The 72,089-nt window shown below is 40.9% G+C and overlaps 1 protein-coding gene and 1 long non-coding RNA gene across 2 annotated transcripts; both read right to left on the bottom strand.

The window, feature by feature from the left end:
• Positions 1–21,833: 21,833 nt before the first annotated feature.
• On the bottom strand, positions 21,834–49,480 carry vps35 (VPS35 retromer complex component). Its single transcript, XM_036133062.1, has 17 exons — positions 49,349–49,480; positions 44,546–44,644; positions 42,529–42,625; positions 36,791–36,914; positions 34,223–34,405; positions 31,884–32,103; positions 30,708–30,791; positions 29,939–30,048; positions 29,035–29,131; positions 28,791–28,939; positions 28,476–28,683; positions 26,668–26,823; positions 26,357–26,479; positions 26,097–26,276; positions 25,531–25,770; positions 24,992–25,135; positions 21,834–22,620 (listed from the first exon to the last, which is right to left on the bottom strand). The coding sequence occupies exons 1-17, from the start codon at positions 49,349–49,351 to the stop codon at positions 22,441–22,443; spliced, it is 2,397 nt and encodes a 798-aa protein (XP_035988955.1). The 5' UTR covers positions 49,352–49,480; the 3' UTR covers positions 21,834–22,440.
• A 10,303-nt stretch (positions 49,481–59,783) lies between these two features.
• LOC118561162 lies at positions 59,784–60,546 on the bottom strand. Its single transcript, XR_004929819.1, has 3 exons — positions 60,447–60,546; positions 60,313–60,376; positions 59,784–60,054 (listed from the first exon to the last, which is right to left on the bottom strand). It is a non-coding gene; the product is annotated as an uncharacterized LOC118561162 (long non-coding RNA).
• Between the last annotated feature and the right edge of the window lie 11,543 nt (positions 60,547–72,089).

Genomic DNA, 72,089 nt, shown 5'->3' with positions numbered 1-72,089 from the left:
GTATCAAGAGCCACGGTGTCCAGGGTAATGTCAGCATATCACCAAGAAGGATGAACCACATCCAACAGGATTAACTGTGGACGCACGAGGAAGCTGTCTGAAAGGGATGTTCGGGTGCTAACCCGGATTGTATCCAAAAAACATAAAACCACATAACTCTACTTATAACTAACTTTCTGAAATATAAACAAATTGTCACCAATCAGTTCTAAAACATCTTTAGATGAACTCTTGTTGAGCCCTGGAGTATGGAGGACCAAGTCTTCCATATTTAAAAATAAATACAGAAATAAATAAATAATTTAATGTTTTCTTAAAACTTCTGAATACAAAATAAATTAAATAAATTAAACAAATTAATTTATCATCATTCATTTATATCAATTGTTCAAGTTATTTAATTGTTACTTGTAAAAAAAAAATAAAAAATAAAAAATAAAAAAAATTGAGGGCCCCCCCCCCATTACACCAGAGGGCCCAAGCGGCCCCTTAGTACGCCTATGGCTTTGACCGGCCCTGGCTGGCTCTCTGCTGCATGGAAAAATCCCAACAACTACAGCTCAATTTGGGGAGGGTTTGTTGCCGGTCTGAGGTGATTTGCAAAAAATCTATAAACCGTACACCAATGAGGGCTACATTTCCTGAATCCAGACAAAAAGACCTATATTTTGATGTATAATTTGTCTACGTAGAGTGAAAATTGAGCGAGTAGGCTGAAGTTGTTTGGTCTTTTTTACATAACTTTGACTTTGGGGTTGTTGCCGGTCTGAGGTGATTTGCGCAAAAATCTATAAATCGTACACCAATGAGGGTTACATTTCCTGAATCCAGACAGAAATACCTACGTTTTGATGTATAATTTGTGCACGTAGATCGAAAATTGAGCGAGTATGCTAAAGTTGTTTGTTGTTTTTTAGACAATTTTGTCACCACGGTAGGTGAAAATGGCGTGATGAAAAAAATCTATAAGTCCTACACCAATGAGGTTTATATTTTCTGAATCCAGACAAAAAGACCTACGTTTTGATGTATAATTTGTCTACGTAGAGTGAAAATTGAGCGAGTAGGCTGAAGTTGTTCGGTCTTTTTCGCATAAGTTTCACTTTGGGGTTGTTGCCGGTCTGAGGTGATTTGCAAGAAATCTAAAAGACCTACACCAATGAGGGTTACATTTCCTGAATCCAGACAGAAATACCTACGTGTTGATGTATAATTTATGCACGTAGAGTGAAAATTGAGCGAGTAGTTTGGTGTTTTTTGGAGAATTTTGTCACCATGGTAACTGAAAATGGCGTGATGAGAAAACGATAAAAGATATGCACATTCCGTTTTCACTTCTGAATAGATCAAAGATATATCTACAAACTGGAAGCTAAACGATGTTCGTAGGTGAAAGCATGACGACACAGTAGAGGGTTGAAAATGACAATTTTTCGGTGTTTTTTTGCGAATTTTGTTCCAACCGTAAGTCGAAATGGCGTCAAGTAAAAAAAGCCCTGATCGCGGCGTCGAGATGAACGTTTCGATATATAGTATGTGGGGGTAGACCCTACGGTTCGGGCTGTATTAACGGTGACGGAATATTAATAAACAATAATAATAAAGAAATCCTTATTAGGTGCATAACATAAGGCCTCCGCCATGCATTTTCAATGCATAGGCAGGCGCCTAATAATAATTTTAAAGAAACCCTTATTAGGTGCATAACATAAGGCCTCCGCCATGCATTTTCAATGCATAGGCGGGCGCCTAATAATCAGTCTGTTTTTCCTATCATTGCACAGCAATTAATTATCACAAATCATGAGTTTATAAAAAAGGCATTATTTATTTTGAAGTCTAATAAATTGGTTATATTTTAGCCCTGTGACTGGCGACCTTTCCAGGATGTAATCTGTGTCCCTGACTAGGAAGAGCCACCTGCCATCCCTCCCCACCCCCATACCCTGTTTCCCCATCAGATAGGGTTGAGGTCACACCTGTACCGAAAACCGGGTATAGAAAATCCATGGATGGATGGGATGTTAAATTTTTGAAGTTCAATAAAATTGATAAAAGTTTATCAGAAAAAAAACATTACTTGCTTTTTAAGATGAACACTTTAATTAGAAAAATGTTATTAAACTTTGCATAAAGTTAAATATTGCTGTAGGTAATTTTGGCTGCTGTAGCTTGTCTCTCTGGCAGGTGATTTTGGGTTGAATAAAATTAGTCCATAGAACCACAGGAGGCTTTCTCAGCTGGTTCTAGTGCAAATTGGTTCTACAGTGTCATTTCACTTCACCCTCTACACTGTTAAAAAAAAAAAGAACTTCATAAAAGCTTTCTGACAATCGCCTATCTCTGGCCTCACCCAGTTAGAACCCGTTCTCCAGTCCATATTGTAGCTGCAGTTTATTTTTTTTATTTGACGTAGTTTTCTTAATAATTTGCATGCATCAAAATCCTTGTGATTTTATTTAACGGTGGTCCTGGTGAGCAGCTGCTCCTGAGGTGGAGCTTCTGCTTATTGACTGACAGCCGATGCAGCTCTGCCTTCTTTGTTACAGAAAAGCTCAGGTGGAATTTTTTCACATTTTCTGAATCAGACCCTTTAAAATGCGGGACACTGTTTCACATTCCGACCATTGTTAAAAAAAAAAAAGAAAAAAAAGTGCATCATGCTAAATTAGCCTAAGCTAATAGCAAATCATGAGGATATCCCTGTTTGGTTTATCAGCTAAGTTACTGGCAGTGAGGGAATACACGCTGACAGGTGACGTGGCCACAGGTGGAAATAATTCATTAATTAACTGCAGGAGCAGCGACAAATACACTTACCGATTAAGCTGTTGTCAGTTGTTCATTACTTACAATTGAGAATAATAAAGGACTGATAATACTTTCCTGTGGAGTTCCATTATCAATTTTATATTTATCAGATTTTGTTACTCCCATCTGTACCTGTATAACTCTATTAAACAAAAAATCTTCAATCCAATTATAAGCCCTTCCTGTTATGCCCATTTTATATAATTTTATAAGCAACCCATCCTTCCATACCATGTCATATGCTTTCTCATTATCAAAAAATATTGCTACTGCTGCTTCCCTATTAATCTGAGCTTTTCTAATATCTGATTCCAAACACACAACTGGATCCATTGTACTTCCTTTTCTGAATCCACTTTGACATGAAGACAACAGTCTTTTACTTTCTACATAATATGTAATCCTTTCTGTTATCATTCTTTCCATAATCTTTCCTAAACATGAAGTAAGTGCAATTGGTCTATAACTTAAAGGGTTTGTTGGATCCTTTCCTGGTTTAATAATTGGCACAATCATTGCTTCCTTCTAATTAGAAGGTAATCTTCCTTCTTTCCAAATCTTATTATATAAACCTAGAAGTTTTTCTTCAGCTTGTTTCCCTAAGTTTTTTTAACATAATATAGCATATCTGATCTTTTCCTGGTGCTGTTAATCCTGATCTAAATATCGCTCTCTTCATTTCTTGCATAGAAAAATAAACATCCATGACATTTCCTGGAGTTGTTTCACCTTCTAAAATAAAATCATTTATCCTTCTTGTCTGCTCCCTCCTAAATTTTCCCGTTTCTGTTAAATTATCTGAACTATGGATCTTTGCAAATGTTCTTGCCATTACTTCTACTTTTTCTTCATTTGTTACTGTTCCTTCTTCATGTTTTAGAACTGGATATGTTCTCTCTGGTCTTTTTCTCTTTATTTTCTTAATCATTCCCCTAAGCTAAGGGGTTGTTCTGCCTATTGAATCACAAAAATCTCTCCATTTTGTCTTCTTTGCCTTCTAAATAACTTTCCTTGCTTCTGGTTGATCTTTTTTATATTCAATTAAATTTTTTTTAAATTATGTGTTCTTTAGAAAACCCTGAAAGCTATCCTCCCTCTTTAAGTCTCTGCTCCGCTTAGAAAAAACATGGGATGTGACGTCACTTCCGGTGATGTGCCCAAATATGTGCATGACGGCCGCCCTGTTCACAGTTCTGGATGGCAGAGCTCTGGATGATGAGAGCTGTGAACTGATCATAAACGTCATAAATTTGTAAAAAAAAAAAAAAATTTCAAAAGAGAAAAAAAAAATTAACCTTTATAGTCTTGCACATGTGAATTTCAAAGTCTTTTAAATAGTTCAAAATCGCCTGGATTTTTACCAAACTGAAGTACACATTTAGTCTGAATGTGCTTTACAAATAGTGGCCATTTTTATTGGGATTGAACAATATTTGTGGAAAATACATTGATTTCTCCATTCTACAAACTTTAAAAAAAAATCAGAGTGTGCAACTTTGAAAAACCTCAATACATGCAGTGAGAGAATTGTTACACCTTATTCAAGGAATACATCCTGAAAATCTGAGATCGTTACACCACAAAATAGATTTTTAGTAATTTTTTAAAATTTTAAAAGTTTTTTTCACACTTTTGGAAATAGGCCCCGCCCACTTGTTTCAATCATTACCATATTTAAGACTTTAGTTAAGGGCTATTACTGGAAGGGGATGAAAAAGGTTTTGTAAAAATCCGATCAGCCATTCTTGCGTAGTAGATTTCTTGACATCACAGCGCCCCCTAGTGATGGACGATCTTCAAACGCGGGTCACATGTGCAAAATCTTATTTGTAGTTGGGGTTATAAAGGACATGTCAAAATCTGTTATGGTTTTAGAATAATCAGCAATTACATTTAGAGCTAGCTAGCTAACAATCATTGTAGCGTTACTTTTCGAAAAAGTCAAAATTCAAAAATCTGCCGCGTTAACTTTTTTTATTTGTCCATGACACGCTTATATATAAAGTTTTGCGCGGATTGCACAAAAAATGTAGGAGGAGATTAACAAGAAAGGTCCAACCTTTGTAGCCATGTAGTGCAAAAAGTAGCTGGGAAACGAAAGGTGTGCCAATTCCCTTTTTGATGCAGAAACATCCAATAAACAAAGTGCTATCAAGTTTTTGAGTGTGGGACCAGTAGTTTGGTGGTTACAGGCCGAAACGCATTGTCCTTTGTTATAGCGCCCCCTAGTTGTTGAGGGGTCTGAATTTCTGGGTTTGAGTAGAGGCGCACATTCTGTACGCTGCACAACGCGTTTTAATTCCGTAATAATAATGAATAAATAATGGAAAAACGTACGAAAAACAATAGTGTTCTCTGCTCACAGAGCAGACGAACGGCATAGCCGTTCGCCTGCACTGCGGGCTTGGAACCCTAATAATGGAAAAACCAAGAAAAACAATAGTGTTATCTGCTCACAGAGCAGACGAACGGCATAGCCGTTCGCCTGCGCTGCGGGCTTGGAACCCTAACTAGAACTGCAAGCAGTTATTAACGGGTTCCAAGCCCACCTACGCCCCGCCCCCTTTGAGCATGTTCCTGGACCTTAGCGTCCAACTCCCTCATCCCACAGCATCTGGTGGAAAAACTGGAACATCTGGGCTTCAGCACACCCCTCATCACTTCCTCACCTCCTGACCACTGTCGGTCCGGGTCTGACAGACCACCTCTGATGTCATCACCCTCAGCACAGGCTCCCCTCAGGGCTGCGTCCGCAGCCCCCTGCTGTTTACTCTGATGACACACGACTGCACCCCCAGGTTCACCCCCAATCACATCATGAAGTTCGCAGATGACACAAACTCATCAACAGCTCAGCTGTGGAGGTGGTTAGCTGCACCAAATTCCTCGGGGTGCACATCACGGACAACCTCACCTGGCCTGTGAACACCACATCTGGTGAGGAGGGCACAGAAGCGCTTGTGATTCCTGCGGAGGATGAGGAGAGCCCAATTGCCCCCGCCCATCCTCACAACCCTGTTGTTGTGAGGATGGGCACAACAACAGGGTTGTTGTATATATATATATATATATATATATATATGTGTATATATATATATATATATATATATATATATATATATATATATATATATATATATATATATATATATATATATATATATATATAATGAATGTTCTTCATTTACAGTGACCTTTAAACCATTAATACTATTACTCCTTTCATGACAACTCATAATATATGAATTACATATTTCCTGTAACTTATTCCTTTTTATTCTAAGTTCAACCAAGATATTCTCTTCTCTTCTCTTCTATCCTTGTAGCTTGTAGTGTTAAATAAGACTAAAATCATTTCATTTGAATCAAGGTATGCAGATGTTGATAGATATATCCAGTGTGCAATTTGCAAAAAAAAAACAGAGGGGGGGATCATTTCCTCGATTAATCACATAATGTCGATAGGTAACTCGAGATTAATTGCAAAATAATTGTATGTTTTATCCTTTTATTTCTGAAAGTGTAATAGCCTGTTTGGGCATTTAAATCTGCAATTTTGCAATAAATGACACTAATAAAATACATGCTTGTACAAAAAATATTTTTATTTTGTTATTTTTCAAGCACTTTTGAGAATTGGAATGAAAACATCCTAGTGCCAAATGTTAAACTCTGGACTATGATGGCTAAATGACTAATCATGACGCCCTGATGTTTACACAATGTGTAAATAAATTGGTAAATAAATACCATGCCGATATATATTTTTTTGCTTCTTAAACAAAGATAGACATGGTATTAGGCATTAATAAAAATTTTACATTTCAATAAAGTCATAAGTTTTATTGTTCGTTTTTTCACTCTCCCTCACACACACATCTAATTCTGAGCTTTCATACCAACAATAACTTCTTTGAATATTTTTGCTTGCTATTTATATCCATATTCATACAGTTTAAGCCTGGAAAAAGGTTTTAAATCTCCAGGTCATTCCAGTCTTACACTTTGCTTGCAACTGGGCAGGAGCTTAATACCCTAAATGAGACTGTTTAGCAGCTGTTTAGTAACTCCAGGTCCTTCGTTTGGCAACGTGATTCAGCCTTAGTTTGTCAAATACAGAGAAAACAAATTAATAAGCATTGAAGTACGGTTTATGGGTTGGGTTTCTGCAATGTTCTCAGCATGTTAAAAACTCATCTTCAGAACCAATGTCTGCTCAAAATGGTGATCTGCACCATGTAATCTACTTTCAGCAGTTATCACCGGTTATTGCAGCGTAAACTGCAGAAAATACGTGCAGAGTTGCTCTGTCCGCCTTTACTACCGTCGGCTCCTATGGCGGAGGGATATTTCAGCTGGATACAAAGTGTCTAGTGAAGGCAGGTCTCCTAATAACCGCTGTTTCGTCACTTATTTTAGAGCCCAAATAAGCAATTTAACTTTCAAAAACGTGCCCAAAAAAACGCAACCCGTGACTTATGAAATTTACAAGCGCCTTTAGAATAAAAGAAGCCCAAAGTCTCATGAAATAAACAGTCTGTGCAACAGTGAGCGGGGGTCTTCTTTGCTACAGTCTCTAGCTCTCTTGAAACTACGGAAAGCGCCGAGGGTAAAAGAAACCTCAGTCCGGAGAGCGCGGTGGGGAAAAACATTAGGGAACGGTGTGTGTGTTTTGACGCGCGATTAACGGCGACAAAAAAAATGTCGGCGTTGTGGTCTTACGCGTTTAAACTGACAGCCCTAATTTATATACATTTTTAAATTCAGACCAGAGGGGCGGAGGAATGTATCCCCCCCCAGGGATAAAACATCAATGACCAGAGGGGGGGGGGGGGTGGGGGGGGGGGGGGGGGCGTCACAACCAGAGGGGGGGTAAATCCCCCCCCATCCCCCCCGGCAAATCGCACCCAGGATATATCTATCCATCAGTGACGTGCGGTAGGGTTCATAGCTGGTGAAGCACTGACGTCATCAGTCACATTTACAAAAATATACACTCTACAGAGTAGACTCATTGCAAAGTGTTGAAGGAGACTGGTTGAGCCAAATCAATTAACCAAGAGACATGTAAAAAATATTGATTCTTTGTTAAAAACAATAAATAAAACTAAATTTTTTTGTCATTTGATTGGTAACAGTTTATGAGTTATTATGGATTTCTACATTTGTAACACATTGAAAAACTATAACCTACATTACGCATATTTCATTACAAAAAGAAAACATGAATAATTATCGCTGTCTTACCTCTACTTAGAAATGAAGTCCAGCAGCTCTTTCTGAACAAAAATATCGGTCACTTTCCGGTAAAAGTTCTTTTTATCCTTTTCAGTTTTAAAAGTCTCTCAGTCTCAATGGAGCTCACTGCCAGGGAGGAAAGCCTTCCTTGACCAGTCCTGTTCCGGCTGCATGTTTAGAGTCTATTTAGTGCCTTACTTGTTTAGCAAAACTCGCTAATAATACATCCATAACTTGCTTTGACTCTACTATTTGGGGATCAGGAGCGGTGCCCCTTGAGCGTCCCCTGCCTAGAGGCCAAGGAACTGCCGGCCTCACCTACAACCAGCTCTTTGGCTTTTATGATTGCCCAGCAGCACACGAAAACTATGGGGCCAAAATAGTAGTTTTAACATTTGCAAATGTGTGTGGAGAGTTGTGTGTCTGTATCTCGATTTGTGCGTGTGCAGTGGGATTTGCAAATGTGTAAATAAATATGTAAATGTGTGAGGAGATTTGTGTGTCTGTACAACAATCTGCAAATGTCTAAAACTACTTGTGTGTAATCCATTTGCAAATGTGTAAAAAATCCACAAATCTGTATTCAGATCTGCAAATGTGTATAGAGATTTGCAAATGTGTAAAAAAAAATCCACAAATCTGTATTCAGATCTGCTAATGTGTACAGAGATTTGCAAATGTGTAAAAAATCCACAAATCTGTATTCAGTTCTGTAAATGTGTACTGAGATTCGCAAATGTGTAGATCAATCTGTAAGCACACACAGAGACACTTGTGTCTGAAGTATTTTCGCTTCAAGACCCAGAAATACAGACAAATCATTGGTTACAAGTCAAGCGGTTTTTCGGTTGGCTCTCTTTACACATGTGATTTTTGCTACTCTTCTGCCGCGTGAGATGCACAAATGCGTGGAAGGATTTGTATGCGTATCTTTTCGATTTGTGTCCCCTTGCGCAGACTCACAGAATTCAACATGAAGTGGATATGGAGAATTGTAAGGTAAAAAAAGGTAAAAATGGATAAAGCTTATCGGTGGCAAAAATCTGATTGTGTTTTTCGTCTGATACTATTACTTACTGGTAGAGCCAGAGGTGCCTACGTACATATGGACATTGATGATGCACTGGATTATGATAAAGTCAAATCTGCCATCCTTTTGAAGTATGACGTTAACCCTGAATCGTATAGACAAAACTTCAGGTCCCTGGAAGTCAGACCAGATGAAAGCCCTCGTGAGTTATATGCAAGGCTGAAAGAACTTTATGGCAAATGGATGCATCCAAGGGGTAAAAGTGTTCACGAAATTGGTGAAACTATAATCTTGGAACAGTTTTTAAGAATGTTGTCACCTGAGCTGCAGGTTTGGATCCAGGAGCACGATCCTGGTTCAGCAATGAAAGCGGCTGAGCTTGCGGATGTCTTTGTTGCGGCCAGAAAGAAAGGACAAGCATGGAGTCATAATGCATGGAGGACATCACGGGACATCCGGAGGATTCCTCAGCAGCACCATCTGGAGTCAGCAAATACAAATGCCAGTAAGGCTCAGCAGCTGCAAGGTCAGTCTACAACAAGACCTACAAGGGTGACCAGTAAAAGGATTGTCTGCTATCTTTGTGGATTAGAAGGCCATACAAAACCTATGTGCCCTAGAAATTCAGCTAAATTGGTGCAGATGTGCTTTGCCCCTCGTTCTAAGATTGACCCGGAGTTGCAGGAAGACAAGACTATCAAGATGAGTCAAATTGAAGTGAATGGGGTTTTACTTAATGCTCTTCTTGATTCTGGGAGTTCTCGATCTCTTATTCATTCGGATTTTGCCCCACCTAGTAGTATTTGAAAAAATGACACAATGTCAATCTGCTGTGTCCATGGAGACGAGAAAGGATATCCAACTGCTGATATTTACATTAAAGTTGGGGACCAGATATATCTCCTACAAATGGGTGTTGTCAGCAGTTTGCCCTATGCTGCTGTGCTCGGGCGCGACCTTCCTGTGCTTTTTGATTTGTTGAAATCTGATCATGTTCAGGAGAGTCAATTGGCTGTTACCCGGGCCCAGGCCAAGCGAACTGACCCCGCTCCGAGATTCTGAGTGCTCTGCCCTTTTTCAACGAGGAGCTGGAAACAACTGAAGGGAAACCACGAAAGACCTGCCGGCAAAAGCGGCGGGAGAAGTTCCAGTTTGCACCAGTGGATACTGAGTTAGCAACGCCACCATGTGGGTTTGAACTCCCAAATGATATTGCTGAACTCCAACAATCTGATCAGTCTTTGGCGCCGTTTTTAAAGAAGGCAAGGTTGAAGGAGCCTGGTGTCAAGCCAGCTCTGGATGGTGAGGAGTACATTTTGCAAAATAACATTCTTTATCGTCAGCAGGGATCTGAGTTGCAGCTAGTGGTTCCCCTACCAGTGAGAAATGCTATTCTCACCTTGGGGAATTCAATCCCCTGGGCTGGCCACCTAGGTAAGCACAAAACTATAGCTAGCATTCAGCGCCAATTTTACTGGCCAGGTCTGAGCAAAGATGTGGCTCAGTTTTGCAAAAGTTGCCCAGAGTGTCAGATAACCTATGCTAACAAGCCCTCCAGAGCTCCACTCCAACCTCTCCCTGTCATTGATATCCCTTTTGAGCGTCTTGGGATGGACATTGTGGGACCTGTGGAGAGGAGTAAAACAGGGAATCGCTACATGCTTGTGGTAACAGATTATGCTACAAAATATCCAGAGGTGTTCCCTTTAAAATCTATAAAGGCTAAACCTATTGCATCTTGCTTGGTGCAGTTATTTGCAAGAGTTGGGTTTCCACGAGAAATACTAACCGATCAAGGAACAAATGTTATGTCTACCTTACTGAAGCAAGTCTATCAGTTGCTGGGCACCCGGAGTCTGAGAACGTCCCCTTACCACCCACAAACCAATGGGCTAACAGAACGTTTTAACCAAACCCTGAAACAGATGCTCAGGAAATTTGTCAATGACAGTGGCACGGATTGGGATCAGTGGCTACCGTATCTCCGATTTGCCTATAGGGAGGTACCCCAAGCATCCACTGGTTTCTCTCCCTTTGAGCTGTTGTATGGTTATGATGTTCGGGGTCCTCTCTCTCTGCTAAGAGAAATCTGGGATGGACAGAAGGTGGGGGCAGGGCCCAGTAACATTGTGAGTTATGTTATTCAGATGAGAGAGCGGCTGGAGAGAATGAGTGAGCTGGCTATAGGATCCCAGAACGGCTGCTGTCTTCCGTAAAGGCTGAAGTGGATCTGATGCTGTCCCTAAAGATCATTGAGAAATCTAAAAGTGAATGGTGTAATCCTGTGGTCTTGGTGCCCAAGAAGGATGGAAGCATTAGGTTTTGCATTGATTTCAGATATCCAAATTCTGTATTTGTGTTTGACTCCTACCCAACACCCAGGATTGATGACATGCTTGAAGGTCTTGGGAAAGCAAAGTATCTGACTACATTGGATTTGTGTAAAGGTTCCTGGCAGGTCCCACTCACCGAACGATCCAGAGAGTTCACTGCATTCAGGACGCCATGGGGGCTGTTCCATTTCACAGTCTTGCCATTTGGATTACATGGAGCTCCAGCCACCTTCCAACGACTTTTGGATCAGGTATTGCACAACTGCTCTGAGTTTGCTGCTGCTTACCTGGATGATATTATCATTCATAGTACCACCTGGGAGGCACACATGGAACATCTGCACATTGTACTGGATTGCCTTCAATCAGCTGGGCTGACAGTAAATTCATCAAAGTGCATCTTTGCTGTGGCTGAGACCAAATACCTGGGGCATGTCATTGGCAAAGGGGTCATCAGACCGCAGATTGATAAAATCAAGGCAATGGAATCATGCCCTCTTCCTCAAACAAGGAGGCAACTTAGATCCTTTTTGGGCATGGCTGGGTTCTATCGCCGTTTTATTCCACAGTTCTCCCACAGGGCAGCTCTGCTCACTGACCTGACAGGATCCTGCTCTCCAAATGGCATACAATGGACAGAAGAGGCGGTGGCAGCATTTTATGACATCCAACAGTCACTAAGTAAGCACCCTGTATTGTACAGTCCCAACTTTGGTGAACAGTTCATTGTGCAGACTTATGCTTCAGATCGGGGGCTGGGAGCTGTTCTCCTTCAGGAAACCGCAGGAGACCGTCATCCAGTGGCATACATAAGCCGTAAGCTGTTTCCACGAGAGGTTCGCTATTCTACGGTGGAAAAGGAGACCTTGGCAATCAAGTGGGCTATAGACTCTTTCTGTTATTACCTGCTAGGAAGAGACTTCATCTTGGAGACTGATCATCAAGCGCTCCAGTGGCTTAAGAAGATGAAGGACACAAATGGACAAATTACTCGCTGGTACTTGGCCTTGCAACCGTTTCAGTTTACGGTGCGCCATATACCAGGCAACGTGAACCTCGTTGCTGACTATCTCTCTCGCTGTATCAGCGAGAGTCCTGAAGAGGGGGGGTGTGTGATGGCAAGCCACACAGGGTAAGAACACACCCTACAACAGTTTGCTTTCTCTTTAATTCACTTTAGTTATTACTTTAAATATTCCTTAATTATATTTCTTAGTTTGCCCTGCGACAGACTGGCGACCTGTCCAGGGTGTACCCTGCCTCTCGCCCAGTGAACGCTGGAGATAGGCACCAGCAACCCCCGCAACCCCATGAGGGATTAAGCGGTTTGGAAAATGGATGGATGGATATATTTCTTAGTTTATTCCTTTTTTACCTTACAATGTTTATATGGAGTGCACACATATTAACACTGCAAGGTCAATTCAGTTTATGTTGTATTAACACTCTTTTCTTTGTTTGAGTTCTTTGGTGTTTAGCTTCCCCTTCTGGAGGGGAAAAGGTGTGGCCAAGGGTCTAATCATTGAAGTGCAGCTGATGGCCTCATTGGACTGAACCAAGTGCCTCTTGCCAAGTGGAGGAGTCTTAGGGGGTGTTTTAGGTTTATTTCATTGTTTGAGTTGGTAGTTATGTGGCAGTCATTTTGTTTTCCCCTATTGTATGTGTCTATGGTTTAGCTAAACTATTATTTAAGGGCCCTTGTTTGTCATTTCATTAGGTCAGTTTGGTTTGTGTCTGTCTGTGTTCAGTATTTTTCTGTTGGCCTCTTTTAATGGCATGCCAGTTTAATTACTGACTTTGTTAAATATGTTTGTGCTTTGGGTAAATAAAACCCACTTTTTGAATCCAACACCTGTGTCCTCCACTATGTACTGCTTGGTCCCTCGACAGTCCCTATCGTGCTTAATCCATCTCAATAACCTAGTTTTCCTTTCTAGAAGTGGGTCTCGAACCTCCCTAAACCAGATGTTGAGAGAGACTTTTGTGGAAACACACAACTAATCAGCATCTTGAGGTGTTTGTGCCCCAGCAGAGCCTGCAGAGGGATTTAAATTTGACTTAGTTCTAGATCTTTTCATTTTGCCTCATATCCCTCTTCACACCAATAAACCGCAAATTGCAGTTGAGCTGCTTTGTAATAACTTTCCAAAGATGGGAGTGACATTCCCCCTTTATCTCTGGCATTCCCTCCAGGCATTCCCTCCAGACATCGAATAACCCGATCTTTTTGGTTAGTTTGTTTATATACAGGAATTCAGAGTTGATTTTTTTAAAGGATTTGAGGAGTGAAGGATGCAGGATGCATTCCAGTCCCCCTCCCCCCCCAAATCAAAACACCAGATGTTTCAGTCAAGATAAGATCAAATATAAGTGATTTGTAATGCCCTGGGGGTCTATATACATTAAATAAAGTTACTTCATTTGAGTCTAATATTCCCTTCACCAAAACAAAACGGCCTTCTTTATCTGTAATTTGTTTAGATACCTGAAAGTCCACATTATTTGCAATTAATATTGCCACGCCCCTAGAGTTTCCATTTGAGTGGGAGGAATAAAATGTCCTTTTAAACCCCTTTTTTTCATGGTTCTCTTTTGCTAAATGGGTTTCTTGCCAGAAGATAATTTGTTGCTGTTCTCTCTTCATCTTAGCTATGAGCTTTCCTCTTTTAATCGGATTCTGTAGCCCGTGAACATTAATAGTTATACAATTGTATAACGTCGAGGGGGAACGACGACATGTTTTGCGCCGAGCGGGTGGAGACGACAAGTTTTGCGCGGAAGCGGCCTCTAATTTTAATGATATTAATAGGTTGTAGAGGTCATCAAAGGTCAGTAAACATCTGTTCATGCTGAAAATGTGAATTTCATACAAATTATAAGTTGCTAACCTATGAATAACAATAATTTAATTTTAACCTGGAAAAAAATGATAGCGGCACAAACAAAATTTTTTGCTGCACAAACCAGCACAAACATTTGACACCAATTTCGTCTGATTTGAAGAAGGTGGGGGGGGGGGGGGGGCTGGTTGACCTTTGATGACCTCTAGAAACATTTATTTATATCTTTAAAATGATAGCAGCACAAACGAAAATTTTTGCTGCACAAACGTAGCACAAACGTTTGACACCAATTTTGTCTAATTTGAAGAAGGTGGGAGGGCTGGTTGACCTTTTGACCTTTACCTTTTCATTAATATCTTCAAAACCAAAGCGGCACAAACAAAAGTTTTTGCTGCACAAACCAGCACAAACGGAGTCGAGTTGATTGACATCAATTTCATCTGATTTGAAGAAGGTGGGGGGGGCTGGTTGACCTTTGATGACCTCTAAAAACATTTGTTTATATCTTTAAAATGATATCGGCACTAACAAAAATTTTTGCTGCACAAACCAGCACAAACGTAGCACAAACGTTTGGCACCAATTTCGTCTGATTTGAAGAGGGTGGGGGGGCCAACTTCACTCAGGTCTCACTTCCCACTCAGATGACCTGACGACTCTGCAGCACGAAGTGGCCGCGCTGAAGTCCAAGGTGGAGATCACCACTCAGACGAATGAAAAGCTGCAGCAGGTTGTCGAAGACCTGGTTTCACGATCCAAACGGCAGAATCTCCGTGTGATCGGCATCCCTGAGGGAGCGGAGGGGACCGATGCTTGTCTGTTCATGACTACACTGTTTAAGGACGTGACCGAAGATGCTTTACAAGATACGACATTTGAACTGGACCGAGCTCACCGCAGCCTGGGGCCGAAACCGCCGCAGGGTTCCCGGCCCATTATTGTGCGCTTTCATAGCTACATCCAGAAAGAGAAAGTGCTGCTGTGGGCGAAGAAAACACGGAGCATCTCATAACAGGGGTATCCCATAAGGATCTTTGAGGACTTCAGCGCTTCGCTCGCCAAGAAACGAGCATCGTTCAACAAAGTGAAGTCTCTCCTCTACAAGGATGGGGTATGCTTTGGGCTCCTCTATCCGGCGCGGCTTCGGACTGTTGACGGTCAGTCTCGCTCGTTTGACTCCGCGGAGGAGGCGGAGCGTTTCTACCGTGATTTCAGCAGTAAGTGAAGACCTGACTTCCCATTACACACATCTAACTTTTACGGAGCTCCACTAAAACTGAACTGTGGGCATTATAGATGTATGGCTGGAGCTGGAAGATTCAGTCTAGAGCTGAACTTAGTTACAGACTCATAAATAGGATCCTAATATCTAAGTTCCAGTTATGATTATTACAGACGTTTGTGCGGTTAAATATTTGTTCAAGATTTCTTATGAGAAGCACAAGTCCGTTTGGGTTCTGTTAAGTATTTGTTTTTTTGACGCTGTCAAATATTATATGTCAGAGGTGTACACATTTCCACTATTGAGAAGGAAGCTAACTCCTATCAATCGGTTGTGTAAAGTGGTAATTCCTCCATGCTCATCTGTGTTTCAGATGAGGTTAGGACACATATGTAAGAATGTTTTGAAACTGAAGGTGTCACTAAGGACATCTTCTGCTGTTGTGTTTGGGACTTTTTTGTTTTTTCGATTTATTTTTAATAGGAGTATTTTCTTTTTCCATTGACCTGCACGATAACTTTGTATATGTTGTTGCTGCCTTGCTTCCCATTACTAAACTGACCTTGCTAGGCCACCATTTAATCAGCATTTACAGGACTGACAGTTTAGCACTGATTTCATGATTGACATAAGGCAGAAAGACACAGGGCGAATCATCAGGTTCACGAGCTGGAACGTAAGGGGACTCGGTGGACCTATTAAAAGGACAAAAGTACTCACACATCTTAAGTATATGAAGACAGACATCGCGTTCCTCCAAGAAACCCATCTTCGTCTTTGCGACCACATCAGACTGCGAAAACCCTGGGTGGGACAGGTGTTCCACTCAAACTTTAACAGCCGCTCGAGAGGTACAGCTATTTTACTGCACAAACGAGTTCAGTTCTCAGCAGAACAGGTCATATCTGATCCCAATGGCCGTTATATTATTGTTGTTGGTGTGCTGTTTCAAACCCCTGTTATTATGGTTTGTGTTTACGCCCCTAACTGGGACTGCCCTAACTTTATGTCTTCCCTTTTTTCGTCCATTCCATGCCTAGACACACATCATCTTATCTTTGGAGGGGATTTTAACTTATCTATCAATCCCATGCTTGACAGATCTTGTTTCAGAAAAATAACTGAATCCAAAGCAGCTAAATGTTTATCTGTGTTTACAGATCAAATTGGCAGTGTGGATGTGTGGCATTTTTACCATCCGACAGCAAAAGAGTTTTCATTTTACTCCCAGGTTCATCAGACATACTCTAGGATAGATTACTTTTTTCTTGATAAGCTCTTACTACCATCAGTGAAACAATGTGAATACTTATCGATAGTCATTTCAGACCATGCTCTCCTTTTGTTAGACCTGGAATTAACCCCTAAAACCAAAGGCAGCTCAAACTGGAGATTAAACATTGGGCTCTTCAGATCCTACTCCAATAAACCAATTCCTAGATAATTTAATTCTCCCCTCTGTGGACACTAATTCCAAAAACATTCTAGATGCCCCTCTCAATCTGGAAGAGGTGAAAGCCAGCCTTAAATTTATGTAGAGTAACAAGGCACCAGGCCCGGATGGCTTTCCCTCCGACTTTTACAAGAAATTTTCTGACCAGCTCGCCCCCTTATTATTGGACATGTTTAATGACTCCCTTGAGCGTGGCACCCTTCCTTTGACCTTAACTCAAGCATCGATATCGCTCATCCCAAAGAAAAATAAAGACCTTGAGAACTGCAGCAGCTGGCGACCTGTCAGTTTGCTCAATAGTGATGTTAAGATATTGGCTAAGACCCTCGCCCGCCGCCTCGACTCCTGCCTACCAAAAATAATCTCAAAGGACCAAACTGGGTTTATAAAAGGCAGACAATTATCCTTAAATGTACGCCGTCTGCTCAACATAATACTGTCCAAGCCTAAATCACAAGACCCCGAGATGGTAATCTCTATGGATGCGGAAAAAGCTTTTGATGTGGAATGGAATTATTTATTCTCAGTCTTAAATAGGTTTGGCCTTGGCCAGGGCTTTGTTTAATGGATTAAATTATTATACAATGCCCCAGTTGCCAGTGTAAAAACAAACTCGACACAGTCCAACTTCTTTCCTTTAACACACGGCTGCCGCCAAGGATGCCCACTATCACCATTGCTGTTCGCCGTCGCAATAGAACCGCTTTCCATTGCCTTTAATAGCTCACCGCTTTTTACTGGTGTATATAGGAACGGTAACGAGCACAGAGTATCACTTTATGCTGATGACCTTTTACTCTATGTCTCAAATCCCACTGTCTGCTTGGACAAAATTCTGGACATTTTACACACTTTTGGTTCCTTTTCTGGGTATAAATTGAACTTTCAAAAAAGCGAATGCTTCCCTCTTAATGATCTAGCAAAACAGATCCCGGCTCAATCACTACCATTCTGCTTAGCCTCTTCTAGATTTCAATATTTAGGAATTCATATTTTGAATAGTCTCCCTTTACTACATAAACATAACACTGTAGAGCTGGTCAGAAGGGTGAAGTCAGACCTATTATGCTGGAATAATCTCCCACTGTCACTTCTAGGTAGGATAAACTCTATCAAAATGAATGTTCTACCAAAAATGTTATTCCTTTTTCAGTGTTTACCTATATACCTACCCAAAAAATTTTTCATCAAATTGGATAAGATTGTTTCACATTTGATTTGGGCAGGAAAGACTCCAAGGGCAAAATACTCAGTATTGCAAAGACCCAAGGACAAGGGAGGCCTCGGATTTCAGGGCATATTATTGGGCAGCCAATATTCAAAAAGTCTATACCTGGTATAACTCCCCCAACACAGACTGGTTATCAGCTTTAGTATGTTCCCCTCTAAATGCTCATCCCACTAAAGTCACCTCCAGCCCGATTGTATTATCTACTATAAAAATCCTGAGACAGTTTAAACGGCACTTTAAAATCACCTGTCTTTCCCCACTAATGCCCCTTTCTGAAAATTACTTATTTCCACCCACGTCACTTGCTCCAACTTTTTCTCTATGGAAAGAGAAGGGGCTGGTAAACTTTGATCAACTTTATGACAAGAACATTTTCATTTCCTTCAATAACCTCCAAACTAAATTTTACCTCCCACAATCTCATTTATTTAGGTATTTTCAAGCTAGAGACTTTGTTCGTTGTAACTTTCCCAATTTTCCCCATAAACCTCCTCGTACTCTTATTGATGTCATTCTATCTCTCCCAGCCGCTCGCAGATTCATTTCAGTCGTGACAAAATTAATCTTGTCATCAACACCACCCTCGCTGGTGACTAGAAACTAATGGGAAAAGGAGTTGGGCTGCACCATGTCAGACGAGGGGTGGGAGAGGGCCCTTGACAGGGTCAACTCCACCTCGTCTTGTGCCAGTCTGACTTTAATTCAGTTTAGGGTCCTACACAGGATACATTACTCCAAAGCTAAACTTAAAAAACTCTTTAATACAAGTGATACATGTGACAGGTGTTCTCTGTCACCAGCCAGTCATACACACATGTTTTTTTCCTGTCCCAGATTAAGCTCATTCTGGTCCTCTTTCTATAATACGTTCACAAAAGCTTTAAACAAGCCAGTGCTTCAGAGTCCTTTGACCTCTATCTTTGGTGTGCTTCAGGAATCCACACACTTCACGAACAGGGAAAGTAACGCTATTGCTTTTGCATCTCTGGTAGCCCGGAGACACATATTACTTCAGTGGAAGGATAAGAATCCTCCGTCCCCTGACTCTTGGCTGAAGGATCTAATGTCACTCCTACACTTAGAAAAAATCAAGTACAGCATTAGGGGATGTGTCGACAAATTTAAAAAAATTTGAAATCCCATTCTTTCCTTAGTTGATTCAACTCGCTCCTTAGATGATTAAAAAGTATGGCTTTAATTAAGATACTCTGACATACCCCCTCTCTAATTGAATCACTCCTAATTTTCCAGCCAGGATTTTAAGAGAGACCAGCGGTTGGGTTAGGGATTTGGTGGTCGAACCTTAAGCACAACATATAATAACTGCTATAATTATATTTTTGATTTTGCTTTCTAAGCATTTCAGATCCCTCCTCTACATTTTGTTTATTATTATTATTTTATGTAATTTGCTTGTTGGTTAGGTAACTGTTCTCCCCTCCTGTTTTCTCGTTAAGAGGGAGAGAATCAGGTTTGCTTATTGTTAACATTTTTCACTGTATCCCTGGGAATGTAGAGGGGTGGGGGATAGGTGAAATGTATTCTCATGTAAATTAATGTATTGCACCCTTCTAACCCAATAAAAATATATATGAAAAAAAAAAAAAAACATTTTCGTCCGTTTCTTGAGTTTGTTTCGGTTTACCGTTACTTTTTGATGCCTTTCCCCTTTTCATCATAAAATAGTCAATTTTAGAAGGTTAATTCAGCTCTGGCAAAGGGGATTTAGAGGACCGAGTTGGGAGCTCTGGTTCAACGCGTCTGCTCACCTCAGCGCTATGGCAAGCCGTAAAGGCCAAGTTTTGATTTTCGTTTGTATTTTCTACAAACGATGAGAAATCAATTATTTAGGTGTTTTTTTCATGTTGAATTTCAGGAAAACTTCAGGCTTTTGGGGTTCTTTCTAAAATAACCCTCAGGTTTTACAGATAGTTTTGGCAGATGTTTTAGTCCTTAATAATTTGTTATACATTTAAAAAACATAAGGAAGTTATTACCAACTTCTCATTCTGCATTACAGCTTTGTATTAACATTGCTTTAATGTGTTATTGTGTATGGCTGTGGATGTTAAGGGTCCAGTTAATTATAAACAAAATAATTTACTGTTCGGTAGTTTAAGAAATTGTCATATTTGTAGCATCACTAGTCTTTCCTGTGATATGCATCTTATTTTTTAGTCATAATTCATTTTCCAGCTGAAGACGATTTTTTTTTTAAGAGTTCTGGTTTAAGAAATCATCCCTCAAAATAAAGACTTGTTCAGTTTATCACAAATGTTAACATTAAATTGTCATTTTGGGGGTACAAGGTTTCCACTGAGCATGAAGGTGTTAAAATACGTAACCAGCATATAAATAGGTAGTAGAGTAGAAATTGCAGTATGTTCCTCTGAGTTACAGTGATGTAGACAAAATTGAAGTTGCATAAAATCCTCAAATTTCTACTTTAGCAATTGAGTAAATATATATTTAACCACTGGGTAAAAGTCTTATACTGTGTTTTCTGTGTTTGTTTTCAGAATGAGACAAGGCTGGGCTGTGACAGAGAGAGTTCCTAAATTATCCAGCCAGGCTTTGATAATGATCCCCCCCCACCAGACTGAGAGTCCAGCATCACCCACTCTGTTGGTAAGCAGTCAGCACAGTGGACTTCCTGAATATCACCCAGGTCTGACCAATCAGCTGTCTGATCGTCCATGCTGCTCAATAGTACAGAGAGGACCGCTTCAGGTGAAGGACAGGATCTTTCCAAGAAATGGAGACTGGTGCAGATTTATTTTAAGCTATTATTTCATTCAAATGAAAAATGGAGAACAAATAAGCAGCTCATGGCTTGTCTACTAGAAAAAGGGATAAAAGAGAATAGAGAAAAACAAGAATAGAGACAAAAGGTAGAAAAAATAATGTATGTCTACTCTAATCAAATTTCTGTATCTGCATAATGGGTCTGTTTTATGTGTTGTCTTCACAATTCAGAGGGCCCCACCCCTTTCTTTGCCTAGGGCCCCGGATTTCCTAAATCCGCCCCTGCAGAAGGGCCGCTGAAAGACTCAAGCTGTGAGACCCAAATCCAGAACAGCTAAAAGAGAAAGGTAGGTAGGGCATGTAGAGGAGGGGTCATTGAATTACTGACAACTAACCTGAAGCTACTGAAGGATGCAGCAAAGAAGGATCTGCAGAAGCCTGGTGTGAAAAGGAGGATGTTGAAGGAAGTCTGAGATAGAAGCAAATGATCCAAAGTTGCAGCCGAAACAATTCCAGATCCCAGAATTTTATCTTCATTCAAATGTGATGGAAGACCATTGTACATTTTGTAAATGATAATAGCTCAAAATGCATATTTTTATTATCTTATTCCATTATACTACACTTATCAAAATAAAGTGTTTTAAATGCATTTAAATGGGAAAAGATACAGTTAGCCTAGCCTTTAATGACTAAAGATGTACATGTTCAGTAAATTTCAACTAACCAAGAGGTCTGAGTTCATAAACTACACAGCTGGAGTTGGGAGATCTGACTGACTGCTAGTTTAGTTTGAGCCTGTTAAGAACAGGCCATTTCAAATGGTTTGCTAAAATAAAGAGTCCAACAGAGCACCAAGATCAATTTGATGATGTAAAAAAAACGTAAACCTGATGCAGAGGAAGAGAAGATCAATGAAACTTCCTGTTTGCCACAGAGAAATTGGACTTTTTCCACCCATTATTTATTACAACCAATAATCATGCAATGTTTCTTATTTATTAGCTCATTGGTCAAACACTTGACTCCATTTTAATTGAAAACATGTTGGAATCATTTCCTTGGAGCCAGAATATTTAATGTGATTTGTGTTACAGTTTGCTAGAACACTTTGAGCTACAGACATGTTACATGACCAAAAAGCTGTGAAATTGTACATATTAGAAGACTGTTGTTCAGTTCTGTAGCTGATTTATTTTCCCCAGCAACAGGCATTAAACGTGTAAGGCTTGATGTGTCCATCACCAACAAGAAGATGCAGGTAGAGTATAAGCTAGGAGGAATATTGGTGTTAGCAGTACTGACACATGATCTCACCAGCTGCACAAAAATGTATATGAGAAACAATCATGAGTAAATAAAGCAAAGGGATACACAACAACATGAAGGGCTGGGTGAGTTAACACTCTACATTTCTGCTCATCTCTGGCCCTCCTGAAGCTTCTCAGTGATGTATGGTTGTGTGCAGACGCATGTCACGATATAGCAATGCATGTCTGGAAGCCTTGTAAATGTGCAGAAGGGCAAACTGCTTTTAAAGGACCAGTCCCTCGTAAGCAGGTCCCTCAGACTCAGGAGACTCTCTCTGCAGACGCAGATGCTCCAGCGTGTTGTTGAAATGTTTGTTGATCTGCTCCGTTTCTTCACTTGCCTCCAGGTTAGGAAGATCTTCCCTGATCTTTTGGATCAACTGGTTTAATACCTGGAGAGTCACCTGGGTGGAGAGGGACATTATTAATGTTTCTTTGTTGCAACTTCACATGATTTCTCCGTAAGTTGCTTAGTAGAAATAAACATGCTGGAGTTTTCGAGAACTGCCACCTGAACACTACAAATTATCAACCGGAAAGGTTACGCCTCTCAACACCCCGCTGCAGTTCTTCAAGCTTCTCTGGACACATACTTGGAGGTAGTGGTCTAACCAATGCCTTGGCTAACCAGCTGAATAAAGGAGCATCAGCAATGATCAATCCAACAGTGGTCTTAAGTTGTATTGAGAGGGAAACACAGCAGACATGGTTTCTGATTTCAGTTCTGGTTGCAGTATTTAGCAGGTTGAAAAGACAAAACCCTCTCTTTCTCCCACTTGTTACCCTGTGGTAACACCAGAGAACCTCTCCACTAGACTGAAAGCAGTTCCTCACTGTGCACTCCTGCAGCCGGCGTGTTGGACACAGAAAACTCGGACTTTCCTTCACTGCTGCTTTTAAAAATTCCATTTGGCAGAGCCAATAAATCACTGGAGCCAATCTCCACACACAAGGGTGATGGCAGCAAGGTACTGGTCCTCAGACACAGTGGTGTGCAGGAAAACTTGTTTTTTTTTTTTTGTTGGAATGTTAAAGAACTTAAAGATATATTAGAAAGCTAGGATTAAGGTTCAGCTGTTCTCACTACCGTCTCTTTACCAGCTAAGTGGAACACATTTGGGATTTTAACTGTGGCTTTGTCCAGGAGAACACATTCTTCTGCTCATCCAGCTGTAATCAATCAATAACTAAAGACAGGTGGATGGCCTCTAGAAAGACCCTGCTGGGATAAACTATTATAAGTGTAGTCTCTATTAAAAACTGATAAGTCTGGCTTGTAAGGGAGAGCCTGATTCAGAAATGGAGAGAATATCTCCAAGCAAAGAGTAAAAAGCAGAGCAAATATGCTTGTTGTGTGCAGCTGACTGAGTTTAAAGTGTGCATGTGTTCTGGATTTCAGAAATGTCTTTAAAAGTGAGGACTTTAGAGGATACACACAGAAACAGTAGCAGTTGCTTCCAGTTCACTTCCACCATGAAGTGTTACCAGCCTGCTTACACTGGCAGTGGAACCTTTTCCCCAAAAAGCAAATCTAGGCTTTGGGCCTGTAGCAAAGGGCTGACCCACTGGCTGAACTTTTATTTAATACATTTACTTAATAATCAACTAGAAATACCATTTGGAGCTTGTTCTGGCCATCCTGGACATTGCAAGTCAACAATAAAACAGCAGCTTTAGATTTACTCACCATAAACAATGATGTCTAAGAACAGGTAGAACTGAGCGAGGTGTTTTATGTCCTTATGTTATTTCTTAATGCTGATGTCAAAAAGCACATTTCACAACACCAACTTGGGCTCCTGGAACTAATTGCTGAGGTTAGTGTTGTTAAAACCCAGTACTCCACCAACCTTTTATTTTAGCACTGACAGAACTCCAGGATGGTACCAGGGTGCCACATAGATGGGCTGGTCAGGACATTTAGGCTGGATGGAGCTGCAGCAATTCTTCTTTTGGACTGCAGAAGTTTGTGACTGAGCTCACACATCCTGTTCTATGGTCAGCCGATAAGTGCCCGCCTAAGTATCATATGAATTTTATCCAAGAATTTTCTGAGTTTCTTGCAGATTTTTATCCTGAATATTATAATTCTGTGGATTAAAAAGATTGTATATTGATGTCTAAGTCAAGTCTAAGTCTTTTGCCACACCGTCACTGGTCTGTGAGTTTTAGGTTTTTGCCATCTTTTAATTAACAGCCTGTACAAGGACCAACCCACCACCTCGGACATACTCTTCCCCTTGTTCTCTCTCATGTACTTCCCACTGTGAAACTTTTGAGACTGCTGTCTCAGATCATTTCAAGATCTTTGTGGTATTTACAACTTCCCCTGCAGCCAGACCACTGGCAGTGGGTTGCCGTTGTCACGTTCTCACTAGTGCTACTTCTGAACAGTTAGAAAATTGCACATCCATAAAAGTAGTACTACTCAACCGGTCTGAATATCCCAATATGTCCCGATGACTTTATTTCCTTTTTAAGACACTGAACTTTGTCGCTCCTGTTAAATCTAAAAAGTTCAGAAACCCAATAATGCAACACATGAACTCAGGCGCCAGCTTAAACAGACTATGTACAGTGTTGTAAAAAAAGTCTTTGCCCTCTTCCTGATTCCTGAGGCCTTTCTAAGAAATCATTTTATGACAATCATAGACATTGAAGAATGAAAGCAGAGCACAAAGCCAGAGAGTAAATTTAAACAAACTGCCATGTCCTCCTAGCAGAGAAAACAGAAAACTATTTATATAAAAAGGAAAAGTGGAGAAGGCAGCCTACCGCATCATTTTCCCTCTCATAAAAGCAGATGTATCTGTTGAGGATTTCAATGAAAAGCTGGACTTGCAATGATGAATCCATGCACTGGTTTGCAATCTTCAGGGCTTTCTTTAAACACTCCATCACCCGCTTGCCATCACGAATCTAAAGCAAACAAGTCATTATCAAGACAAAGACGTGGACAGAAACCAGAACACAGGCGTCTCAGACCAGGTGATATTTTTACCTGGTATGTCAGTTTAAACAGTTACTGGATGTTTGACAATTTCATGAAAAAAAAAAAAAAAACAGCTGACAGAGCGAGCCAACCGCTGAAGGGATGCAGAAAAATGAGATAACAGAGCCTTTGCTCAATGTGTGCTGCAGAGAGACATGCTCAGACACTGAGGCTATGCACAGCTGTGTGTTTCTGTGAAACAGTTCGTTTATTAGCTCTTTTGTTTGAATTTCATTGACTATTACTGCCACTATCAATATGAGTTAAACCAAAAATATTTTCTGTGCCTTTTGCAGGAATAAAATGAGACACGCACACACACCTCTTCACCATTCTTGTCGGTGCTGCGACCTGACCAGAAGAGATGGGCGCATATGCTGACGGCTCTGCACTGATCGGGCTTCTTTAAAAGTTTGGACGCAGCCAGTGCACACTGAGTCCTCAGAGGCTCGTGGTTTTCCTCACTGAAACATCTCATTCGCTCAAAGGTGCCAATGATGAGAGTAATGGCTGCCAGCTGGGCTTTGGAGTCACTAATCTCATCCTCATAGAGAGAAAAGGCCTGAAGAGACGGATACAAAAAGAGGAAGATTAGAAACCAACTAGAAGACACAAAAAGAGACGAGTCTGGCTGCAACAATTCACCACTGAACTGCATCCAAACTGGGTCATAAGACACCAAATAAAACAGGCTGATCAAAGTACCATATCATCAACTAGGTTATGCACTGAGACGGGAATTTGTTTTAACTGCACTAGGACAGTTTACAAAGAGCAGCTGGAGGCTTGTATTCTAACTGGACTCCATTTCACCCCTTGGTTTGCTTTGCATCGTCTTACGCAGCTCTGGTGTTAGCAGATTCTAATTGACTCAAACATTTACTGTACCTGTGACATGAACTCATATGCCACCGTTTCATGATTCTCAAAGCCAATTTCGCCGGCTGCCAGCGCCCCCTGCAGGAACAGTCGCAGAGGCAACTCGGAAAGCTCAGCCTTGATGAGTGCGCTGATGGTCTGGTGGGCAAAGGAAAAGATCTTCTGGCACTTCTTTTCCCACTTGTCATCCTAAAAGCATAAAAGGTCAGTATTCCAACACCAACACAGAGTGCAGCTGATGGGATGATGGAAAATAAGGGCCTGCTCACCACTGATGAGTTGGCTTTGTACCGAAAAGCCAGCTGGCAGGCAGCAAACACCAGAGGAGGCAGAGTGTAGCGGATCCTCTGGTTTCCTCCAGCACCAAAATGTTTCCGGGCGGTGTTAAGAATCTGAAAGCCAAAGTTAATGGTTAGAAAACTTAAATGCCACCATCACTGTTTGTGACCATCACACCTATTCTAAGACACTGAACCCTTTATAAAGCATAGTGCCATTTGTCCTTCATACCCAACTTTGAAAAACAGGCTTCACGACAGCAACACGCAGCTTAGAAACAAACGTTAAGAGAAGAACCTACAAGATACTGCTGATCTGGATCTTCAGAGTGGAACAGATGAATGAAACGACCAACAAGGCTCTGCTCCTCAGCAAAATCCTCTGGGTCAGGATCGTCAGCAGGCTGGTCTGGCTGGTCTTGTATCAGCGTCGACACCAAACTTAGGATCACGTCCACCTGAAAAGACAAAATCAGCTACCGACATTCAGGAACCAGCCTGCCATGACATGGTACCTTTTGGCCCTCATCAGTATCTTACTGGACTCTCCTGGACTCTATATATACGGTTCCATCGTTTTCCATTACAACTAGGTAGCTCATTAATGTGAGTGGGGTGGCTGTAACAAGGTAACATCACATTTAGTGCTAGAGGGCACAGAAGCATGTTGAACATGCTGCTCAGTTTGTGGCTTTTTGTCAGACTCAAAGTAAAAAGAAAGAAAAGGCTGTGGACAGCAAGACAAAATGCTGAAACGGCACAGGAGTGTGGAAAGCCATACGGTGGTATCAAAAATGCTGATGCTATTGCTATAGTGGTCTGTATACGCAACAACTAATATGTATGCTGTATTGTCCAAGAGGCGGCACAGGGGACAGCAGCAGCCAGGGGCTCTCAGCTCTTTGTCCTTGTGTTTTGCTTATATTATCACCACTCCCAGCTCTGATCCAGTAAAAAGTTAAAACCACAAGTTTACAAATCGGACTGACCGGACTTTATTCTGCCTGTACTGCAGAGTAAAACAGAGGCTGCCGTTTCCCACGCCTCTGAGGCCCAGACGCATGTGCAGAAGAAACTGACAGGCTTCTTCTGCCAGGGTGAACTCCACACCAGGATAAAGGGAATCAACACAGGCCAGCTCTGCCCAGTCTCCTTCTGGCCAAGGTTAGATCACGTGGCAACAGAAACGCTCAGAACCTTCTGCTCCTCTCATGTGAAATATCTGGTAGTGAAGCCCAGACCACTTAAACTAGCTAGAGCTCAGCTCTGTGGTTAATATTGCAGCATACATTCAGCCTAAAGCTAAACTCTAATGTTCCATCAGCAGCTAAATGAGCAGCAATCCACCTGGTAGCTGTGATCCAAGCCCTTTGTGTTGGATCACAGTGTTGATTTCAGTGCTTCCATTATCTTAAAAGCTAAGAATCCACTCAGCTACTGCTGCATGTTGTTAAAAATGGAGGGTACGATTCTTGTAAGGGATTCTTCTTAAGTGTTTTCAGCCCGATTCAGCTCACTTGAAACCCCAGCCAAGAAGGCACTAAAATGGGGGCTGGTACCATAGAATCTTTAATAATCAAAAACCCTAATCACCAAGCAGAGCTGGGTCAAGCTGCACTGATATGGTACTAGTGGATTCATCTCTGAATCATACTGGGTGAATTATTCTACACACATACTAAATATCTAATCATTTTTAAATATCTAAAACTGGATACATTTGTTTTGTGTATTTAGAGGTTGGTTCTGAAAAGTGACTTTCATGGCTTTGGTACGGACGCCAAACTAAAGGCAACAATAAAATGTAAGTACTTTGACAGCAAATTAGAAATGAAACATTTTTTTCCTTGTTATGTGTGAGACAAACTTGGCCCATAAAGCTGATTCTGATTTTAATCAGCTTTAAATTAGAACAGGGCAAAGTAAAACATTGTGAAAACTCAGAGATGGACTCACTGTTTTATGTGAGAATTAGTGGAGGGTCAATGACTGAAATGTCTCTTTCTCAGATGTAAAACAACAACAACAACAACACATCCACATTTAAAAAGTGCTTTTTGGGACTTGAGCACAAAGACAAAGCTGTATAAACTGAAACATTGGTTCCAACCTGTTCCTGTGAAACAATGATGGTGTTGGACTCCAGCGTGTTGCTCAGTACATAACAACTCATGCTCTTGCGGGATTCAAAGTCAAAGTATTCAAAGAGTGGTGGGAAGTGCTTGAGCTGCAACACCATCAGCACATTGTTGTAGGTATCCACTGGGATCTTCAAAAGACGGGTAAGCTCTTTGGACACAGCACTACTGGTCGCTATGCTACAGAGAGAAAAAAAGGTCCAGATCAACCGTTTGATGACTGGAACTGTACATACATCATACCCTAACCATTTACACTGAAGCTTTTCTGAATTGGCCAGACTTACTGTTCCAAATTGAGCTTGTTAAATATTTCTACGGTGCTTTCCAGAACCTTGTCCACATAGTCGACACGCTCAGGGTAGCACTTCATAGCCAAATTGATGAGAGAGACTTGTAAAGACACTATGTCCTCTGATGGCATGTCCTGGCGTGACTGAAAGACAGAACATTATGCTGCGTTATGCTATTGTATACACTTTCCTGTTTTGTGCTAGTCAATAGCAAGATTATATGTATATGTAAACTTACTTGAATAACAGTGGCCACTTGCTGCGAGAAAATGTCAAACAGTTTGATCTCAGCTGGAATGCCTGGACCATCTTCTCGATGAGCAAATAGAGCAAGTCTGAAAAGCAAAGGCATTCATCACATACATCCTGTAAAATCTACTGTCTGGTTCTGTAGCAAGCTTTTTAGCAGTCAGACTAAATGTCTAATGTTAAAATTATTCAGGAAACAAGACAGTTACTAAAAATGAAAGTTAGAATTTTACATAGAATTATTTTGCCCTCCAACAGAATACTCATCTGAGCGACTGAAACTCACTATGGTGCTTTGAAAAAGGAGGTTTGATTGGAGAGCAAATGGAAGGCACTGCTTTAGCCAAAGACGCAGGAAGCATAAGAAACTCCTCCTTGCTGCATCTCTTCAACTCAGTTCTAGTTCTGATGACACTCCTCACTGGTACATGAGCCTTTGATTGGTCGTTTGTTACCTGACTTAGTCCCATAGTTACACTGTGTGTGAGTATCTGCATTAGCATACTGTATGCTCAACTTGCCGTCTCATCATGCAGTACTCCCTGACATTTCTCTGGAGAATACTCAGGACATAACTTGTAATTATTACAATAAGGATAAGCATACATTTGCATTAAGTGTGTATATGTGTCCATTCCCATGGGGATTAGGGGAGTGTTAAAAACACAAAAAACATGCATGTCAAGGTATGCTTAGAAGTCTGCAGTTAGTGGCAAGCTATGTGTGGACAATCATAACAATTTCAGAAAATACCCTTTAAATACAAGCTAATTTGTTACTGTGGAAGACTGGAGAATGCATAAACTCCAACATGTTTGCTTCTATGAAGAAACAAACAGAACAACCTTCTGGCTTCCTTTGGCTTTCCCACTTCGAGGTTAATTAAACCGTACCTGTCAATTAGTGCAATGATGATGTTCTTGACATTGACGTGTTGATGTAACTCAGCACAGGAACGCAAAAAGGGATTCAGCGTCTGAAGATGAAACTCATCTGGGAACACCTGACAGAATAAGGACAGATGAGGAAGAGCAGACTGCTGAGTGACAGAGCTAACCAAATCAGTTGCTATGCAGCACCCATTCAGGGCCCGATGTCTTTGCCACGAGAAATAGAAAATAAATCCAACAGCTACTGATCACTGGAAGCCCAAATGTGGGACCAACCAATGGAAATCAGGAGCACAAACAATGGACTTTTCTGGCTGAGATCTATGACAGTAGTTTAATTCCCACATACACTCAATACACATTTGTGAAGGGTTTTCTGCTGTAGTCGACACTAATAAAAATGTAGACACTCTCATTTGTTCCAGCAAAAGGCTGCTGTCATTCATTTAGCAGTTCTACCAATTACAGCCACAGCACTAAAACATGCTTACAGCAGTAAAAGTCTGGCGTCTCAAATACCGCTTACATCTAAGTACACCCTTAGCATCCACTGCCAATCCAATCTGCTTAGGCATAGAACTTGAACTAACTAAATGTGTTTTCTGGTTGCAGACAGCCTCCTACAAATGAAAGCTTTAGCTTTATTTTTAGTCATAACTTGCAGACAACTAACATGTGAGATGTTTCTACTGACAGTAGAAGCAGCAACTCGGAAAGCATGCAAATAAAAACCAGGTATATCGTGAGCAATGAAAAAAACTGCACTGTGTACCTGAATAATGCACTCCATGAGGTATTCTTGAGCCAGTGAGTCTCTACAGTTCACCACCTGCTCCAGCACTCCGGGAAGGACAATCTGTGAACAGAAATAAAGCCAACAATCCTACTCCAATGCTCACTGGGCATTAAGGGTACATGAACACAGAAGTGCAAGCGCGAGGACTGTTGCGTGACGCAGCTCGAAGGTGGGTAGCTAACAGATAACATGTTAGCTTATGGGCATTTTCTCCCAGACAAGGACTTTACTGAACGTTTTATGTTGCTCTCTAACATTGAGCATTTCAAGCAAACAATCAATCACTGTCATTCAGTCCAAATAACAGGATTGGTTTTTACAGGTCTGCACCTCTCACAGAGATCACATTTTTAACCTCCTTTTTCTGAATAAACAATGTATTGGCTACACATATACACATATATGTGTGTGTGTGTGTGAGAGAGACACACACACACACACCAGGGTAACGATAACAGAGCGCTGCATAAATATGTTATTATTTATGCAATGTTTAATTGCAGCTCTGTGCGTGACCATAGTCAATAAATCACGGAGGCTGCAGCGGGGGGTGGGCGAGTCAAGCGTGTCAGTGCCGGTAAAGCACAATGCGTAGAAGATAAATTCATCTTAAAATGAAGCGTAGAAGAAGACTTTTTATAATAAACAGATTTTCATGTTAATACATTTTATTTATTTATTTATTAAATGTGCTGTTTTGATTTTAGTTTCCACAAAGGAAATGTTTATTTACACGTCTTTATGGTGTGGGGAAAAAAACACTGTCAAACCGCCATTACAGATTCCAGCTCACGCACCCCCTAGTGGCAGCTCGCGGTGCGCGAGCACAACCCGCAAGGTAAACGGAATGCAATTTCTGACCAGTTTCATCCAGAAATAGGTCCATTCTGTAAAACACATGGCTCAATAAATAATCAATAAACCACTTCAATAAACTGTGTACATACCCAGGTGGGAGCTCAGAAGTACAGCAAACATAAGGAAATTAAACAGCAGCAACTGCAGCTTTAGGTTCACTGTCCGTGTTTATGCGGGTGCAACTTCGGGAATTTGTGGTACAAACTCTCGCGCGAATACTCGAAGTCGCAGTCAGTAGGTGATTGGGGGGGCCTTTAAATGACAAATCTTTGACAGTCAGAAAAAGTAACACACCTGTTTGTACTTGTCCACATTGACACCCTCCAGCTGACTGAGGCGAACTAGATTGGTGCCAACCAGAATCCGAAGTTCCTGTCGTTCTTTTTCTCTCTTCTCTCTGTCTCTGCTGTGACCTTGATGCTGCATACGAACCCACAGTTTGTTCATTTCAGCAAAGTTCAGAAGGACGAAGTCAATGGAGTCATTAATATCTCCAGTCATCTCCTCTGACCCCCTGTGAAATAAAAACAAGCACCTCATCAACAATTCTGCTTTGAACCAAGCACAAATAGTAGTGAGAGCAGAAAACCTAAAATACTCAAGGAAAACTGACTTTAGTAGAAAGATTGTATAAGAGTCAAGTCATTAATTAAATTAAAGGAGTAACAACAATATTTCAATCAGATTTTCTGGTTAATTCTACCCCAATTAATAGCTAAAATCCTGAGTTTCATCTAGCTGATAACTCTGCACTGAGAGGAAATGTCTTTATAGTGGATGATTCTCAAACATTGCTTTAACAACTTTTACAGAACTGGTTCTTTTTTTCCTTTGGTATTGCAAACAACACAGGAATGGGCAGATACTTAATTTCTACCGCTCTCAAATTAAGAAAAGGTGCTTATTGATAGAAGGGCTGGCTGGTGTGATCCAAGGCAAGGCAAGGCAAATTTATTTGTATAGCACAATTCAGTACAGAAACAAGGCAAAGTGCTTTACCTGATTAAAATATAGGAAAATAAAACAGAAAAAAAGCAAGTTGGAATAAAATGTAGAAACAAAATAAAACATTAAAAACAGTTGGACTAAAAAAGTCGAACTGAATGATGTTTCAGTAGAACAGTTTAACTAGAACAGTCAAAGGCAATCCTAAACAAATGTGTTTTTAATCTTGATTTAAAAGAACTCAGGCTTTCCACAGTTTTACAGCTTTCTGGAAGTTTGTTCCAGATAAGTGGAGCATAGGAACTAAATGCTGCTTCTCCGTGTTTAGTTCCGTGTTCTAGGTATGCAGAGTAGGCTGGAGCCAGAAGACCTTAGGGTTCATGCACTGATAACAAATCTGTGATGTAATTAGGTGCTGAGCCATAGTATTTAAAATCCAAGGCTGTGTGCTGGGCACAACACTTGGAAATTGGAGACGAAGTGGCAATCTACATGTCATGAGCCACAGATCCACTGGCTTGTATTGGCCCAACTCACTTCAGAGTGTTTCAGGAGCAGGTTTTTTTTTCCAGGGCCAGCCCGAGTTTTTGCCGTTCTGCTGAAGAACAAGGTCAAACCTCGCTGGCTCGAGAGATGTTTTGAGGGAACGCCCCTCTTTTCAGTGATTGGGCGCGGGGCAAAGAGCAATGACCTTTTCTCCAAGGAAGTCCAAAAAAACTGAGGAGCAACAAAATTATTATTAAGGACCACTGTGAACAGAGTGGGTCAAACCATGAAGCATGCCTGAAGGTTAAAAAAAAAGAAAAAAAAGAAATGGGACACTTCAGCTTTCTACACCTTAACGAGCTGTATCAGATCCGTGGATTTATCGAGGCTGTCATTTCACACTGAAAGCTGTTAAGTTTTGTCTCAGAAATGTCCATCCATCCACCCCATGCGGTGACACTTTCTACACCGTGTGCAATGTTACAAACGTATTTGCATGCATGGCAATAAGGACACTTTCTAGGGGAGACAGATCATCCGCTATTACCATCTAACATAGAAAGTACTCCTGGGTCAATGTGAGCTTCTGTGCTTTCTGTGTCTCAGCTCTGTCTTCTCTAAGCCCCAGTGGGTTGAAGCAGATGACCATTCATACTGAGCCTGGTTCCGGTTCTGCTGGAGGTTCTCCTCCCTGTTAAAGGGGAGTTTTCCTCTCCACTGTCGCTTCATGCATGCTCAGTATGAGGGATTGCTGCAAAGCCATCAACAATGCAGACGACGGTCCACTGTGGCTCTACGCTCTTTCAGAAGGAGTGAATGCTGCTTGGAGAGACTTGATGCGACCTGCTGGGTTTCCTTGTAGAGGGAACTTTCTGACCAATCTAGAGGATTTGATGGAATCTGACTTTGGAAAGAACCTTGAGATGACGTAATGTGAATTGAAGCATTATAAATACAATTGAATTGAATTTGGTTATTCTCATTTTTTAAAATACTATGGTATAATTTTAAAGTGTTATCTATCACCTCTTTAAGTTGCAAATAGGTGCTGCTGATCAGAAATGTATATAATCAACTAAAAGCTGAGGAAAAAAAAAACTATTTCAAAACGTAAAAGATATCCTCATCAAGGACGAATGGTGCAACACTTCTTTTACAATTGGAATATTACAATTATTTGAGCGCATAGAAATGTGACTTACTCCAGTTGTTCTCCGTCATCTGGTAGAATGTTACGGGTACACTGCAGCAGGTAATTTCTGAGGAACAAACCCCTGAGTGGGTGCTGGACACCACGACACATCTCCACCAAATCTTTCAGAATGTCTTTGCGAGACTGAGGAAAGGAGCGAACGTAAACCACACCCACTGTGATAAGCAGATAGCTGAGGAGGAAAACAAGCAGGTAAGGTAAAAAACTTTGAATTCAACAAATAATTTCTCTAAAACCTCAGCTATCACCATAATAGTTATGGTGATAAAGTGTTCTTGAATTTTATTCTCTTTTTAACATTAAAACTAGTAAAGAACATTTTGTTTGCTTTTACAAAGTTTTTCCCAATAAAAATTTAACATTTGTGTATTCCAGGACACATCTCTTAAGAAAATCACATTTATCTGAATACCATTGCATGGTTTCAGTTAAAAGCAATACATTTTCACAAAAACATGGTTTACTTGCGTTCACCAGAATCAGAGAATCATAGTCAAATCTGCCTATGAGACTATGATCCAAATGGCTAATCAGATTACACTGATCCAAAGACACAATGAAAGCTCAGAGGAAGAGTATATTATGATCACCTTAATGTTAGCTTGGTTTAGATGTGACTTTTTTAGCATTACAAAGAGTTTATTAATCAATTGTAGATAAATGAAAAACAAATTGGCTATGGATTTCAAAACCAAACCAACATAAACGTATGTATGAGTTAAGTAACTGCTGCAGGTTTGGGTATGTAAAAATCAAGCCAAGCCAATAACAACCCTAATGACTCCTCGTTACAGGGAAGTGGACCAGTTTCGGTCCAATCTGCTGGCCTAATGGCTTTAACGACCGCCCATTACTAAGGGGTGGACCTGTTTCGATTGAATTTGCATGTTACCTAAGCCATTGCAAGGCCTTTGTGTGGCAATGGTATAAAGCTAGTAACTCCACATTACTCCAAACTTTTTGAATTGAGAAAGCTTCCAGGAGAGGAAGCGAATGTCTTCAACTACGGAAAACAAGTCCAGTTGCTTTGTTTTTTACTTTTTTTTGGAAAAATCAAGCACATGTATCAGTCTCTCACACAAGGTCAAAACTTGATATATAGACACCCATCTCATCATCAGTAAATACATTTAGAAAAATGTCCAGATACAACTAGTGACTACATATTGATTTGTGTCCAGATAACCCTACAAAGTATGTGTACAAGCATTATTACAGAACTCCATCATGTGGTTATGCCTTACATTATCTTTTTCCTTCTAGATGTTTTTTCCCCACACCCTCTGAAACAGTGGTCTCAACTAAGGCTGCAACAACGAATCGATAAAAATCAATAAAAATCGATTTTTAAAAGCATTGCCAACCAGTCTTATAATAGACTTGTTGTGCCGTGTGATTAATGGATCATGCAACATGTCGCAGAGCCATTACGTCATCTGCAGCGCTTTATTTTCACTGCCAGGCTGCCAGCTGCCTGAAACAGGTGGGGATGGGGTTGAGTGGTAGGGAGGTGGGGGTGGGGGGAACGGCAGAGCGAGTAGTACGGAGCGGGACAAGTCTTAGTCTTCTGATGTTTGAATGAAAATGACCCTATATTTCATGGGACCGAGGGAGGAGGAATGCACTCAGATTTCATATGCTACATTCCCATGTAAATATCTGTCTTCTGAGGTAGATGTGGGGAAAAAATTAAAAAAAAGAACTTGGCCCCACGTATCTGTTTACCTGATGACAAAATACTTGGTATTGCTAAATTTAAGTCTAAGATAGGGGGTCTCTGACAATGTTTGTGAATATGGGCATTGGTCACAAACCTATGGAAGAGGTGCATCTCTAGTTGTAAAGCAAAACTTCCTCTTCGGGATAGACAGGGTGATTTACCAGTTTCCAGTCAGTTGTCTAATGGGGTGTTTTGCATTTTTGTAAAGAGAACGTTTTTTTTTCTTCTCTTTTTTATCAAGTATTAACGAGCCTTCTGATCAATATGTTAGTCATGGAGTACCCAATCTGTCAGACAATGACCCCTGGGATTGGCACAAGCTTCCAACACTGCTGTGAGTAAAGATGATGTCCAAGCTTTTATCTACGTCCCATGCTGAGGGGTATCCTTCACAAAGAACAAAAGTCATTTTCTGTTATGTTACTATTACTATTTTACTTTAGTACATTCTAGATCTGGCAATAAAACAGAGTGATTTTAGCTGAGGCTTTGCTGTTCCACATTCTATTGAAGCTGGACGGCTCCTTCATGTTGGCCAAAAGGCAAAAACTAAACCAAAACCTGGAAATGCTGTCCCTTTTCTTCCCTCCTCTTTTAGACATTTTAAGTAAAGCAACTGGAATGGGAAAGTGAACCAATACATACATTTAAAAAGAAAATCTTGAAAAGAGCACCAGGTATCCAGCCACGTATATCAAATCCAGATACAATCAAAAATGAAAGGGTTGCTGAGTAACACTTGAAATTTACAACTTTTAAACTGGCCCAAAAGGCCTGCATAAATATTCCTGGAGAGCTAGAAGAAAAACACACATACTTTTTCAGAATAATACTCACAGCCTAGGTATGATGTTCCCAGCATACTGGACCAGCTCATAAAGATCTGCCACCTTGCGTCCCTTGGCAAACTCATCGGTCAAGTAAACCTCAAGATAGTGCAGTTCATCAGAGATGGCCATGTCTGAAACTCCAGTCAGGAACTAAAGCAACCAGTCTTTTTATATCAACTCCTTTTCATGCCAACATATTAATGTACATAGGTTTGGATTAGATGTCGACCCATACATTGGCCAGCTGATATTCTTGGGCCGAAATTTGGCACAGAGTGGCAGGTAATGTTGTACGACTCAGTGCCAACAACAAGCAGACCGAGAGATGAGAGAAGGGGAGAAATAATAGCTTACGGTATACTCTTGGTGCTACTTTAAAAGACTGCGAACACTTGGGTGGAGGGGGGCGTGGGGGGGGGGGGGCTGCAGGAGTGGGACTGCCATGCTACGACCATTTATAGTGCCGATGTAGGGCTGGGGGATATATTGTTTTAATCGATTAATTTGAATTTACAATTTTTTAAGATTACATTTTTGGTGCAGTCACACCAGCGTTGCTTAGTCCACTTAGTCGGACTCTGGTTCGTTTGCTCAGACAGTTTGGTTTGTTTGAGGAGGTGAACTCGGCTCTGCCTGAAAACCTAGGTCTCAGCTTGGTCGAACTGAACTCTGGAGTTGTTCAATACATATAGGAATGCCAAGCGGACCAGAGGCCGCTCCAAAAGTAGAAAATGGACTACAGAGCAGGGCATTCTGGGTAAATACAATTGTAATTGAGCAATAACACTAATTAAGTAACTCATATATTGTAAATACCTTGCTCAACATCTGTGTAAGCATGACATGAATTCATTGAAGCTGGATGCGCCTCTGCTCGTGTGCTGCTGCTTCATACGGAGCAATCTTACCCACCTTGTGTAAAATTTAACATCCTCCGTGGTCCTCTGCCTCATACTCCACTCGTGCTGAACCCACTGTTGAATTGTGCTTGTCTGGTACACTTGCCAAAAGGCTGCATTGTAGGCATACAGCTAAAACCTCTTCCTCTGTGTTTCTTGGTACAGCGCCACTACAGGCACTGCTCCAAGAAACACCAAGGCACAGGTTGAACAGGTGGGTCATAAGGTTTGGTTCAATTGACTAAATACAGCATGAAAGCAAACCTCACCAGCTGAAAATGAGGAAACTGGTCCCCAATCGAACTGAGTATACAGGACTATCAGATGTAGTGTTTCCCGCAGCACAATCTTGGCGAGGCGGCCGCCTCGTCAAACTCACGCTACCGCCTCGCCAACATTCCAAAGAACAAAAAAACAAGTTTTAATTCATTGCCAGGCCCAGACAATAACACAGCATTGATAACTGAATTATGACACCCTCTGGTTGGTTATATTACTAGGCCATGGCAGAGGAGTAATTTCCTTTGATCATCTGAGGAGACGTGTGTGTGTGTGTGTGTGTGTGTGTGTGTGTGTAGGGGGGGGGGAGGGCTGTCTTCATCGTCATCGGTGAACTATATGTGGAAAGTAGTTAAATAAAATGTAAATAGTTTTACATACAGAATGTAAATAAATGCAAATACAAGTGTTACAGTTCTTAAATAGTTTCGAATTCCGTTTTTGTGTCCAGGGTCCGAAATTAACACTCGCCAGTCGCCTAATGCGAGTAAATTTCCCGTTTGGCGAGTGAATTTCAGAGGGCTAGCTGCCACATGGCGAGTAAATGTTTGTACCAAATAAATTACAAAACCCATCTGGGCTGCGGATGACCCGTTCACAGCTCTGTCCATCCAGAGCTCAGTCTAAACTCCGCATTCTGCGGAGCAGGAGGCAAGGGGGGAGAGCGGCTCCCAGATGAATCCTTTATTCAGAACCAGTCATGGCAGCACGCTGGATCAGAAAACAGATCTGCTAACCAGATGCATTGTTAAATGCCAATTAGTACGTTTATAAGTTTCGTTCTTATTTATTCTGCATTTTTTTAACTATGTGCTCTGTGTTTCTGTGCTTCACCGCCCTTACTGAATCAAAAATTGAGAGGTCTGGTGAGGATTAATATTCTGGCTGGTAAAAACAATATGCCCGGCCGGTTGATATATACATCTACTGGCCAACTGATTCACCGGCTGGTGAATCAGGAAATTAATTTCAGACACTGATTGTGTCCCCCCGAAGCCCCCCCCCCCCCCTGTAGTCATTCGAGCAAAACTGGTTCCGGCCGACAACTCACCACCTCGCCTAAGCAAATTCTTGAGGGAAACACTAAGATGTGAAAACGGTTAAGTGTTTCACCCAGAGGGGAGAGTACTGTATGGATTAGTGGAGGACAGGAGACATGGCAAACAGTGGTTTCCCGGTGTCGGTTATTAAACAAACCTGAATCTCTGCTGGAGCAGATTCAGAGGTTGACATAGCGTAGGAGCAGGAAAGTGTGGTACCCAAAATTGCCTGATGAGCAGAGTAACAAACTTGTGGTAGAGGTGACAGAAAAAGAAGTTAGAAAAACCATAGTCCATCTCAAATCAGGTAAGGCCTACGGCCCAGATGGGTCAAGCTGAATGCATGAGGCATTCAGAAGAATATACAAACAGAACTTACAATTGTATTTACTTAATGTTTACCTCTGAACAACAAAATTAGAAAAGATGGGAATTATTGCCATTTCTCAACTTTGGATCCTGTGTTCAATCAAATAGAATGAATTCTTGCTGAGGTTTCTGTATCTTTATAATAAAGAAACAGTTTGGCCTAAATAATGACTCCTACAAGTGCGGCAATATATTGAGTAAATTAATGAAGAGATCAAACAAGAACACAGGGATAATAATCTATTGAAAATATTTATGGACGCATATGCTTCAAGTTCAAGATAGAAAAACTATTTTAAGACTGCATAGGATTACCGTAGTTTTGGGACTACAAGTCGCTCTGAACTAGAAGTCGCATTTATTTAGACATATAGTTCACACAATCCAAGACTAAAAACTGACATTTAAACTGGTAAGGCAACTTATTCAATTACAAAACCACATCCACAATTGACTGAATAACATGGAACATACACTATATCACCAAAAGTATTCGCTCACTGACTCACATATGAATTTAAGTGACATCCCATTCCTAATCCATGACGTCGATCAACCCTTTGCAGCTAGATCAGCTTCAACTCTTCAAGGAAGGCTGTCCATAAGATTTAAGAGTGTGTTGGTGGTGTGTGAATTTTTAACCATTCTTCCAGAAGCGCATTTGTGAGGTTACATACTGATGTTAGATGAGCAGGTCTGGCTCTCAGTCTCTGCTCTAATTCATCCCAAATGTGTGCCAAATACTTTTGGCAATAGAGTGTAGCTGGGACGCTGAATGGGGCAAATTAGCATAAGACAGTAACTCCAACCGGGAAGGTTCTGGTCAGTGCATTTCAGTATAACGGCCCGTTACGCTGAAAGTTGTCAAAATTACACTGAAATTAGACCATGAGCATAATTATGCTACGTGTTAAACTAACAGTACATGTTTTAGAGCAACATTTAGCTCACGTGCATTAGCAAAGTTTTAAACCACCTGGACAACAGTGCTCTAAGCTAGCGCTAGCTGCTATTACCTTCACGGTGAGCCTAATAACATGGTTCTCTCGCAGTCTGGGCCTTTTGAGCTGCACCAAGCAACATTCCATTGCGTGAATGCATACTGAAACAGCGAAACAGCATACAAACGTGTTCAGTCTTTGTTGTCTGTAAGTTAATGTTTTCATACATTTTTAAGTGGTACAAGAGCAGCATATAGTTTTCACAGGCCTAGAAAGCCCTCTTGTGGCTATAAATGTTTCTCCTTGGTTCATGTTGATCAGTATGAATTTAAAGGCATACTATGCAACATTTTTCAGTTAATTAATGTGTTCCATACCGTTTTGGATGATTAAATGAGTCATTTCAGGTCGAACAAAGGTTTTCTCAGCCGCCCTGGGGGTCTGTGGGGGAAATACCACACTTGCAATTGCAAGAGCTTACGGCCCGCACACAAAGAAGTCTTGCTTTACGGCGAGAACTCCGTGTTTTTGCCCTGCCATTCACTATATGCACGGGCGAAAGCAAAAACAAAGAACCGCGTGTTAACGTCAAATAAACATGCAAGCATATCGAGTTTTATTATTATTATTATTATTATTATTATTATTATTATTATTATTATTATTTATTTTATTTTTTTTATGTTGGCGAGACGCTACCGCGGCGGCGGCGGCCTCACCAAGATAGCGCTGCAGGAAGATTGATGTTCATACCTTCACTGTGTTAGTCATTGTTTGTACTGCCGTTTTTTCCACTTTTCGTTGCGTTTGCCTGTCTGCTAAGCTCAAAACAACCGCGCCTGGCTTGATGGAGAAACCAGAACAGCTGAGCATCTTTACGACAGTGCACTTTTACTTTCGCCCTCTGGGGGGAGCCTCGCTGGAAAATCAACCCCAGTTGCATAGTATACCTTTAAAATGTATATAGAAGTCGCACTTGACGAAGTCGCAGGATCAGGCAAACTATGAAAAAACATGCGACTTGTAGTCCGACATATACAACAGAAAGAAAGATCTATGGATGTAAAACAGATATAGGAGAGGGAAGGAGACTGGCACTGACTGAACATACATAGAAACACTTCACAATGGAAAACATCACACTTATCACAGTTTTGTTGGAAAACCATAATTAGATTTTTTTTTTTTTGACACCCAGCCCAAAAGAGACACTACACCAGTTTGTCTATTTGACGGAGACAGTGTGGTTGTCTCCCAGCAAATCATTTCCACATATTCTGTTTTTGTCCAAAACTGTTCCTTTCTGGCAGGTCTATAAAATTTAGCAAAACGTATTCCATCCACCTGTTCCTCTTGCATTTGTATCTTTATATGTAGAGGCTCTACCATCTAAAAATGTCTCCTTCAGTGAAAAACATTTTTATTTCATATTTTAAGTGCTGCTTGTAGGAAAGCCATAATGAGGAAACAGTTAAAAGTAGAGTGACCTATAGTGTTTGAGTGGTTTGATGTAATTTGACACTTAAGATGGAAAGACTCACTTTTGTACCAAAGGGTGCATTTTTGAAAAGATGGGATTGATGGATTTGCTATATTTATAGTGGTTTGGCCATCATTTGTTTAATGTAAGGATTTGTATCCATTTCTATTCTTTCTGTTTTCTCCTTTTAGTACCACCCCAGGGTTCCTGCAATACAAAAAAAAAATCTTAATAGTGTATTTCTCAAATGTATTCATTGTACGGTATAGGGAGAGCCAATCATCCTCCTCTGTAACGTTTGGGGAAGTATATATGTAATGCTGTGTAATTAGGTGGTAATGTACAGATGAAGGAATGAGATGTAGAATACATAAGTGAACAACCATGTAAACCATACAGAATTTTAAGAAAAAAGAGAATTGAAAAAACTAGAAAAGTCCCTAAGGAAAACAGCCCTTTTTTGCAGTACTGCTTCAACTACTGACTAAGGACTAGCCTAAGGCTGATTGATGACATTTGGATGTGACTATTTTAGTTTAAATTAATAAGTTGTGTCTAACAGATGGGGATCTCGTAACCTGACTGCCAGTAATTACATCACCTCAGACCTCTATCAATCTGGTCCTTTAATAAGGCGTTCCTTTTTTAAATAAAATTTTTGTTCCATGGCCCACGACATTAAGAATGAGAACAGCATTACACCAACAGAAAGTCATAACCACAAATATAAAGGATACATAACTCATAGTAGCTCTTTGGAGAGAGCATGGATGTCCTCAGTTCACCAAGCATGTTGGAGGCATGCTTCAAGGCATCCATCAGTTTATTCTTGTCCTGCAATACACATAAAGCCAAGCTTGGAACATAAAGGAAAACAAACATGATCCAGATAGATACAATCGTCATATGTTCTAGATTGTTAGTTAATTCTGAGGCAGCTTTCACAAAATAGAGAGTGCATAAAAGCTATATCATTCATTTCAGGGTTTCCCCCAGCGTATTATAAACCTGGCGGGCTGCCATGTTTTACTTGCCGCCCCGCCAAGCTAAGTGTTGTTTGTGTATTTTAAATGCCTCGAAGTTTCAGAGCGAAAGGTTCCCATGTGGGAGCAAACCTCCCAGTCTAAATGGCTAACGCGCTAGCTGTTATTAGCTGGACATAAAGTATGTCCAAGTTGCGCACCCCCCCCCCCCCCCCCCCCCGCTCCATGGTTGTGTAAGCACTTCCCAGAACCCACAGCGACACCCACTGCCAGTACTAACACATCTTCTGATGGAAACCCTGTAGTCAGTTAGCCTCCAGGTGGCCAGATACTTTAGAACATTACAGAAGAAAAAGTTTGTGTATTTGATGGAGACAGTGTGGTCGTCTCCCAGCAAATCATTTCCACATATTCTGTTTTTGTCCAAAACTGTTCCTTTCTGGCAGGTCTATAAAATTTAGCAAAACGTATTCCATCCACCTGTTCCTCTTGCATTTGTATCTTTATATGTAGAGGCTCTACCATCTAAAAATGTCTCCTTCAGTGAAAAACTTTTTTATTTAATATTTTAAGTGCTGCTTGTAGGAAAGCCATAATGAGGAAACAGTTAAAAGTAGAGCGAACTATAGTGTTTGAGTGGTTTGATGTAATTTGACACTTAAGATGGAAAGACTCACTTTTGTACCAAAGGGTGTATTTTTGAAAAGATGGGATTGATGGATTTGCTATATTTATAGTGGTTTGGCCATCATTTGTTTAATGTAAGGATTTGTATCCATTTCTATTCTTTCTGTTTTCTCCTTTTAGTACCACCCCAGGGTTCCTGCAATAGAAAAAAAAATTCTTAAGTGTTTTTCTCAAATGTATTCATTGTACGGTATAGGGAGAGCCAATCATTCTCATTTGTAACGTTTGCGGAAGTATATATGTAATGCTGTGTAATTAGGTGGTAATGTACAGATGAAGGAATGACAATGTAAAATACATAAGTGAACAACCATGTAAACCATATATAATTTTAAGAAAAGAGAATTGAAACTCCAGCTCATTTCCCTGCAAAAGGAACTGCAGGGAGGACAAAAACATTTCTTCAACCAGTCCCCTGGGACTTTTACCCAAAACACTTGAATCAACTAGTCTGTTGTAGAACCAAATTGTTCCCAATGGTTGGTCACTGCAACCAGTTACAAAAAGTTTATAAAAGAAAAAACAAGGTCACAAGGTTTAAGGTAATGTTTGACCCAAACCCAGTAACAAGAATTTTAACAGCAAAATCTGTGCCAAAGGAAAGATGTTGTGAGCTGGTTTTAGCCTGCTTCATAACCTGGATAATTTGGAAATATAAGAAAATCTTATTTTACTAGAAACCCTTTACTGTAAGCACAGGTATGTCTTTGGTTATTTTACAAGCTAGACAAGTTATTATGAAGGTCGTTAATTAAAGCTGATGAAGAGAAATTTGAACAGCCTTAAATCATTAATGTCATATCTTTACCTGAAAATAACCCAGAGGCTGTAAATATAGCCACAAAATATCAATTAGTGCAGTTCTATACTTGTTTTAATATTTTTGAAAAAGATAAAAACACAAAATATTGAACCTTATCTTTAAATGGGGGTTTCAAACACATCTATAGTTTGTGTAAACGACCATTTTAAATACACTTTTTCAAGAAAAGTCCCAGGTGGAGTCCCAGGACGCTGGAGAATTATTTGTTGATCTATATGGAATATGCAAGCAGCAAGAAGAAGAAAATGAAAAGCAGCCTACCAAGCAGCGCTTCATCTGGAATGACTGAACCTTGACGGCCTGAACAGCTTCATCCAGAAGCTTCTCCTGCTCATCCTGAGCTGACTGCTGCGTGGTTGGCTGAAAAAACAACAAAAACATAGAAAAAGCTTTTATTTCCATCTTCCTTTTTTGACTGGAAACAATGAACATAAATTAAAAACACCATAAAATGGCACGTATAAAATAACGCTATGTAAGATGAAATGGTTTTCAAAATTTTTTCCAGAAGGGTTCAGTAGAGTTTGATTTAGGAATTAAAAAAAAAGACATGTTGCAAATGGAAAACAGAATTATATATATACCAATCAACAGAAAGGTTAAAATCTGTTAGGGTTTTAGAATAATCAGCAATTACATTTAGAGCTAGCTAGCTAATCACTTATTTTAGCATTACTTTTCGAAAAAGTCAAAATTAAAAAATCCGCCGCGTTAACTTTTTATTTGTCCATTACACGGTTATATATGGAGTTTTGCGCGGAGTTTAGCCATGTAGCGCGAAAGTAGCTGGGAAACGAAAGGTGTGCCAATTCTCTTTTTGATGCAGAATCATCCAATAAACAAAGTGACATCAAGTTTTTGAGTGTGGGACCAGTAGTTTGGTGGTTACAGGCCGAAACGCATTGTCCTTTGTTATAGCGCCCCCTAGTTGTTGAGGGGTCTGAATTTCTGGGTTTGAGTAGCGGTGCACATTCTGTACTTGGATACCTGATTAAATAGGTTTGTTACAAGTCTGCATGGGCCGCACAACGTGTTTCAGCGGAGATTTGGAGGAAGAATAAATAATGAAAAACAGACAAAAAACAATAGGGTTCTCTGCACTGCGGGCTTGGAACCCTAATAATGGAAAAACAGACGAAAAACAATAGGGTTCTCTGCTCACAGAGCAAACGAACAGCATAACCGTTCGCCTGCGCTGCGGGCTTGGAACCCTAATTATAAGGCTGCATGGGCTCTTCCCTCATTAACCTGTCATCAATTAAGCAGTTAAAAGGTCTGGAGATGATTCCAGGTGTGGCGTTTATCAATTGGAGGACACAACATGCAGTCAAAGGAGCTCTCAGTGGAAGTGAAACAGACCATCCTGAAGCTGAAAAAAAGAAGAAACCCATCAGAGAGATAGCAGAAATGTTAGGAGTGGCCAAATCAACAGTTTGGTAAATTTGGAGAAAAAAAGAGTGCACTGGTGAGCTTGGGAACTCTAAAGGCCCGTTTACACGACACTTTTTTAACTGAGCCGAGACCAGTCCGAGCTCGGTAACCGAGATAACTCTTGTGTGTAAACGGTCAGCAGACTGAACTGAACCGGGCTAAACATAACCGGACCGCGCTAACTGCAGACCAGTTCCTGAGTAGGTCTCGACCTGTTTTTTTTTTTTTCTGGCCCGGTTATCTGATAAAGAGCGCATGAGCAGACCATGTCATCCCCTTACAGTCAGCTGACTGTCCGTGTTTTTTCCGCCGTGTCTGGCTGCACGTCCCGATTCACACTCCATTCAGACAAATTTCAGACATTCATAATAATACTAGCTTCCTTACCGTGACACACGATTTCCAGAGATGATTCTGCTTAGCAGTGTGATGAACCTCAGTGTCTGTCGTTGTTTCCTGCGTCTGTAAATCCTTATTAGACGTTTGTTTGTCTCATCCACTTGGGGATGACGTGGTCTGCTCATGCGCTCTTCGTTATCAGATAACCAGGACAGAAAGAACCAGGCCGAGACCACACCAGGAACTGGTCTGCATTTAGCGCGGTCCGGTTATGTCTAGCTCGGTTCAGTTCAGTCTGCTTACCGTTTACTCGGTTAAAAAAGGGTAGTGTAAACGGGGTATAAGATCAACCTGTACCAGAATGATGGGAAGAAGAAAGTTTGGAGGAGAAATGGAACAGCTCATGATCCAAAACCCTCCACATCTTCTGTAAAACATGGTGGATGCAGTATGATGGCACGGGCATGGATGGCTTCTAATGGCACTGGGTCACTTGTGTTAAAGGCATACTACGCAACATTTTTCAGTTAATTAATGTGTTCCATACTGGTTTGGATGATTAAATGAATCATTTCAGGTCGAACAAAGGTTTTCTCGGCCGCCCTGGGGGTCTGTGAGGGAAATACTGCACTTGCAATTGCAAGAGCTCACTGCCCGCACACACAGAAGTCTCGCTTTACTGCGAGAACTCCGTGTTTTTGCCCTGCCATTCACTATATGCACGCGCGAAAGCAACAACAAAGAACCGCGTGTTAACGTCAAATAAACATGCAAGCATATCGAGTTTTATTATTATTATTATTTTATTTTATATATTTTATTATTATTTTTTTTTATGTTGGCGAGACGCTACCGTGGCGGCGGCTGCCTCGCCAAGATAGCGTTGCGGGAAACCCTGGTGTTCATACTTTCACTGTGTTAGTCATTGTTTGTACTGCCGTTTTTTCCACTTTTCGTTGCGTTCGCCTGTCTGCTAAGCTCAAAACATCCGCGCCTGGCTTGATGGAGAAACCAGAACAGCTGAGCATCTTTACGACAGTGCACTTTTACTTTCACCCTCTGGGGGGAGCCTCGCTGGAAAGGTCGCTGGAAAGGTATACTATGCAACCCCGGTTGCATAGTATACCTTTAATTGATGATGGGACAAAAGACAGAAGCAGCTGGATGAATCCTGAAGTGTATAGGTATATATTTTCTGCTCAGATTCAGCCAAATGCAGCAAAGTTGATTGGATGGTGCTTCACAGTACAGATGGACAATGATCCAAAACATACTGCAAAAGCAACTCCCGAGTTTTTTAAAGCAAAGAAGAGGAATATTCTGCAACAGGCGAGTCAATCACCAGATCTCAACCCAATCAAGCTTGCATTTAATTTGCTCAAGATAAAACTTAAGGCAGAAATACCCACAAACAAGCACCAACTGAAGACGGCTGCAGTAAAGGCCTGGCAAAGCATCACTAAGGAGGAACCCAGTTTTTGATGATGTTAATGGGTTCCAGATTTCATTGCCTGCAAAGGATTCTCAACAAAATATTGAAAAGTAACATTTTACTTCAGGTTATGTTTATTTGTCCAATTACTTTTGAGCTCCTGAAATGAGGAGCGCTTGTATAAAAATCGCTACAATTGCTGCATGTTTAATCATATATTTTTGTTCAACCCCTTGAATTAAACCTTAAAGTCTGAACTTTGATTACATTGTAGTTTCATTTCAAATCCAATGTGGTGGCTTGCAGAGCCCAAATCATGAAGATTGAGCCACAGTACAAATATTTCTGGGCCTAACAAGCCCCCCTAAACGACTTCAGAGTTATTTTTCAAACTTGCAGTTTTGGTAAAAACATTGGTTGAATAAAGGGTTTGAGTTATGTCCATTGTTTCCACTCAAAGGGGTTGAGTTTGAAGTCAGTGTTTGTGGGTTCTTTATCTTGAAATAGGTTGCTAAGCAAAAGCATAAAATGGCCAGGGCTGCAATAAAATATATCTTTTCAGTTGGTTGATGATTACCGATATCAATCAATATGATTTCAATTTTGCTGATAAGCTTTTTCTCTACATCGTCCCGCCCTAGCCAGACGATAATTCAATAACATGTATCGACCAATAGAAACAAGGAGTCAATAAAAAGTTCAATAGAAGAAAAGACAACACAACGCAGACCCAGGAGAGCTCCATTTAATAGCTTCAAAGAGTTCAGAAAGCACTTTTTTTTAAGACTTTATACAAAGACTTAAGTTTTTGTATAAAGTTGGGTTGAGGGTTGAGTTTGACTTCAGTGTTCTTTATCTAAAATAGGTCATTAAGCAACAGCACAAAATGGCCAGGGCTGTACTTAAAGTCTATTAGGGCTGCAACTAACGATTATATTAATAATAATCGATGAATCGGACAAAAAAAGTTTTATTACCACTTCTTTTTTCCAAAATACAACATTTGAACTGAGACCAAATAAGCATACAAAAAATTTGCTACTTACGTGTTCTGTTACAATAATATTAAGTAATAAATATTTTTGCTTCAAATAAAGAAGTTTATGTTGACTAAACAGCAAGTCAATCATTATCCCTCGAGCCCTGACGTCAATAGTCCGTCGATTTAAACAAAAATACGCCGCACAGTGCTGAGGTATCATTAATGTGTTCAACTTGAATCAGCAGGTTAGGGTAGCAGGTCGACCGCTCCAAGATGGCGGCCCTAATTCCTGCGCCGCGACAGTCAATGCGGGGTCTACTCTTATATTATGTCTATGAACAGTAGTCTCGGCTCGACAGTACCACTCGTTTAACAAGTAGATTTGGAACATCGGCAGGCAGAAATATGCAGCCGTGTGAGCTGGCTTCATTCGTTTAGAGAAGAGTCTGGATGTGCGCACAGGCAGCAGCCTCCATGCTGAGGAAACAAGCCCACTGCACTGGGAGCGGGTTCAGAAGAAGCCCCAGCTGAGCTGCGGCGTCAGCTAACACATGCTAACGTTAGCTCCGACAGTCAGCCGCTTTCTGCCAGAAACAAACCGACCGATCAAACCAAGTCTAATAACACGCCAAGTGTGCGGCAGATGCTGAATAATCCAGCAATCATTGAGTATGGATGTTTTAATGGCGCTATCAGCGGCTGTTAGCTCAGCTGGCTGTTGCGTGTGCAGAGTTAGGCCAACAGATCTAATTAAGCTTTCGGAAGCAGAGATCCCCCTGAGGAGCATCGGCTCATTCGTTACTCATCGAGTAAATCACGCCAATGACCAAATGGCAATGACAAATGTAGCCCATTATTTTGGAATTTAGAAAGAACTTACCATGATTGCTGAATGTGTTTGAGAACAAGCCGAGACGCAGATGACCCGTCATGTGACTCACGGTGACGTCACAACGTCAGAGGAGGGGCGTTCTTCTTCTTCTTCATGATTTTATTGGCGGTTGGCAACAAACTTTAAGCAGCATTACCGCCACCTACTGGTATGGAGTGTGGTTCGAAATGGACTATCAACTTATATAAGTATTTGTATCTTCCTACTCCTACCTTTAATATATAATTTAACTAAATGAATTTCCTATTTATATATACCTACATACTCTCATCCATTTTTATATATATCTTTATAATCCACCCCCCTAGATCATGCACCCATTCACACACACACCCATTTTAATCACATTCTTTTAAATAATTTAGTTTTCTTTAAATATTTAATAATTATTTGTATATGTTTACTCCCCGAATTCTTCCTCAAAATATCTATCAAATTAATCTTTTCCTTAATACATTCAAACTCTCCTTTCATACACCTTCTTTCTCTTTCATACTTATGGCATTCTAACATAACATGTTCTATCGTTTCATATCTGTCGCAATAATCACATTTTCCATTATTATGCTTTTGTATTTTAAAAAGTGTATAATTAAGACCTGTATGCCCTAATCTTAATCTTGTTATCACCCTTCCCTCCTTTCTATTTCTTCTTTCATTTCTTTTCTCTCCTACTATCTTCTGTAATTTATAAAACCATCTTCCTGTTTTTTCTTCATCCCACCTTTTTTGCCATTTTCCCATCAGTTTTTCTTTAACCATACTCTTTCCCTCATATTTACTTGTTTTAACTTTAAAACTAATATTATTATGAATCGCCCTTTTTGCCATATTATCTGCCCTCTCATTTCCTTCTACCCCTATATGCGCTGGAATCCATACAAATACAACTACAAGCCCCATATTCTGTATTCTATACAATGTATAAAATATTTCTAATAATATATCCATCCTACTATCTGATTGAACATTTTTTAAACTTAATAATGCTGAACTTGAATCTGAACATATCACTGTTTTTAATGGTTTTATTTCTTCCACCCATTGCAAGGTTAACAATATTGCCAACATTTCTCCTGTGTATACTGATAACCCATCTGTGCTCCGTTTTCCTATTTTTACTTCAAATTCTGGCACCACAACAGTTACTCCTATCTTCCCATTTATCTTTGACGCATCTGTATGAATTTGAATATATTTGTAATATTTGTTTATATGTATCTGTACTGAATATTTATCTACCGTGTATGATTTATCTTGTTTCTTTTCTATTATTGACATGTCTACATTTGCTTCTGGTAAAATCCATGGCGGTATTATTGACATTGGTGTTTGACTTATTTCTAAACTATCAATCTTGAATTCTTTTATTTTATTTCCAATATTCCATCCAAAACTCCTCATTTCTTTCTTTTCTTTTTCCCAACATAGACCTAAAATTTCCCGAGTTGGATGATCAATTTTATTGCTTTGTAAATTTAACCAGTAATTTATTTCTAGTTTTGTTCTTCTTAAATCTAATGGCATTTCTCCTATTTCTACTTCTATTGCAGCTGTTGGTGTGGTTTTAAATGCTCCAGTACATATTCTTATTGCCTGATGTTGAATTATGTCTAATTTATTCAGATGTGTTTTAGCTGCTGAACCGTAAACTATGCACCCAAAGTCTATGTTAGATCTTATCATTCCATTATAAATCTGCTTCATTGATTTTCTATCTGCTCCCCAGTCACTGCCAGCCAAGCATCTTAAAATATTTAAGATTTTCTTACACTTATCAACCACTTTTTGAATATGTATATTCCAGTTTAGTTTTTCATCAAACCATATTCCTAAAAATTTTATACACTTTACTTGCTCTAATTCTTGATTATATAATTTAAATTTTATTTCCTTGTTTATTTTTTCTGTGAATATCATTACTTTTGTCTTTTCAACTGAAAACTTGAATCCCCATTGCAACGCCCATTTTTCTGTTTCAATGATAACCTTTTGTACTTTCTTTACCATATGATCTACATTTTTCCCTCTTTTCCAGACCGCTCCATCATCTGCAAATAATGAACATCCTATTTCTTTTCCAATACCATTAAACACATCATTTATCATAATTAAGAACAGTAAAGGACTTATAATGCTTCCTTGCGGAGTTCCATTTTCTACCTTATATTTTTCTGAATACGCTTCCCCTATTCTTGTATTTTTCTATTTGTTAAAAAGTCTTTAATCCATTTAAATAATTTTCCTTTAATATCCAACATATAAGCTTATAGTTTAATCAATAATCCCTCCACCCACATCATATCGTATGCTTTTTCTATATCAAAAAATACTGCCACCACACTTTCTTTATTTACTTGTGCTCTTCTAATTTCATGTTCTAAACATAATGTTGGATCATTAGTGATCCTCCCTTTTCTAAACCCACTTTGATACTTTGATATATATCCTTTACTATTTAAATAATAAACCATCCTATTGTTAATCATTCTTTCCATTATTTTACATAAATTGGATGTTAAAGCTATTGGTCTGTAGTTTCCTGGGTTTGAATTATCTTTTCCTGGTTTTGCTATTGGTATTATAACTGATTCCTTCCAATTCATTGGTAATTTTCCTTCCTCCCAAATTTTATTATATACTTGCAATATTACATCTTTTGATTTTTCACTAAGTTGTCTTATCATTCTATAACAAATCTTATATTTACCTGGTGCTGTATTTTTTGTCTTCCTGAGTGCAGAATTCAATTCAGCTTTTGTGAACTCAACATTTAACAAATTATTTGTTTCTTCAACATTCTCTAATAGCTCTTTATATTTAAGTTTTGTATTTTCTCTCCCTCTCCTTCCCTCTTCACTTATATTATTTGAACTATGAACTTTATTAAATGTTCTTGCCAATGTTTCAGCTTTATCTTCATCTCTTACTATATTTATATTATCCATTTTTAATATAGGATATTCAAACTCTTTCTTTTTGCCATTCATTCTTTTAATTATTTTCCATATTTTTTCCATTTTGGTTTCTCTCCCTATTGTACTACAGAAATTCCTCCAATAATCTGTTTTTGCGTTCTTAATATTTCTTCTTACCATTGCTTGCTTTCTTTTATAATAAATTAAATTTTTATAAATAGGGTTCCCTTTTAATACCTTAAATGCTTTATTTCTTATCTTTATTGCTTTTTTACATTCATCTGTCCACCATGGCACCATTTTCTTATCACTTCTACATCCTGTTTTCTTTATTGAATTATCTGCTGCTTCCATAATTATTTTGCAAATTTCTAGATTAACTTCATCTATATCCCTTGTCATATCTACTTTCTCTAAATTTGACTCAAATACCTAAATTTAATCCAATCTGCTTTATTAAAATTCAGTTTTTTATTTACCTTTATATTCTTATTTAGATTTAATCCTACCTTAACTACGATGGGATAATGATCACTACCTATTGTTGTATTTTTATCAATGAACCACTCGCATATACCAGCTAAAACATTTGAAACAATTGTTAAATCAATAACTGATTCCATCCCTGTTCTTACATTGATTCTTGTTCCCCTCCCATCATTAATACATACAAGATTTTTCACTTCCATTAATTCCTCTATAACTTTTCCATTTTTATCATTACTTTTACCCCATAATGTACTATTTGCATTATAATCCCCACACCAAATTACTTTCTCTTCCAAATATACCATTAACTCCTCCATTATTTCAATTGATAATGTTTTGCATGGATTGTAAAAATTTATTATTTTGAATTTACTTTCTTATTCCCATATATCAACTATAATAAATTCAAGTTCTTTCCCCTTCCCTAATACCTGATATTGTATCCCTTGTTTTATAAATATTGCACATCCTCCTCCCCCTCCCTCCTGTCGATCTCTTCTTACACTATTATATCCCTTTATCACAAAATCTAATGTTGTTTTTAACCATGTTTCCTGAACACAAATAATTTCTGGTTTTTCCTCAAGACTATCAACATAACTTTTAAATTCCTGTCCGTTAGCAATTAAACTTCTTGCATTCCATTGTAATATTAACATTAATTATTTTCAGCTGGTGGTCCTGATCTCCCATCCCCCTCCAGCTTTTTGTTTATGTTCTCCCATGATCCCTCTTTAAACCCCAAATATTTTTCTGCTCCTCTCACTATTATTTTGATTTTCTCAGTTTTATGCTTGGCTTGGTCAGTGCAGTTGATAACATATGCTATAAATAGTATTCATTTTTCTACTGACACTGTGATATTTTCTTCTAACTGCACTTTGCTTTGCTGTGGGATTTGATTCACTGTTTGTTCACTCTTTCTTGTTGTCTGTTCCTTCACATTTTTAACAGCCTCTGCATAACTAATGTTTTTAATTGTTTTAATCTGAATGATTTCTTTTGCCTTCTTCCTCACCTCACATCCTCCATACGTAACTCTATGTTGCCCTTCACAATTACAACATTTTTCTTGTGCTTCTTCTTTACATTCCTCCATTTTGTGATCTTCACCACATTTTGGGCATCTCTGCTTCCCTTTACAAACTGCTGCTATGTGTCCATACCTTTGACATTTAAAACAACAAAGTGGTGGAGGGATATAAGGCCTGACCTGAAAACTGAGATATCCTATTTTGATGTTTTGTGGCAAATCCTTCTCTTCAAATTCAATGAGAATTGACAAACTTCCTACTCTTTCTCCATTTATTGTTCTTGACAACCTCTTGAAGTTATTCACTTTTCCTCCTGTAATATTCTTCTTAATTTTCTCAAGATCTTCCTCTAGAGGGATCCCATAAATCACTCCTCTAGTTTTTTTATTTTCGCCTACTATTTTTTTCTCCATTAGTTTTTTTACATATATTATCCACATTTAAAGCCTTATTTTTTTGTTCTTCATTTTTACAAACTACCAATAAATTTCCATCTCTCAATATCGTCACCATTTCAACATCTCCGATTTTCTTTTTTACTTCTCTTGACACCACAATGGGGCTGATGTTATTCTGTTCTTCTTCATTTTTTAGTTTTAATATTATTTTAACTTCCTCCCTCACAACTTTCCTTCTTACTATCCTTTCTTCTTCAGAGCTACTTCCTTCCAGTTCTCTTTTATTTCCTTGAATATCACTAATACTCTTTCCTTCGTTTATTTTTTGTGTTTCCCGTCCTCTCCCTCTTCCTCTCCCCACTGGCGTCCACCCTTCATATTTCATATCTTCCTCAATTTCTGTCTCCATTTCCATCCGAACCATTCACATACCAGCTTATGCCAAATCCGCCTTTTCCAACTCCAATATACGTTTTCGTTTTGCCGCGCTCACAACCGTCCAACCACCTCCTGAGCTCTTCCGCGAGGAGGGGCGTTGTTCTTCTTCCTGAATTTTATTGGCGGTTGGCAAAAAACGTTATGTGAGCATTACCGCCACCAACTGGTATGGAGTGTGGGCCACATGAAAAAAAAAATTATATATATATATATATATATATATATATATATATATATATATATATATATATATGTCCTATTATACAACCTAATCTGTTTCAAAAACTCAAATATAACCTGGTATCCTCTGCGTCCTGATTCTTTTTGCAATAAATCGTCAATATCAAGTTTCATTTTCATGTTGGTAAGTTTCCTTATTAACTCATTTCTCTGAATCCAATATTTCTTATAATTCAAAATAACATGTTCCACTGTCTCATCTTCCCCACAGTCACATTTCCCTGTCTGATGTTTCAGACCACATTGCTCAGCGGTCTACTCGCGTATCCCACTACCCGCGTGTCTTGGTCGTATTTCTGTTTTAGCTCAGGCACTGTGAAGAGAAGCCGGCTTCCAGATAAAACTATTTGTCTTTGTCTGGGTATGCCAGGCAGGGGGCAGAAACGAGTTTCTGCTTTAAGAGCTGGAATGCCAGTTCTTGAGGCTCCCCCCAGTGGAACGGCATGTCTTTACATAGCAGTTCAGTGAGCGGCCTAGCCATGTCGGCATAATCCTCAATGAGCTGACAAGAGTAGTTACAGACCCCTAAGAAGCTTCGGAGCTCGGAGACATTTCCTGGAGCGGTAATGTCTTGGATGGCTCGGATCCTATTAGCTTGGGGTTCAATGCCATTTGGACCTACTGTTAGACCCACATAGTCGACTTTCGTCCTGCACCACTGGCCTTTGGTCAGAGCTATCTTAGCTCCTGCAGCAGCCAGTTGTCTTGTGACGTGTATGAGTTCTGCCAAATGTTCTTCAAACGTTCGGCTCCTCATAAGGATGTCGTCGACATAAATGAGGTTCCTGCATGCTGCAGCATCTGACATGGCTTTATGGAGAAAGACTTTGAACTCGGCTGGGGAGTTAGAGTACCCAAACGGACATCTGATCCAGGTGTACTGGCGGCTCTCGAAAGAGAACGCTAGTTTGTACTGGTCAGCCTGATCCACCTTCATTGTCCATTAGCCATTAGCCACGTACACTGTGGAAAAGAAATGCGCGTCTTTCACCTTCGCTAGTTCCTGGTCTAAATGGATCATAGGCCAACGCGAAAGAGGTACTTGTTTATTAAGAGCGCGGTAGTCAATTGTCAGACGCCATTTCCCAGTTGGTTTTAACACTGGCCAGATGGGGGAGTTGTAAATTGAGTTACATTCCCGGATTATCTGTTTTTTCAGCAGGATTTCCTGTATCGACTCATAAGCTGCCAGGGGAATTTTGTACTGACGCACGAAAGTAGGGGGTGAGTTTGGATTCGTTGGGATCCGAACCGTGTGCAAATCTGTGACCCCACAATCATTAGAATCTTTGGATAGAATCGACTAAAACTCATAAAACAGCTCCTTAAGTGCTGTTCTCTCCGTTTCAGTGGTCAGCGCATCAGCTTTTTGCAGCTGTTTCATGATTTCTGCTTCAAAACTAGGGTAGGGTTCAGTGGGTGAGTCCCGGTTCTCTGGTTGATTTGGTGCTGGTTCTGTTGGGTTGGTTGCTATCGCATACACCAACAGATTTCCTTCAGCTTCAAGCGTTGCACCACAAATGGATCCAGCAGGCAGAGCTTCATGTCGCCTGATTTGGATAATGTTGGAAGGAAAAGTAAACACGGTGTCTGGAGAGTCCTGTCTGCCGGTCAAATATAAGGGCAGGTCTCCGATGACGGGAATGCTCAGCTCAAAGTTGTGGAATGAGCTTTCGATGAGCACCCCAAGAGGTTTCTTCGCCACCATTGGGTCGGAATGCAGGTTGGATTCTCCACCAGAAGGTAAGCTGAGCGGTTGTTCAGCTCAAGCAGGGGTGTGCCCCGGACTACCAGGTTGGATTCCTGGAAATAAGAAAGTGATTGGAAGAAAACCTGTGTGCCCTGTATTTGTTGTCCTTTCAGGATGACTAATCTGATAGGTACACCTGCAGTCTGTGGTGGTATTAGCATGTTTGTTTCGCTAGCCACCTGGCAAGCCTGTGGGATGGTTTGCCCTGATCGCATGACTTCAGGGGTGCTCAGGAAGGAACTTGGGGTCACGTGAGCCTGAGCCCACAGGACCTGGTTACAAGTGTCCAGCTGAGCACCCAGCCGTACCAGAAAATCAGCACCAACAAACACTGGAGGATGCAAGTTCTCCACAATGCTGAAAGGATGAGAGAGCTGTCTTGTGGCAATCTGTGCATAAAGTATGCACACCCCCGTTGCTTTCAGAAGCCGGCGAGGCCAGTCTGCTGAGAGCAAGTAGTGGCTGTGTTTTGTTTCAGCCAGATGGGGCTTTTCACAGCACAGAGAGCTGTACAGATCTCTGCTGATCGCAGATTTCTCTGACCAAAGAGCCAGCAGCACGTCTGGCATGAATGTGCTTTCCAGGTGCACGCCTTCGGCCACTCTGGGGTTATAGGGTTCAACTCCAGAGTGTTTAAGTGAGCAGAGGAAAGATGTGTGGCTGCAGAGAGAAGTTCTCTCATCGCTGAGAAGCAGTGGTGTGTCAGAGGATTTGGAAATCGGCTCTGTTGAAGGCAGAAATGGTGCTAAAAGTTCTTTGGGCTCTTCGGAGCATGTCACCTGGTTGATAGGGACGGACGGTCCACTTCCAGAAGTAAGAGGCTTGGGGGTCCCCACTTGGGCCCAAAGATGACCATGATGGCAGTCAATGAGTGGGGCTAACCTGTTCAACAGATCCTGACCCACAAGAAAAGGTTCTGTGTCCAAAGTACAAATGTAGATGGGGTGCAGCAGGGTCATGTCACGGAAAGTGATGTCTAACCACGCCCGTTTGGTGATGCATGACTGATCCTGAGTGTAGCTGGTGATGCCCACGTTACAGGTCTCCACCTGGAACGGTTTCCCAAGAGACACCATTGCTCTGGTCACCTCATCAAACAAATCTGAGCACATTAGACTGATCTCGGAACCTGTGTCTAAAAGAGCATTTGCAGTTACACATCCTCCGATAACTGTCGAGCAGTATAAGCGGTGTGCATTTTCACGATGGTTTAGCTCACCTAGAAACCTTAGGAAAGGGGTTTCTTGATCACCTGCTGATGGGATCTTAGAAGGTTGTTGGTGATTTTTTGGTTGTTCCCCCACTTAATCAGATAAACTCTGTTAGAAGGGGGAGCCTGGTCCACGCCTAGTCATGCTGACGGGGGTTTTGGGCCTGGCTTACCTGGAGGGTCGACAGGATTGGGTGATGGCTGGGACGGCTGTGGCGCGATGTGACGCACTGTTTCGGCTAGCAATCTGCGAAAAGTCTCCTCCATCTTCTTTCTCATTGACTCCTCCATGCGCAGGTTCCAGTCTTTGTTGTCATGTGTGCTTTCCGGCTTTTCCGGCCTGTCAGTTTGCTTACCGTATCGAGCTGGATCCGGCCTGTGCCGTTTTTGAACCCTCTCACCTTCCATGCTGTCATGCTGACCTCTCCTATCATGAGAAGCTTTCTTCTGCTGCGGCTCAAAACCATGTTGCTTCTTAGGGCCAAATCTAGTTTTAGGTTTGAAGGGAGGCATCTCCTGTCCCTTCAGACCTAAACTCTTTTCTGGTTCGGTCTGAATCTGCAGAACCTTTTTATCACTGTCGGCTCCTTTGTAGGGCCGGACACGTGTTTCCCATGCAACCTGTGGGTATTTCCTGATTTCCTGCATGGTAAGTCTCTTGGTTCTACAATGCATAGTAACCTCATAACGCACGCTTTCATTAAGATTATGGAGGAACAAACATTTGAAAGTGTGGTCTTCCTCCAAGCCGGGAGCATTTCGTCCCTGAAAGTAAGCAGCCCGCAAACGGCGGTAGTACTCCTTGGGTGCTTCAGTTCTCTTTTGCTGAATTGCAAAAGCTCCAAGAGTCGCAGAAGCTGGGTCTGTGAACACAGAATATTCTTCTCTTAAAGCCTGACAAAGAGCTGAATAACGGTCACGTGTAGCTGGAGGGAGGCTTTTTATGAAAACATGGACACCTCTGGACGTGGTTTTCCAGATAAGCTTCAACTTTTCTCAAGCAGAGGGGTTATACAAGTCTAGCAGACAGCGCTCTACCTCTCTGAGATAGTCATCAATGGTGGATTCTGTATTGCTAGGATCAAAGCGCTCGATGTCTCGGGCCAGGGACTCAAGTTGACGCATCCGCAGTCCCTGTTCAGGGATCGGGGCTGGTCCATCTGAGTCCTCTCCTGACGACTCCTGCCTGCGGTAACCACGATAGGAGGGAGGCTCCAGTTCTGACCACCTACCTGGCATAGGTGGCTGCTCGTGGTACGCCGGGGGACCCTCCCTGTCATGAACTCCTGTCCGTGGACGTGGTTCAGAGGAGGGGGGTTCACCTGTGTCCCAGGAACGGTGCTCTCGTCGCCCTGGTGGGGGGAAAGGGTCATAGCAGACAGTGCTACGGGTCAGGTGGGAAGCAGGTGTTGTCCCATGATTTACATCATGTGGATCAGTCCTGAGCACTCTGAAATATGCTTGAAGTAGAAGGACCAGTGGAAGTACATGGGGCGGAGTGTGACTGTTCCTGTCGTAGTCGTTCATTTTCTGCTTTCAATTGGGCAATCAAGGCCCGCATTTCCTGGGTCCCCTCCTCCTCCTCCATTACCTGGATCCCTTGTAATTTGATGGGCTCGTTGCTGTTTTGCCTGTACACACACAACAATTCTCTTCCAAAGCAAACAAAATAAAACACTACTACACAAACAGAAGAGAGAGAAAGAGAAAAAAAAAAATGAAACTCACAAATCAAGTCTTCCTTTACACAGCAGGATCCTGTCAACAATGCCAAATGTGGCAACCTGAGGGTGGATTTTCTTTTAGGTAACACAAATGTTAAAGTTTATAATATGGAAGATCAACAACGCCACTTGGAATAACTCCAGGAAAATAATGCGGACACAGGCAAATTCTGCTGGAAAGGAGACACGATATAGAAATTTGCACAAAATTTTATTAAACTTACATGGTTTTAATTTAACAGTAACCTGAACTTGAATGGTTAAAACAGTGGATGCATTGAAAAAAATATATATATACAAATGTTTAAATCTCAATGGGAACTGAGGCTTACCAATGGAAAGGAAGGTGGTGAGAAGAGGGGCAACATCTAGTGAAGAAAAGGGACCACCCTGGACACTACAAAACACAGCAAACAAGGAAAGGGAGCTCCAAAACACACAACAAAAACACCGCCACCAGGGGTCACCACCGCCACCACAGAAGCCTCAGTCCCTAAATGAAACAAAATTAGAACCATATAAGAAACAGTGATTAAAATGACACTACAATATTGCACTGCATCCCATTAATTGTGCCACAGATGCCCCTGACAGCAGGGGAAAGTTCAGATAAGTCTTTTTAAAACATTTCTTTCTTTAGGCAAAACAGCAACGAGTGTCACTCCATGTTGAAAGCTGGTCAGATGGCTAAAACAAAATAGATTTTTAATACATGTTCTGATTAGTACCATGATCTGCAGTAGCTGCGTACCTGTGACTGGTGAATTACCACGCTGCCAGGTAAACAAATCCCCAATTCCACCTTCGCAGTGCAGCTGCAACAAAATGCTAAATGAAGGCTTTGTTCAACTGGTGTGGACAATACTGAGCCACATTAGCCCTTACCTTCCTGCCAGCAAACAACAGGACAGGTCAATCCAGAAGTCAGAGGAGCAACAAAGGAGTCCAGCACAATTTGACCCACAATGAGAAGCAGCTGGGTTCTGTATCACAATGCATGCAGCCTTGTGGTAGGTGGAGACCTGCTTATATGCAGCAGCCAAATTTGGCCTTAAAGTGGCAGCGTACTATTTATGCTGCTACATAAGGTTGCAATTTAGCGGTTTTCAAATGTCATTCTTTGCCACCTCTGAAGCTCCAAAACACTATTTTCCACACATGTGTAGAGCACCTGTTATTAACTAACTTACATCACAAACAAAGCCACAGCTTTATCAGTTAATTACTGGCCGAAAGGTTAGTGGTCCATGTCACTCACAGTTAATATTCTCAAAGTTAAACAAGCATATTAACCGTTCCTAAAACATAGGAGTTGTAAGTCGCAGGGTTGATTTTCCCCTGCGCAGCCTAATTAAACGCACATATTTGAACCCACTTCCTGCAGTAAAGTGTCAGTCATAGTGCGTGTTTGTTGATAACAGTTAAAGTGAAACCACTTAACAGTTGTTGTTAGCCGTTTGTTGTTTAGCGCTGAGCTAGACTAAAGTGTGTATGCGTTGTTGCTTAGTGCTAAGCTAAAATACACCATTGTTATTTGTTGTTTGTTGTTTAGCGGTAAACTATAGTGTTGTTGTTGTGTAGTGCTGAGCTACAGTTGTTGTGTTGCTATCCATAGCTGTGACAAGAATGGATAGTAAAGATTCCTCAGTGAAAGGAGCTGAAGGTCCAGAACCCTCCATTGGAATGGAGGCTCAGGGTGTCATTAGCTCACTGCTTCAAATGACACCGGAGGACCAAGACTGCTTGAATCAGTTTGACATAAAGGACTGTGAGAAGAAAATTCAGGAATTGGTGGAGGAGGTCCAAAGCAAGCCTAAACATAGATTGGTAGCAGATGCTTTGGGTGAGCTCACTGCGTTATACCACCGAAGGTTAACGCTAGAGACTGAGAGGCGTGTTTTAGCTGAAGAAAGAGTCAGGGAGCTAGAACAGAGAAGTGTTCAGGGCAGCTGTCTTCTCAAGGAGGAACGAGAGGAGGATCTCATTAGCTTGCAGACAGAAGGATCTGAGTGTGAGAACCCCAAAGTAAAACATGGGGATCACAATTGGAGGACATTGGATGAACTGGGCCCTCAGACATCTCCTGAACGAAGGGTAAGCGAAGGAGGACAGGACAGATATAGCAGTGTGATACGGAAAGAAATGCCTAAACAACTTACGGTGGCAGTCAGGACTGATCCACATGATGTAAATCATGGGACAACACCTGCTTCCGACCTGACCCGTAGCACTGTCTGCTATGACCCTTTCCCCCCACCAGGGCGACGAGAGCACCGTTCCTGGGACACAGGTAAACCCCCCTCCTCTGAACCACGTCCACGGACAGGAGTTCATGACAGGGAGGGTCCCCCGGCGTACCACAAGCGGCCACCTATGCCAGGTAGGTGGTCAGAACTGGAGCCTCCCTCCTATCGTGGTTACCGCAGGCAGGAGTCGTCAGGAGAGGACTCAGATGGACCAGCCCCGATCCCTGAACAGGGACTGCGGATGCGTCAACTTGAGTCCCTGGCCCGAGACATCGAGCGCTTTGATCCTAGTGTAATGGGTACCAGGGTTCTGAACCCGTCAGCAGCAGATGTAGCTGAAAAACAGCATGTAAATGAGCACACTGGAGATGCAGTCTGTGTTACTCCACTTTCTCTCAGCTTATTTTATTGAACAAACCAGCTTTTTTAACTGTCAATACAGCCCCATTTATAGTTCAGTAATTTACTGTACATATTAGACATATTCCATCATACATAAAATCAACATTAGCTTTCTTTAAGACAGAAATAATCCCATAACATATTTTGTCACAATCCCCTCAGGTAACCTTTACCTTCAATTCACTGCACTTTTTGTGCACATTTAATCACACACAGTGACTTATTTCATGAGCAAGTATTTTACAGTTATTGTAAACTGACATAACTATCTTCAAATTCAAACCATATTAATTAAATGTATGCATTAAATCACAGTTTAATCATTCACCACCGTGTTTAGAACACAAATAAACCATGGAGCCTGATAACAGCATATAACTCACATACCATAGAATATACATATGCCAACTTCCTTTACCAGCAGTTACAGTTAGTAATTCAGTGGTTGCACCTACATAACCCGCTATTATCCGGCGCTACTGTGTTAAGGTGACCAGATTTCTGAAATCAAATCTTGGGACATTTCTTGCTCGTACATATAAAACAATACATCTCATCAAGATGAAATTAGGAAACGGGGACAGTAATGGTTTCATTTATTTTTACATATTTATTAATATTTAAACAACAAAAATCAAGTGTAAAAGCCAGGAATGTGCCTCTCCACACTTTTAGTATATCCTAAGATTAATAAAATTAATAAATAAATAGATAAATAAATAAATAAATAAATAGAAAACTAGAACTGTGTCTTTGGGTTGGGGCTCTGCCTCCTCCTAAGGGGAGAGTGACATGAGGAAAAGAAAAACCAGTAAATACAAACATTTAGACTGTGGCTCTCTGTGAAGACAGAGTTCCCCCACCTTTTAAAAAAGTGCAACAAATACTTATTCTGCTCATGTCTACATACCTATGAGCAATAGGTTTTCTGCATTAACATAAAAAAGAAGTAGAGGTCAAGCCCGCAGGTAAAGGGTGATACATGTTTCTTACTGTCACCTGAGAGCATCAGGGGCCTGTGCATCTCAAATAAGCAGATTCATTTTTTTCCATAATGGGCTATAAGCACAGCTCCACTACTTCCTGAACCTCAGCAGCTCTTTTGTTTCCTTTCTTTCTTTACTGGACAAATTGATTAATCCAGGTGTGTCTGGCTGGTTACTGAGGTCAGACACACCTGGATTAATCAGGAGCTGCTGAGCTTTAGGAAGAAGTGGAACTGTGCATGGAGCCTGTTTGGGACAAGAAAATGGGTTGTGGTGATGTGAGGTGAAACAAAGGCACAGACTTGGAGACCCCTTGGATCAGTGTGCAGCATGAGCATGTATAAACCTACACAAAGTGTGTATAACTACATTATGTGTATGGTAGTAGTTGATGTGCCAGTATATTGTTTGCTCCTATAAGGTAAGTTAACTCCGGTCAGTGAGTCAGCTAACATGAGATCATCTCCGGTTTCTTCAAGGCGTTCTGTGTCTGAAGAGCCATCAGCCCCAGTATCCAGAGGTCTGGATAAAATAAGAGGAGAAGAGGATATATTATGTGCAGAACGAAAATTTTTAAGACACAAGAAAAAAATACAACTAATCTGCCTCTTCATTCTGCCACAGCTAGGGAAGTGCAGTGAAACTCATGTTCAGTGCAGAGACTCAGAAAGAGGTTATATCCTCAGACAATTAGGCTTCTCAACTCAAACCTGAGTCACTCTGTTTTACATAGCAAACTTTGCACACTACATTACTCAATACGTTACTTTATCACTTAAATCATGTCAACGCTTTATCACTTGAACTTTAATAATACTCTAAGTAAAATTTTATCTCTTCTCATCAAGTGTTCTTTCCATCAGTGTTCCTATTTTCCTCCACCCATTTAATCTCCTTTCTGACTACCTATCCTCTTCCTCTCTCCTCTTGTATCAATCTTACATTATTCTAAAACAGACATTATATAATTAAAATCAGTTCCAAAAACATTAGAATGTACAACATGAAAACTTCCAATTATTATTTTTATTATTATATCATCTAATTAAATATTACAAATCTAATTACCACAATATTAGGAGCTACAAGCAAAAACAACATAATAAATGGACATTAAACAGGTGGTTATCTCTTCCTCCATCATTCTCAGATCATGTAGATCTTTTCTCATTCAGTTCTCCTGTTACTGACTCCTATTTTTTCATGAGGAACTTTCATATATCCAAAGTGAGCAGTAGAAAAGCTAAACCTAAGCCTGGAAGTCTATGCTCATAAATCAGCAAAACAACTAGTAATAACTCTACTTCTAACTATATGAAATATAAACTAAAGGTCACCAATCAGTTCTAAAACATCTTTAGAAGAACTCTTGTTGATCCCTGGAGAACCAGCGTACCAGTTTAGCGGTTTACAAGGAGTTTTCAATTATTCTGTTACATTTTATCCAAGTGTCTTTTACTGATGTGAGCAGCAACTCGTGGTCTTGTCTTACTTTTTATTGATAATTTTTAACCTGAACAAAAACCAAACATTTATCACAGGATCAGCCCGATCCAAATACTTACCATGACACAGGGCAGCTCCCCTTGTGACAACGAATTTTCACTTCTTCTTCTTCTGTTTTAAAAGTGGTGCGCTCTTCTTCTTCTTCTTCTTCTTCTTCTTCTTCTTCTTCGTGTTTTAATGGCATCTGACATCCAAAAGGATCATTACCGCCATCTAGTGGTGCGCGCAGCGCACCCAGCTACCGCAACACTTATTCCCCCTCGGCAAAATCGGGGACATTTCCGGGGACAGCTTTAGCCGGGGACAGGTGGTCCAAAACGGGGACAGTCCCCGGAAATCGGGGACAGTCCCCGGAAATCGGGGACGTCTGGTCACCCTATACTGTGTGCTAGCCAACTAGCATCATTGCATGTTGGCTACTTCCTTTAGCTGCTGCTGGCTCCGAAACACTACAAAACTCTCCCAATATCCTTCACACATTGACACATTTCTCTAACCATTTCTCAAACAGTACCAAATAATAAATAAAACTACTTTATTAACATAAACTTGGAGCTTATTCTCACCTGAAAAACAGCATGTAAATGAGCACACTGGAGACGCAGTCTGTGTTACTCCACTTTCTCTCAGCTTATGAGAAACGGCAGAGCAACAGGCAGCTCAGATTCTCCATGCGCCATCTACAGGTGAAACACAGTTACTACACCCATCGTCTCCTGTTAACAACAAATAAAATAACTACTGATTATAACCTAGGAACATTTAAAGAAACGCATGCTCCTTTTTTTCTATTGTGGGCACACATCAGTGGGCATCACACACTCCCGGCAAAAATAAAAATAGCTCTGTCATCAAAAAAACTTAAAACAGATTCTCCTTACCCCATCTCACTAACTAAACCTACTCAACCCACAACATTCTAGATGGAATGCTCACAACTGGTGTGTGGTATGTATGATGTTGCCATGGAACTTGAGTACACAAAAAAGAATTTGAGTACAGCGCACTTGGTGGTGGACTAGGTAGATATGAATATTGCAATGGGTGAGCAAAAACTGCATTCACATTTGCATGTGACTGTACTGACGGCTTCCCCAATGAATCATATGTGAGGAAATGTCTAGGCCTCTTATTGCGTGTTGACTTCCTGACCTCTGTCTGATCAAGTTCAGCAGGAGGGATTCTGACTTGATTTTCAGACTCTGGCCCTACGGACCGGTTTATCCCCTCCACTTCCACAGGTCTGGTCGAGACAGGTATGGTTTCATCATTTAGAGATTCCAATATGGTGTCAGGTGAATATTCAGCCAGTGTCTGATTTTCATCCCCAACTGTTTCAGGGGCCCTCTCAGACGTTTGAGGCAAAGTTGTCTGAGGCAAGTAAGGTTTCTCGTATGGACACCTTTGCTCATTTCTTTGTACTGGTACCCTAAGCCAGTATCCTGAGGGAAAATCATCATCGGAATCAGATGTTTCACCATTCCTCTCTTCCCTCTCTGGCCTTGTGTCCTTTCTCTGTCTTTGTTTGTGGGTCTGTTTTCTGACAGAAACCAATCTTGCTTGGTGCAGTGTCTCTTCCACAGGTAGGTCATTTACCAGCATAAGGAGGTTGCGATGTAGCGTCCGAGTCTTATTCTGGTCTCCTGATTCAGGATGGATAACATACACTGGGCTGTCTGCTAGCTGTCTTTTAACTAAGTAAACAGTCTTCTCCCAGTAATTCCGTAATTTGCCTGGTCCCCCACGTTCACTTAAGTTCCGGACCAAGACTCTGTCTCCTGGGTGAAGAGTTACTCCTTTTGCTTTCTTGTCGTATGTCACTTTCCCCTTTGCACTAGCCTTTGTGCTACTTTCACTGGCAATCCGGTAAGCTTGTGACATACGCCCTGCCCATTTTTCCGCATATCCTTTATGTGTTTCTGACTCTTTGTCTCCAGCCAGTCCAAACAACAAGTCAACTGGGAGGTGTGGATGACGGCCATAAAGGAGGAAAAAGGGTGAGTAGCCCGTTGACTCATGCCGTGTGCAGTTGTACGCGTGTACAACATGCGGGAGGTGATCCTTCCACCGCAGCTTTTCACTATCAGTCAAGGTCCGTAACATTTGAAGAATGGTGCGATTTAGTCTCTCAACTGGATTCCCTTAGGGATGATATGGTGTGGTTCGTGAGTGGCTCACCCCAGATAAAAGCTGCAAAGTTTGGAACAACTTATTCTCAAATTCGCGACCCTGGTCGTGATGCAGCTTTGATGGATATCCGAACCGAGGAATGAAGTCATTGAACATCAGCTCAGCAGCTGTTCTTCCACTTTTATTTCTTGTGGGATATGCCTGAGCAAATCTTGTGAAATGATCAATGACTACTAATATATATTCAAACCCTCCCACGCTGGCTTCTAAGTGCAGATAATCAATACACACCAGTTCTAAGGGAAAACTGGAAGTGATACTACACATAGGCGCCCTATCGTAGGTGACAGGTTTCTTGGCTTTGATGCACAAACACTTTTGAGTGACATATTCCTCAATTTCTTTAGCAATGAAGGGCCAGTAGAATCTGTCTCTTGCCAGATGAAGCACTTTCTTTGTGCCCACATGGCTCATCTCATTGTGCAGATATTTCAGAGCTAATGGTCGATACTTGGTAGGAAGAACTAGCTGTTTCTTCTCTCCTGCGAATCTGTAAAGGAGGTCGTTTTCCAAACGCAGTTTGCTCCATTCATGGAGCAATTTCTGAGTATCTCTGCCAACCGTTTTACATATTTCATCTGTCAAGGTAATGTTGGATGCTTTCATTTCTCTGACCTGGCCTATTGCTGAATCCTTCTTTTGTGTTTTGACAAGGTCCTCGTGGCTTATGGTCGGGAGATCAGAGTTGAGTTGTTGGTCAGAACCTCAGGAAGAAGAAATGAGAGCTGCAACCCATGCTACATCTTTGCGCCAAGCTGCTTGACTCCCATCCCATGTTGCACACACCGCCTCATCTGGGAAATCCTCAGTGCAAGTTTTCCCATATGTCTCCATATCAAGAGGAAAATGAGACAGTGTATCAGCATCAATATTGGACTTCCCAGGCCGGTATTTAATGTCGAACCGAAAATCTGAGAGTTCACCCACCCACCTATGACCAACTGCATTAAGTTTGGCTGTACTTAAAATGTAGGTCAACGGGTTGTTGTCTGTGTATACCGTAAAGTGAGGGGCATAGTACAGGTAATCCCGGAACTTCTCACACACAGCCCATTTCAATGCCAGAAACTCCAGTTTTCCACTGTGTAGATGGTAATTGCGTTCGGCTGGTGTAAGTGTCCTGGAACCGTACCCGATCACTCTCAGTTTGTCATTCTGGTGTTGGTACAAAATGGCTCCCAACCCCTGGTCTGACGCATCGGTATGTAGAATAAATGGCAGACTAAAATCCGGATATGCCAGGACAGGTGGGTTTGTTAGGACTGTAATTAGCTGTTCAAGAGCTTCCTGGTGTTTGGTGGTCCAGCTCACTGGTGCTCTGGAAGATAGTTGGGGCTGTTTGGATTTCCCTCTCCGGGCTGATGTCTGAGCTGTACCTGATTTATTCTGGAGCAGCTCATAGATCGGTTTAGCAATCCGGGAAAAATCCTGAATGTATGAGCGGTAATAGCCGAGAAATCCAGTCACCTAACCTCTCCGACTGTCGTTGGTTGCTTTTTACTCAATGTGTGTATCGCTTCCAAATCATGGGGATCTACTTTGACCCCTTCTGCAGACACAAGACGACCCACATATCGAACCCAGGGTTCCTACAGCACAAGGCAAGTTAAATTGAAGACTTTTTAAGACTTTTTAATGCCACTTGAAATAAAAAGTTAAGACCAACTTCACGATAAACAAGATAAACCTGGATGCAACAACTTTACCCAAATCTTTATTTTAACATAAACCATTACTTTCTGTCTCAGTAGACATGTTAAAGATTTTGAAAAACATTCCATATAGGAAGAAAGCTAAAAAACACACAAATTACAGATATATTTTTAACAACTACTGAACTGAATTCACAAACTTTGTTTTGTTCCCTACTAAAATAAACTATAAATCAGTGCCAACTCTTTTTCACAGCTATGGTCCGGCCGCAACAGTTTTTATTGGTTCCGCTATCGGGACGGAACCAATAATGGTTACATTGAGCCGTTCGGTAAATTTAAAAAAAATATAATTGTATCAATTATTTGACTGTTTGGTAAGGATTACAAAAATAAAATCCTATTTATGACCTGGTAACAATTTTAAGACCTAAGAAAGACTGATTTAAGACATTTTAATGCCAATTAAGGCCTTAGTTTTATATTACAGAATTCAATGCCTTTTAAGACTTTTTAAGGATCCGCAGGAACCCTGGAACCTCTGACTTGAACAGTTCACATTTTTCCGGTCTCAGTTTCACTCCATGACGCTGGAGAGCCTGTAGGACCTGGCGGAGTGCTTCAACATGTTCCATAAATGACTTAGAATAGCAGAGTACATCATCTAGATATGGAATGCAGCACTCATCTCGAAGTGGTCCTAACATTTCCTCCATACTCCGCTGAAATGTTGCAGGGGAGTTCGAAAGCCCAAATGGGATTCGAACCCACTCATAGAGTCCCCACGGGGTGATAAAGGCAGTGAATTGACGTGACTTCTCTGCAACAAAACCTTGGTGATAGGCTTTGCCTTGGTCTAGTATACTAAACCATGCATTTCCTCCAAGGGTGTCAGTCAGGTCCTTTATCCTGGGTAGCGGGTGTCGATCAGGTACAGTCTTTTTGTTTAAGAGCCGATAATCAATACATAGCCGTAGGCTGCCATCTTTCTTTCGAACACACACAACCGGTGCAGCGTACGGGGACTTGGATTTGACTATCCAGCCTTTAAGCAACAGGTCCTGTATATACTCTTTCACTTCTCTAAAGAGAGGTTTTGGAACAGAGGAGTAGGTGGCTCTTACAGGAATCTGATCTTGAAGAGTGATCGACATCTGTAAACTGGGTATACATCCAATATCATGGCTGTCTCGTGCAAAAGCCCCAGCTTCTTCACAAAGCATCTTATTCACCACTGTCCTTTGATCCTCATCTAGATGGCTGAGGTCTACAGGGGGTTGCCATGGAGCCTGACTGAGATTGATGGGTGCTGGAGTAGCACTGTTAACAGCCACCGCCGGGTTCGCTACTTCAGCTGAGCTTGCTGAAATCACCTTATCAACGTCATGAATGTTGCCCAGAACTGTTTTCCTTGGTAAAGTGATTGTATGTCTTGTATTATTTCCAACAGGTACAGCCACATAGGGTCTGTTTGGATTTTGGACCTCTAAAACACCTGCTTCAACATCCAGTTCAGCTAAGGGGATACTGTCATCATCAGGCTCAAACAGCACAACAGAGTCAGGGAAAATGGTGTCAAATGGAACCTGACATTTGACCCAGGCCACTTGACCAGCTGGAATGACTGTGTCTTGTTTGCCTGTCCGTAGTTGTCCCCACTGCACAGTAAGCCTGTCTGTCTGGATAAAATTCACCAGGAGTTTGGCCTTCTCCGCTGGAATGGAAATGGCATTACACACCAGGCTAGTAAGTGTTGGAGCTAGGTTCAGAGGCTGCTCTTTTATCATTACCTCCAAAACATTGAATCCCAGCAATGGTCTTTCCAAGGCAAGACTACTGACAAGGAAAGGAACATTAATAGACAGATCAGGATTTGTGTTTCCCATCAGATTAACAGTAATGGGTAACCAGCCATCAAATGGGATAACAGCCCCATCTATGGCACAGATTTTTAGGTCATCTTCATCATCCAGGATTTTACTGAGTGGCTTGACAGTAATTTCTGGTAAGTATTTGTCTTTCCAGCTTTTATCAATCATGTTCACCTGGGCGCCTGTGTCTAGTAAAGCAGTGACAGCAAAACCATTTAAGCTACACTGGGTTAAAGCTTTCCTCCCAATGAGCTTGGCTAGAGAGTCACTTTTGCTGTTTGGTGAGTTATGGCTGGTTGTATTTGTCAAGTGAGTTGACTGACTGTTTGTGTTGTTTTGTTCCCTGGTCTTGTGTGGGTACATGGATGGTTGCAGCATGTTGTTGTTCAGACTCACCAATTTGACATGTTGCATGTAGGGACTGTTGGGGCCCGGTCACTGTCTGTCCCCCGGCAGGGACCGGCTCCAGTTTTCCTGACGCGTCGGTTTCTGGAGGCAGCCCACTGCTTTGTGGCCTTCCTCACCACAGTGAAAACAGTGGATACAGTTAGGACGGTTTTGTTCAAGACACTTCGTGCAGCTATACCGCCTTCCTATTTGCTTGTCCCTGTTGTGTCTTGGTGGCTGTTTATTTTGTTCAGATGCTTGTTGTTGAGTTAATTTTTGTAATGACTCAACAAGCGTGGTGAGCTTTTCAACCTTTTCTTTTAGTTGTTGGACTCCATCAGCTTGTGGTGTTCTGCCTAGACCCTCTCTTGCACTTGGATATTGGGCAGCATTTGCCTCAACCTGAGCACTGTGTAAATTTGTGGGTCTTTGGCGAGGGGCTGACCCCAACCGTCTCTGTCGTTCATTCTCATCACTTATTATTTTACTCATCTGTCGTAGTATTGCTTCATCAGTTACACAAGGGTCAGCTAGAAGGGGTTTAAGTTCTATCCGAACATTATCATAAGGGTTTATACAGGAATGAGTAACCCTAATTTAATGCTTTTTAATGCTCTTTTAATGCCTGTAGAAATATTTTTAATGCCATCAACAAGTACCCATATATATATATATATATATATATATATATATATATATATATATATATATATATATATATATATATATATATATATATATATATATATATATATAACTTGTTGATGGCTGTGTTCAGACAACAAAACACCTCCGCATGCAGTGTGGCATTGGCTCCAAATGTTGTTCGCAGACCGTCTGATTTCCTGATGTTAGTGGCGGTAGAGCTTGCTCCAGCTGCTACTGTGCTGTTTGCGGTAGCTAATGCGGACGTGACTGCGTTGGTTACAGAACAGTAACTTGACATTGTTAGCTGCTGTCTGCTCCTTGCAGCTGATCTGTGGCTGTCCGCGGTGGTGTAGTGGTCCCTGGGGAAGTGGATATACTCTCAATGTTTGCCCTTTTAGACGCAGCTCAGAAAAATGCCGTTTTAGAAACAATGACATGTAACACAGCTCTATTTAGTTTACCCAAAAATCCATCACTAGGGTTTACTCATTTTAGCCAAAAATATTTAGCCTAAAACATTTAGATTAAATATTTCCTTGAGCTACTACGTGAGGCGTGAAAGTACTATTGTCTCTTTTTTTAAGATTTTATCCAGCTTCTGGCTGGTAATGTAAAATTTTCTTTGGTTTATATTGAAGGA

Source organism: Fundulus heteroclitus, unplaced genomic scaffold (genome assembly GCF_011125445.2).
Source record: "Fundulus heteroclitus isolate FHET01 unplaced genomic scaffold, MU-UCD_Fhet_4.1 scaffold_57, whole genome shotgun sequence".
Classification (NCBI taxonomy): Eukaryota; Metazoa; Chordata; class Actinopteri; order Cyprinodontiformes; family Fundulidae; genus Fundulus; species Fundulus heteroclitus.
This window is presented reverse-complemented; position numbering and strand designations above follow the sequence as displayed.

Coding starts and splice junctions, on each gene's coding strand:
- vps35 (XM_036133062.1), bottom strand. Junction 34,406..36,790: donor GGGAACATCATACCTAGGCT/GTGAGTATTATT, acceptor TTTCCTCCTCAG/CTATCTGCTTATCACAGTGG. Junction 28,684..28,790: donor AACAAGCTCAATTTGGAACA/GTAAGTCTGGCC, acceptor TTCTCTCTGTAG/CATAGCGACCAGTAGTGCTG.